A 72089-nucleotide genomic window follows, 5' to 3' on the forward strand; every position below is an offset into this window, starting at 1 on the left:
GAACCATGAGCCTCCTTCTCAAGGTGGGCTAAGTTGTACCACTGTGATTTCAAATGGGAGATAGGAGACACCATAACCTTTCTCAGAAGGATGATGGGCCTTGAACATTCTAATGTTTTTTAGCCCTGGATGTACTAGTTTATCATATTCATAAGGCAGTCTCATCATATATCATGGGGAGAAGTCATCAGCGATGCCTTGTGTGAACAACTTGCAGCAGTCCCTTCCACCATGACTTTCTACATGAACTCATATTTGGTATACTTGGCAGCATCACTTAGACACTTTTTAGGTCTTTCTACCAAGGGTGATTGCTCACTTATACCAGTTTGGGAATATTATGATTAGTTGCCTTTGAGACCTAGCAGACTGCATTTCAGAAGAGTCCAAGATGCATTCTTCAGTTACTTCATTTGTCAGTTTGACAGAACTCCAAGGAAAAAAAGGGTATCAGATGAGGCATGGGAAAGGGTGAGCGAGTATGGATGCTTGTTTCTACATTCCCCACCTTTACCTATATGAGAATCAGATGCTATAGTGGTCAGCCATATATGCTTCCTAGATACCCAACTGATAGGATCATTCTTATGGAGTTGGGAAAACAGATCATGGCTGTCCACACTTTTCAGTCTGCTAAACACAAGGTTGGAATGGGGATCTCTACAACAAACCCATTAAAAATTGGCTGATATTCTCTTGTCACATCCGTAAAAGCTAAGGCCATGGAGACTGAAATGCAGGAAATTAAACTTTAAAGGTTTAAACCTAGAGCTGATTTTGATTACAAGGGTATGAAGGAGAAGATCAAAAAATCCTTTGTGCACGTGCATCACATTGAGGATATCTGGATAGATCTCCACACAAATGTCAAAGTTATGAAGATGGATTACTGCAGGCTCACTGTTGAGCAAATTGTTGATTTGAACTTGGTAGACATTCCACAAGGGATGATTGATGATGGGCATGTACTTGATCTTGAATATATTTCACGAAGGGTTGAGGAAGCTCCACTTCCTTTGATCTAATGGTCACACAAAGAGCATGTATCCATCCTTGAGAGATTTCAGCCTATCTTGGCTAACACCAATACATGACTGAAAAGTAATGCTATTAGACTCATAAAAATCAAGGTTGGAAAAGAAGATGATTCTATGGGGCCTCTTGGACGTAAGTCTGAGATTCAGGTTGACAACAAGGAAGGTGCATCATCTTCAGGCACAAGGATCAAGTTGTGAGTTAGTAGGGCAGTAGTGCTTCCTCCTGAGGAGATGACAGTTCATGGAAAGGAAAAATCACATTTTCACGTTCAGGTGGTTGATCTAGATAATCCAGAAGAAGGGCAGCAATCTGATGATGCTCCTAAGTCTCGAGTTTTAGACTCACCTCATGAGATCATTCGCGTAGTTTCCATTTAGATGCCACTTTCTCCTCCAGATTTGCTTGTGGATGAATCTCCTCAGAATATCATTCCCATTTCAGCATATGAGCCACCTCCTGATCATCAACAAGAGAGTGTGTTGGAAGTTCTTGAGGATATTCCTACTTGCATCCAGCTATCAGAAATTGATACTTTCACTTCTGATTTCGAAGAGTTTATGAGGCAATCTACATGCCCATTGGTAATTGAGAAAACCGTGGTTGCTATCCAAACAAATATTTCTCCAAGGATGATCACGGTGATTCAAACAGAAACTACTTCTCCTTTGCCTACAACTGCTACTAAAGGGGAGTTAATGAGTTTGCCTCCATGGCTTAACTCTTTTACTCCAAAAAGGAAGAAGCAAGAAATCTCACCTGATGCCTTTGATTATCAACAACTAAAATAGTCTAGATCGAAGGTTGCTAAGAAGGCCAAGACTATCTCCAGAGTAACCATTGACAATAACAAGATGAAGGTAGCTGAAATTGTAGAACCCATTGCAGATAAGCCACTTGAAGAAATGTCAGCTGCTGATTATAAGGTTACAAGGATAGAATTGGGAAAAAAAATGCATGAGGTCATTAAACATGATGCTCAATTTTCTGTAGCTTCACTGGTACAAAGGTGTGATGAACTTCTAGCAAAGAAAGACAGGCTAGAAGAGGAAAACCGACAACTTATGGCAGTCGTTCATAAAATCACAAAACCTACTGCTGAAGGGAGTAACTCCATAGGTTCTTCTGGTTCCCAAGAATCAATTCATGGAGTGGAAAGGGCTGCTCAGAAGGTGCAAGCATTGGATTCCTGGGTTGATTAGCTTCATGATCTATGTGCATAGGTAATGAAAGATATTTTTTAGATGATGTCTAAGTTGGAAACCATTGAGGAGAAACTGGATTAGACTTCTGATACTTTCAAAAAGAATCTGGAAAGTGTTGAAGAAAGTTTGACAATCTGGCATACCATGCCCCAACAACAGCTAAGTGTTTTACAGGAGCATGCCATCATCTCTTCCAGGGTCATGTACTTGGAATTTGAAGAGCTTTTGGAAAATAAGGCCCTTGTTCTTAAATCCTTAATTGAGGATATCAGTGATGCAAAGAGATCTCGGGGTGAAGTTTTCCAAGATATTGTCTTATATTGTGAAAGGGCCTCTTGCAACATATTAAGTCAGGATGGAAAGTTGATTCTAGAAGAATAAGTTCTTGCTGATTTACAGATGAGGATTCATAATGAATGGAGGAGTGAACAATTCTCGACTGCTTTAATTCAAATGTTGATGAAACACCTTGTCTTCTTGCATGAAATCTAGTCCATCTTGGATAAAAACAGCTCTGCGCTCCTTCGGTGTCATGATACTATCTTGAAGACCATGGTTGTTGCTAAGAACACCCATGATCTAGATCTCGAGGAACTACAAAAGATCATCTAGAAGTTTAAAGGATTCGTGTCTTCATGTGCTGCAACTTAAGTGTTTTTCAACACTTAGTTGTATTTTCCCACTTTTGTAATCTTTAGTTGTAGTTTTCCTTTCGATAAGCTACATGTAAAAGTATTTTTGTAAAATGCAAGTTAACTCATTACTTGCACTTTTGTAATTACATGTAAGGCAACTACAAGTTGTGTTCAGTTAGGACTGTAGTTGGAAAAAGTCTTAGTTAGTTATTGAATAAGTCTTGGTGGTTGAGAGAATTTCTCAAGTTAGTTAGGATCCTCCCACCTTTTTCTCATGACTCCTCTCCTGTATATACTTGAGGGGGCCTATTGTAATTTTTATCTTTTTGAAAGCAAGCAAAAACTCTACCAAATTTACAGCAAAGAAGTTTTTGAGCTTTCATGTGTAAATTTAAGAATTGAAAGGAATAAAAGAAAATTGCTCAAGCTTTGAGTCTTTGTGCTACATACTTGAGTTTACATTCTATATTATCTTTCTTGCAAGTGTTCCTTAAAGAGGTTAATCACATCTGATTTGCAGTCTTTGTGCTAGAAGTAGTTGAGGTTAATATAGATTAAAACAAATATTTTGTTGAGAAAAGCTGCAAGTCTTTGTGCTTTCACTTGTTCTTAGGAGAATTTAGGAGTAGATTTTGTGAGACATAGCTGTAAGTCTTTGAGCTTATACTACTTCCCATTATTTTAAGTAGAAAAGAATAAGATATTCCAGTCTTTGAGCTGTTATAACTTGTCCTTTATAGCATTAGTATAGAAAAGGGTAGATAGGACTTCACATAATCAAGTCTTTGAGCTTGATATTGTTGTTCTGTCCCGAAGGAAGTGATGAAAGTCTTTGCGCTTTCAGGAAACTTCATTTCCTTTCTCTCATTTCATTTTGAAAGTGGTTACTATATTTTATATCAAATTGCTATCCTTTTCTGTGAAGAGAAAAGGATATTGTCTTTCTTGAAGGAAGAAGAAAGATTGATGTCCCATCCTATTTTATTTTCAAAGTTGTAGTTAGATAGGGGGAGCCTTCCCTTAATTAGGAGATTTTTACTCACACATTGTGGTTGAAACCACAATTTTGTATATTTCCCCAAGTGTACAAAATTTTCAACCAACAGTTAGCAGAATATTTAGGTACCTACAAGGGATGCTCAACTATGGATTGTAGTATCCTAAACAAGGAGATTTTATCTTGGAAGTATACATTGATGCTGATTGGGCAGGTTGCATTGATGATTGAAAGAGCACAAGTGGTGGTGCATTTTTTCTTGGTGACTGGTTGGTCTCATGGCATAGCAAGAAGCAGGACTCAGTCTCTCTAGCTACCGCTGAAGTTGAATACATTGATGCTGCTACATGCTACTCTCAGGAGCTTTGGATGAAGCAGACTCTCAAAGACATACAGGTGGACATCACTGACCCTATTCTCATCTGGTGTGACAATTTGAGTGCAATCAACATAGAAAAGAATCCAGTAATGCATTCCAGAGCAAAGCACATTGCTATCAAGTATCATTTTCTCAGAGAGAAGGTTGAAGGACATAAGGTAAGGATGGATTATGTTCCTAGTAAAGAACAAGTAGCAGACATTTTCACTAAGCCACTATCGGTAAGCACTTTTGAGTACCTCCGACACAAGTTGGGAGTTGTGTCATCTGTCTAGGAAGGCTTTATGTGGTTCAGGGGGAGTTAATAGCGGTCAAAGGGGGAGCTCGGTATGGATCAAAGGGGGAGTGTAGAATAGCCTTTGTCATTGTGTCAAAGGGGGAGAAATGTACTGGTATGAAGTGTCTTGCGACAAGTTGACATCAATGCCAAAGGGGGAGATTGTTGGTATTTTGGCATTAAGTTGTCATTGATATCAACCAGTAAGAAAGGAGTGACCAACATGAGAGTGAGCAGATAGAATGAAAGCTTACTGGTGAGGCATAAACCAGGATGAAGGTTGTGTGTGTGATAACATGTTGAGCAAAAACTGATAGAGCAATAAACCGGTCTGGAGGTTGGCTGCCTGTTTATGATGAAGAGGAAGAATGTTAAAGTTATCACAAATCACTAGAGGTGAAGATGTTTTATCGGTATAGTGTACACTGCCGATTAGTAGAAGAATAAGGGCTCACCAGTAAAGGCAAGTACCGGTATGAGTTTGCTAAATGTTCAAGAATGGACTGACTGTATGTTAGTGAGCTATGTGATTGACAATGGTGATTCCATGTGGAGCTAAGGTGGAAAATATGCAGAGGTTGATAAATCCACAATCGACACAGTTGGTGAAACTATTAGTCAACATAAATGAAATAGCCACAAATCACGGGATTGTAACTGACTAATGCGACTCGAGGAAGAAAGAATGACAGAGGAAGATCAGGGAGTAGTTGACGCATGGATCAATTGGAAGGAAATCTGATTGCAAGAAGACCTTGAAAAGGAAACGGCTGATGTGTTTTATGAGTCGACAAATTTCTAGGCAGGAAATCTTGTACGTGATTGCTATCCTTAGCAAGTATGCGTTGGATAATGGAAACCATGTACAGATGAATCTCTGGAGTACAAGTGATCGATCCAAGATAGGATGGATCGGATCTCATGAAGATTATGTCAGGTAAAGTAAACCCTAATCGCTCAGTGTTTGAATGCATTCTTGGTGAGAAATCATGATGATAAATAGATGAGCTCGAGACAAAGCAAGATGATGCTGTAGAAAAGCTGAAGAGAAAAGAGAGATTAAGTGCAAAGAAGAATTGTTAGCCTTAGAACTAATTCTAAGAAAGTTACAGAGTAAGTGAGTAAGCATATCAGTGAGAGGGTTCAACCGGCGCTGATTGAGTACCGATATAACTGTAGTTTCACAGTTAAGCTAAACCGATAAGGTGTGGCATAGAAGGCAGATTCCAAGTGTGACATAGTGTGTTGTGAGACTATGTGTGTGAGAGAGAGATAACAAAGGCCAAGAATCAAAGAGATTAATCTCACAACTGATAGTGTGAGATTCAGTGGAGGAGAAAAGACTCTCAACCGACACTAGAATATTTAATCAAGAGTTGCAGAATTCATTTGCAACAAGAAGCCTTAACTGTATCTAAATTATATTTTAATATACATCACCAAGTTGGAGCTTGGTGCAGAGGCTGTCGCTCCTTGGGTTGGTGCCCTAAATATTTGCAATTCAGTGTTTTACCCGTGAGGCTGGGTTGGAGCAGTAGTCGCCAACAACTTTTCTCACCGAGGTTTTTCCCACTTTGGGTTTTACTCATACATCTGGTGTTGTGAATTGCATTTGTGTGATTAATCTCTTTGGTATTCTTTCTTGCTTTACCAGTTTTATTGTTTAGTGCTTAAGCGATTAACTAGTATTCTAAAGTTGCTTTGAAAGTCAAATAGTTTAGGAACCACTGATTCACCCCCCCTCTCAGTGGTACTCTGTGTTCAACAATTCGTGCATGTCATTAACAACTCTTCCACCCTTTTCAAAATTTGATTTATGAAATTGCTAACATCACACTCAACTTGCCTCGGCTCACTATCTTCGCAGTATCGCAAACCTTTGAAATACATCTTGTTTTATTTTTGTGAAATAACGACAACATGTACCACTATATTGCAACACTCCTTTTCCCTTTATTTGAGCTCCCCATGATATGGTGATACCAATTTTGACCATTATCGCTACATTGCAACATGGTTTTTCATTACTTACATCCTCCTTGTGATATAACAATAGTTCATTAAGTTATCGCTAAATCGCATGCTCCTGGACCCCTTAGTAACCTTCTTTAATGAAATAGCGATACACTTTATGTTCCGGTGTGATCGCTATATAATTGTGCCTTTCTTTATTTTAAATCATCCCTTGCGATATGGTGATAGTATGTGGGCTTAAATCCTCTCATCGCTATTTCACAGATCCCTTGACTCAATAGGATATGAATTCTACGAAATGGCGATAACAATTCATAAGCTTAGTCTCCTTTATAGATATTTTACAACTTATTTAATATGATTAGATGTGGGTCCCATGAAATGACGATACCCTTATGAACTATTATCCCCCTTGATTCTACTTCGCAGGATGTCCAATTTGATGAGAAATGAATTCTATAAAATGATGATATAATAGTATGCTTTGTACCCTTCATCGTTGTTTTGCTAGGTTCTTAATATATTAAGATGTTAGTCTTGCGAAATAACGATAACTGTGTAGACTTCATTTTCTTTGTCGTTGTTTCACAAGATGCTTAATATAATAGAATAACCATCCCATGAAATAGCAATAATTGATGATTTTGCTTTATGGTGGTCCACGTAAGATGATAAGTGGGTCATATAGGCATTTTTAGAGAAATGGAGCAGGGTATGAGTGTATTAGCTGATGAATAGGGTTTTCAATAAATATGTGATTTTTGTATAGGGTCTATTTGTAGCTCAAAATTTGACTTATGTACAAGGATTTCAGTATTTATGTTTTGAGATTTTAAGCTATAAAACACATTGAATTATTTATAATCATGTAACTCATCTTGTGCATGGATATATCTCTATTTCATTTGAGGACAGTAGTGGGAAACTAATTTAGGACATCATAATTATTTAGGAAACTCACTATTTTTGTAGGTTCCAATACAACCAAGGATTCTCTAAGCTACCTATCAATTGTGTAAAGGGAACTAACTAAATTTAAACAATTAACCAGACATGAACAATGTTGGAATGTAAACCTATCTATATAGAAGTGGTTGTGGGTAATTAGAAAAGTGACTCAACTATGGTTGTGGGTAGTGTAGTATTATAACTATGTTGTAGCTTTAATTCACAATCCTATACTACTAGTACATTCACAAACTATAACTATCCAACTAAAGAAGAAAAATCACAACAACTACTCTATAAAAACAATGAACAACTTAACTAATTCTAAAATTAATAATTTTACTATAAAGAAGATTGCACTACCTCAAGTGGCCCTTGATTGAGGGTTGCAACCTCTGGTCGTGAAGTAGTCTTAACATAGGATGTCATTAATAATTCACTTTGTTCATTCTTCAACAATACATATCAAATAATAATAACTTCACTAATCAACCAAAAAATCTAGCGAAATCTATTATCGATCATGTATTTGAAGATCTCCCAAACTTTGACAAGATTGGACTTATATACACTCCCAAGAGAGTGGATTAATTACATCTTAGAAACTATTATGAACACTTGGAGATCCTCCCTATCACTAAAGATGACTTATTCTTGTATAAAACTAAAAGTAATAACTAAACTAATAGGAGTCACAATCATAGTTTGACTCTTATTGAATTGCAAAACAAAAAGGATAGAAAATTCGCAAGGACCAAATGAATGCCATAATGAAGCATGACTCCACTAGTATGCAAAATCCTCCACATATTTCATCTGCATTTATTCCCCAGTAATATGGTCAATCGGTCTCCTTAATAGTTATGTTTCAATCGACACGTTCTTAACTATTTCCTCTTGGGCCGCATGGAACATTCTGCTTGGTTGCGGACCAACAATCAATCCTTGAGCTGCAAGTTAGTATCTTAAAACAAGCATTCATCCATATTATCACCATTTGTATGTATTGATATTTTTTCAACATCAACCTAAATGGTTGTCCAAGAATACATCATCCTAATTGATTTTTAACTTATATTTTATAAATACTAAAGGTTTGTTGAAAACTAGGTGTAGGAAAATGAGAGGAAAAGTGCTAATGTGTGGGAAAGAAGAAGAGGGGAAAACTATTCTTTTTGTTATTTATTGAAAAATGTGAAACTCCATTCACATTGAGTGATAAATTTAGGGATTTATTTTTATTACTATTAAAGAAGTCTTCATTCCTAGTAAGAAAATACACCTTGCCTCTTTGAGCTTCATCCATGTTGCAGAGACCATGAAAGAGATATGGCACATTGTTGGGATGTTGGAGAAGTTGCAGGAGTTTGTATATGTGTGACTCACGTTTCTTAATCCATGCTTATATCCCCATTTTCTATCAGGTATGCCTTGAGATATGCCATATTTTGTTAAAAAATTAATTATTTCCAAGTAAAGGGGTTTCAAATGTGGAGTTAAAGAGAACATGACAATATCTTAACAATGTAAGGGTTTCATATCAGGATGTCAAGCTCAACATTAAAATGCCAACATTATGAGAGGTAGTTAATTGGAATCAAGGAGTTAGGCCTAGTAGATGGATATGTCTATCTAGTAAGGTCATATGAAATTTTTTCACCACATCTAAAGAGAGCATTGAGAAATGCCACCTCTGCACTTGTGAAGCATTCTCTACCCTAAAAGACAAGGTCCAAAGTTGTTGGATGTTGAACAAATTCAGATGTTGAGAGGGAGGGTGAATCATCATATATTAAAACTTAATCAATTTAACCAGTTAGTTATCATTCATTCCATTTACCACATGTGTAGAAGTAAATAATTGAAAAACACAATAACAATCACACATGAACACCAAGATTTTACGTGGAAAACCCAATGAGGGAAAAACCAAAGCGAGAACTATCTAACTATATAAAAAACCAAGTTATAATATTTTAGGCTCAAGGCCATGGAGTTCACTACCCCTGATGTGGACTTGCAAGACTGAGGCACACAACTTCAGGGCAATATATATAAAAGAATTGCAGATGCTAAAGATCACTTTGTTTAGGGAAAAATACATTATATAAGAAAGAGAAACATCAATATGGTTGAATTGTAGACAACCACACCTATTGATATGTTGATTATAGTATATTGTTAAAACACATCTAAAACTGCCTTCATTATTGCTCTACTATACATGTAAACCTTTACACAACTTCACATACTCTTCACACAACATACACAACATATATATCCATCTCCAAAATGATTTCATCCTTTATATACCATTCACAATCAAAATGGAATCAATTGGGTGAGTCTAATTAGATGTAACATGTAGGATCAATATAGTCAGCCCCAAAACAATCTTCAAGACAATGCAAAAGGCAAAATAAAATGTGTGAGGCATCACACCATGTTTACACACCTTTCATGTTGGCAAATTGATTGTCATTGATTTTAACTAGATGCAAATGTGGTTGCAGAAGAATTGAAATATGCACAAAGAATGAAGTGATGATATGCAAATGTGTTGAGTTCATGTGCCCTAGACCCGAAATTATTATTCTATATCAGCCTCATAACACCTTGGATCCATCGAGTTTGTTTTAGGTATGTTGCAGAGTGAGAGAATGAAAAAATCTATGTGTCTGCAAGGTTTTAGTGTGACTCTCCTTTTGTCTCAGCGATATCGGGATTTTCGGTATAACAAGGTCTATTAGTAAGACCTTTATTTCCTCTCATCGACTGGTTGAAATCATAGCGATAAAGGTTTTTTTTAGAGACATCGAATTTGTCACAATGACATAGGCTTACAAAGAGTCGTGATGTTTCATGTGGGGCCCTCCCTCTTTTGTGTAGAGCCACCACCTCTTGTCGATATGCTCCTTGTGCGGTGGCCATTTGTTCTCAGTTGGCAGGTGTTGATTGGTTCCACGTGGCAGTCTGTGGTTGATCCTCCCATGCCATGGTGTGCTTGTGTGGGGCCCCAATTGGTGTGATGGCATATGTCCATGTTGTGGAACCTTTATTGGGCCCACTTTATCCTTGTTCTTTTTGACCTCCCGCTGACGACTATCCATTGGTCCAACCATGCAATGAGCTGGTCATGTGGGGCTCATGGCGGCAAAAGTCTTTTCGACAAGACTGAATTTGCTTCTCGTCGGTCCCTTTGTGCTATACTAAAATAGCCCTTTTTGGTGTGACTTGTGGTGGGTCTTGCTGACATCATCTTTCTCTTTGACATAACTCGGCGTTGCGCTATGAATCCTAAATTCCTCTTGCAAAGTTGTAAAGCTATACCGATAGGGTCTTTGTTCGGTGTGACAATGCAGGGTCTCAACGATAAAACCCTATGTGTGGGTTTTGACCAAATAAGAAGTTTTTAATGCCACGAATGCAGCCCGATAGATATGTTGTCCACGTAGATGGGTTGACTAAGGCAGACATGATAATTTGGACAAATAAATTGAAGATGTGGCAGTTGCAGATTGAATATGTGTTCATCCAAATGCTAAGAAGAGATTACTTGCAGAGCTGATTTTCAAGAACACTCCATAGCAGGTAGTTGTAATCAGATTTGAGAGGTTGTCTAAGTTTAATGAATGACCAATAGCAGTTAGGTGTGAGGATAAAAAATACATATCAATCTCAAGCTTACCAGATATAGTAATCTAATCACAGAGAATGATTTGCATATAGAAGAAGACCAAGAAGAATCATTTAATAATGACAACTAAATGAATAAAAGATTATACTGAGGATCAAATGAGCATTTAGACATGATTTCTTAGACATCCAAAATAATTATTTTTTAAATTCATCACAAGGAGTGAAAATCAAGTGTGTACAGTATGACCGAATGGAGATGTGACTGTGGTGGTTGAGAGTGAAGTGATTGCCTAGGAAAGTAAGACAAGTGTGAAAAGAAAAGATGGTAGAAGCTGAATATAAAGTGTGTATGGTAGAATAAGAGTGAGTTGCAAAGAGAATAACAATGTGATACACAAAAAGAGAAGCTGCAAATTTTAGATAAGTGAAATTTCAAAAGAGTCAAAATTGTAGAGTTAAGTGAATGGCAAGAAGAAGGTGCTTGGAAGACAAAAATGTGAAAAGCCATCAGAGAGAGATAAAAAACCATTAAGAAGAAGATTGAGCATAGGTGCTGAGACTACAATGAAGAAGAGAGCTTCAAGGAGTCTCATATCAGAGCAATAGTGTGTGGAGGACTCCTATATTGAAAGGTGTTACAAAACTCTTTTGTAACAAGGTTTTACATTGTGTTAATCTATTTCATTGTCATTGTAATTCTCTGAGTGGGTGCTCAGAGTAGGGGTAGGTGCTCCTTGAGTAGGCGCTCTAAATTCAGGGGCTAGTGCCTGAAACCATATTGTAATCAAACTTTCTATTGTGAGGCTGGATTGGAGCAATAGACTCCAACAACTATTCTCACCGAGGTTTTTCCCACATTGGGTTTTCCTCATAAATCCTTGTGCTATGTGATTTGCTTTTATGTGCATGCATTTAATCTCTTGCATCTTTAGTACTAACATATTAGATTTAATTTTTTTTTAATTTCACTAATTCACCCCCCCTCTTAGTGACCTAATTGTGTTCTTCAATTAGTATCAGAGCCCTGGGTTCCCTAGTAGTTAAGATTTCTCTAGCTTGGGTAGATTTTGGTTAGTGAACACAATGGCTAGGAATGATTCCTCCTCTACTAAATAACCTATGTTTGATGGCACAAACTATGCCTTCTAGAGGAGAAGAATGGAAACTTACTTATCCTCCTTAGGATTTGATGTCTGTATGTCAGTGAAAAATGTTTATACTATTCCCCAAGTGCCTCCTACAGACCTTGATGCTAATAATGCAATCTTAAGTGGTTTGCAAGACACAAATTTGTCAAAGTCATGCATTGCACTTCAGCCAAAGAAACATGGGATAAGCTACAAAGGATATATGAAGGAGATGTCAAGGTGAAAGAGGTTAAGCTTCAAAATATTAGAGCTCAATTTGAAGGACTGAAAATTAAAGAGGAAGAGAGGATTGTTGATTATCTGCAAAGAGTGGATGAAATTGTGAATGCTATAAGAGGAATTGGAGAAGATGTCTCAGATGAAGTAATTGTCAAGAAGGTTATGGAGTCATTAACAACAAAATATGATACAAAAGTATTAGCCATATAAGAAGCTAAAGACTTAAAAAAATTCTCCTTGGATGAGCTATTTGGCTCCTTATCAGCTTATGAAATGAGAGCAGTAGGTGGTGAGAGTTCAAAGAGAGAAGTTGTTTTTAATACTACTAAGAAAGAGAAAGAAGAGGTTACAAATATTGAAAAAAATGACTCAGATGCACCTGAAGCTAACTTTGGTAGAAAACTTAAGAAGGGTTCATGTAAATACAAAGGAAAACTTCCATTCAAATGCTTCAATTATGGCAAGATTGGACATTTTTCTGCTAAATGTCCATATGGAGAAAAGGGAGATGATGAGAACCAAAATGGGAAGATCCTTGGTAAAGGAAAGGTGAAGAAATATTTTAAACCAAGGAGAAGAAATTTTAAAAGGAAGAACAACCTCTACACAATAGAAAGTGATGTCACTGATGAAGAGAGTTTCTCCGATGTGAATTGCAGTGAAGATGAAAGAGAGGTAAATATTTTCATGACACAAGAAGAGTTAGATGAAGAACTTGCTTCTAGAAGAGATTGTAAGGATCAATATGAAAGTCATAACTTACTTTGTAGTGATGAGGAAGATGAATTTTAAGCTAAGGTAGATCTTGAAGGTGAAATTATCTATGCTCTTGAAGAGATTAGAAAATTGAGGAAGGAAAACAAGAAGTCGAGGAAGGTTGTAATTGAGGAACAAAATAGATTGAATAAGTGTCTTGAAGAGTCTAACCTAAATATTGTAAATCTGAAAACACAATTGGAGGAAGCCAAAAGAATGCTTGAAGTGACAAGATTAGACTTGGAAGCTAAAGAAATTGAATGTCAAAAATTGGAGCAAGAGGTTGTGACTTTTAAATAGGATCTTGAGAAGTGCCAACATGATCTCAAGATAAAAATGAAGTATGAGAACAACACTAGTGTGTTGCATGACATGTTGAAGAAGAAAAAACAATGAAAGGACTCCACGGGCTTAGTATATGATGTTGGCCAAATTTCCAACAACAAGAATACTTCTAACAAGGATATACATTTTGTCTCTTCTTCCAATAGGAATGGGCAAGGGAAAACTCTCACTGTTAGCAATGCTACAAAGGAGACCTGTGCTGTTGTTGGTGCTACAAAAATCAAACAAGCTAATCCAAAGGATAAAGCCAAGATGGATGATGAAGGCTTCACAAAGTTCAAGGACACAAAGAAAAACTCAAGAAGACCAATCTATGCTGCTCCAAGGAGACAAATGAGAAACATCTTCAACAATGGTAATGGGTATGTTCCTAAATTCCATGGTTATTGCTTCAAATGCAATGCTTATGGACAAAATATTTCAGAATGTAGATATATGCTTAGGTCTGGTCCAAATTATGCGAATAGGAATCCATTTATTGTTCTTAGGGATGTCAATGTCACTTGCTATTATTGTAATGGTGTTGGTCACAAAAGTCATGGATGCAAAAGAAATAGATTTCAATCATATAGAAGTTCTCCTATATCATATTTTAACAAGAATGTAAAGTGTAACTATTGTCAAAGTTTTGGTCACATTGCAAAACACTACAAGCTAAGGGCAGCTAAGCATAAAAAGACATCTTCAGTAAAACTAAAAACAACATCCAATCAAAATGATGTAGCTAAGAAAAGAAAAGAAACCAAACAAGTATGGGTTGAGAAAGATAAAAATGCATCAAGTTTGATAGTTCAAACAACTCTACATGTAGAAAGAAGAAATACATGGGTTTTAGACGGTGGTTGTTCCAATCATATGATAGGGGATAAGAAGAAATTCACAAAGTTTGAAGATTGGAATGGTGGTTTAGTCCAGTTTAGAGACAATTATTCAATTAAGATAAAATGAAAGAGCACACTAAACATAGATGGTAAGTTAAAAGCTCACAATGTATACTATGTAGAAGGATTGAAACTTAATTTACTTAGTGTGAGTCAAATGTGTGATAGACGATACAAATTTAGCTTTGACTCCAAAGGTTGTGAAATTATAAAAGAGAGCAATGGCCAATTGGTTGGAGAGGGCAAAATGATAGATGGAAATGTATAAAATTTGAAGGAATGCTTTGAATCTGAATGTATGATGGGTCAAGTTGATGAAAGTTGGCTATGGCATAGAAGGTTAGGACACATTAATTTTGACAATCTTGTCAAGGTGAGTAAGAAAGGTTATGTAAGACACATACCTCAGAATATTAAGCCAACACAAACTTTTTGTGATGAGTGTCAGAGAGGAAATAAAACCAAGGTGAGTTTCAAAACAAAGGATTACTCAACAACAAGATCTTTAGAACTTGTGCATACTAATTTGTGTGGGCCAACCAGAAAAAGAACACTAAATTGTGAGAGATAATTTATGCTACTCATTGATGATTTCTCAAGAATGACATGGGTCACCTTCTTGCAAGGCAAGTCACAAGCCTTGGAAAGGTTTGAGATTTTTAGAAAAAATGGTTGAAAGGGAGAGTGGCTACAAGCTAAAATGTCTCAGATCAGATCATGGAGGAGAATTCACATCAAATGAATTTGAGGATTATTGTGAAAGATATGGAATTATAAGACAATATTCAGCTCCTAGAACCCCACAACAAAATGGAGTTGTGGAAAGGAAGAATAGACCTGTGAAGGAGATGGTGAGAATTATGTTAAATGAGGTAAAGCTACCTAATGTATATTGGAAAGAGGTAGTACATACAACAATATACATATTAAATAGGGTGCAACTAAAGGTAAATAGAAAAATGACTCCTTATGAGTTGTGGTATGATAAGAAACCTTTAGTCAAGTACTTCAAAGTGTTTGGCAACAAATGTTTCATCAAAAGAGATGAGGATGGTTTAGGTAGCTTTGATTCAAGATGTGATGAAGGGATCTTCCTTGGTTATTCAACTCACAACAAGGACTACTAATGTTTCAACAAGAGGTTGAAGAAAGTGGTTGGAAGTGTACATGTGAGAGTGGATGAGGATTTGCACAAAGGAAAGAAAAACATAGTAAATCAGATTGAAGAACCTTATGTTGAAGAGGAAGATCAGTTTGAAAGTGAAGAGGATGTTGTCAATAAGGCTCCTAATAGGTATGTTCAAAAGGACCACCCTAAACATTAGATAATTGGCAACATGAATGAAGGTGTTTAAACAAGGAGAAGACATGCAAGGAACAATGAGCAAGTAAAATTTTGTCTCATGACTGAAATGGAACCAAGGAATTATGATGAAGCCAGAAGGAGTGAAAATGAATGAAAGCAATGGAAGAAGAGTTGTAGTAAATAGAGAAGAACAAGACATGGGAACTAGTTCCTAGACCAGCTGATAAGAATGTTATTGGGACAAAATGGGTCTATAGGAACAAAATGAATGAAGAAGGCAAGGTCATAAGGAACAAGGCAAGGCTTGTATGCAATAGCTATTCACAAGTAGAAGGGATAAAATTTGAAGAAACATTTGCACCAGTTGCAAGGCTTGAAGCAATAAGGATGTTTTTGGTATTTTTAGCTTATAAAGGTTATAAAGTTTACCAAATGGATGTAAAATTTGCCTTCTTGAATGGGAATCTTGAAAGAGGTATATATTGAAAAACCTAAAGGATTTCAGCTACATGAGAATGTGAACTTCCTTTGCAGGTTGAGAAAAGATTTGTATGGTCTAAAGCAGGCACCACGAGCATGGTATTCTAGGCTGGATAAGTACTTACATCAACAAGGATTTAAAAATGGATGTGCTGATAGAAATTTGTACATCAAAGCAAATGGAAATCTTATGATCATAGTGGTTGTTTATGTTGATGACATTATATTTGCAAGTGATAAGGATGCCCTATGCAAAGAGTTTGTTGATCAAATGCAGTCTGAATTTGTGATGTCATTACTTGGAGAGTTGTCCTATTTTCTTGGTTTGAAAATATCTTAGTTAGGCAAAGGTATATTTATCACTCAAACCAAGTATGCTAAGGATATGTTAAAGAAATTTCAAATGGATGACTGCAAACTATTGAGTACTCCTATGGTGACAAGATGCAAACTTGGCAAGGAAGACAAGTCACCTAATGTGGATCAAACTTTGTATAGATCAATGATTGGTAGTTTATTATATCTAACAACCTCTAGACTAGATATAGTTCAAGTAATGTGCATGGTTGCAAGGTTTCAATCAGCTCCAAAACAATCACATGTCAATGCAGTAAGGAGAATCTTTAGGTATCTTCAAGGGACACTTGACTATGGATTATGGTACCCAAAGAATGGAGACTTCACTTTACAAGCCTACACTAATGCTGATTGAGCAAGTTGTGTGGATGATAGGAAGAGCACCAATGGTGGAGCCTTCTTCCTTGGTGATAGGATAGTCTCTTGGCACAGTTAAAAACAAGAATCAATATCCTTGTCTACTGCTGAGATTTTATACATTACAATTGCAACGTGTTGTTCACAAGTCCTATGGATTAAGAAAACACTTAAGGACATACAAGTTGAGTTTGTAGATCTAATTCCTATAAAATGTGACAACTCAAGTGCAATCAACATCTCAAAGAATATAGTCATGCACTTGAGGACAAAGCACATAACCATTAAATATCACTTCCTAAGAGAGAAGGTGGCTGAAAAGGAAGTCAAAGTGGAACATGTATGCACAGGTGAGGAAGTGGCAAATATCTTCACCAAGCCTTTGCCCAAGGACACATTTGAATATCTTAGGTTCAAGTTGGTAGTAATCCCACATTCATTCAACACTTAAGTGTTTTATGAGGTCTGTGGTTCAGGGGGAGCATACTGTTTTACAGTTTTTATCCTTGAACCTCATGCTTGTTCTCAGGGGGAGATCTGCATTTTTTTTAAAGCAATATTGGCTCTACTTTTTATATTGTAATAATGATTCTCTTAGTAGATATCTATATGGTGACTTCTCAAAGCATATATTGTAATGATGATTCATCTAGTGGATTGCCAATAGATTTGAATCACAAGGGAGTTACCAATACACATGTTTAATGGATGCAATCTATTTTCATATTAGTTACAAATGCATGGTTCCAACATAAAGGACATGCAAATTCATAGGGGGAACCTACTAAGTTACTATATACATCATTTAATCTCATTATAGTTTTCAAAAAAAATCTTAGTTCTTCAGTTATATAATATAAATTCAAAGGGGGAGAAGTGCTTTAACTCCATTGTGCAAAATTATTACAGGACGACTGTCATCCTTGTGTGCAGATTGAACGTCTTTCTGCAGAAATGTATGGTCTGAGAGTGAGTTTATTGCTGGATGTCAGATATTTTACAAATCAGATGAAATGTCTCAGGTATACCATCCCTTTGCCATTGTTGTCAAAGGGGAGGAATTCTACATGTTGACATCAATGCCAAAGGGGGAGATTGTTGGCAAATTGATTGTCATTGATGTCAACTAGATGGAGATGTGGTTGTAGAAGAATTGAAATATGTAGAGACGTGATGATATGAAAATGAGTTGAGTTCATGTGTCCTAGATCTGGAATTATTATTCTATATCGACCTCATAACACCTTGGATCCATCAGGTTTGTTTCAGGCATGTTGTAGAGTCAGAAAATGCCAAAATCTATGTGTCCGCCAAGTTTCGGTGTGACTCTCCTTTTGTCTCAGCAACATCGGGCTTTTCAATTATAACAAGGTCAATTGGTAAGACCTTTATTTCCTCTCACCATCTGGTTGAAGTCACAACGATAAAGGTTTTTTATTGTGACACCGAAGTTGTCACAATAACATCGGCTTACAGCGAGTTGTTATGTGTCATGTGGGGTCCTCCCTCTTTCGTTGTGCCCTTGGACTTTGGCAAGACTGAAATAGGTTTGTGTAGAGCCTCCACCTCTTGCTGATATGCTCCTTGTGTGGGGGCCATTTGTTCTCTGTTGGTGGGTGTTGATTGGCTCCATGTGGCATCCTTTGGTTGATCCTTCCATGTCATGGTGTGCTCATGTGGGCCCCGGTTGGCATGGCGACATATGTCCCTACGATGGGACCTCTATCGGGCCCACTTTGTCCTTGTGCTCATTGACCTCCAATTGGCTATTGTCCATTGGTCCAACCATGCGGTAAGCTATTCATGTGGGGCTCGTGGCTATGTGGTAGCAAAATTCTTTTTAGCAAGACTTTTCCTTTCAACAAGGCCAAATTTGCTTCTCGCCAGCCCCTTTGTGCTACACCAAAATAGCCCTTTTCGGTGTGACTTTTGGTGGGTCCTGCCGACACCATCTTGCTCTTTGGCATAACTTGGTGTTTTTCTATGAATCATAAATAACTCTTGCAGAGTTGTAAAGCTATAATGATAAGGTCTTTGTTCGATGTGACAGTGCAGGGTCTTAGCGATAAAACCCTATGTGTGGGTTTTGACCAAATGGGAAGTTTTTAATGCTAGAAATATAGCCTGATAGATGTGTTGTTCATGCAGATGGGTTGACCGAGGCAGACATGATGTTTATATGAATACATTGAAGATGTGGCGATTGCAGATTGAATATGTGTTCATCCGAATGCCAAGAAGAGATTACTTGCAAAGGTGATTTTCAAGAACACTCCATAGCAGGTAGTTGTAATCATATCTAAGAGGATTTCTATATTTAATGAATGACCAATAGCAGTCAAGTGTGATGATTGAAAATACATATCAATCTTAATCTTACCAAATATAGTAATCTAATCATACAAAATGATCTGTACATAGAAAAAGACAAAGAAGAAGCATTTAATAATAGCAGCTAAATGACTTAAAGAATGTACTGAGGATCAAACGAGAATTTAGACATGATCTATCAGAAGTCCAAAAGAATTAATTTTTAAATTCATCACAAGGAGGGAAAATCAAGTGTGTACAGTATGACTGAATGGAGATGTGATTGTGGTGGTTGAGAGTGAAGTGCTAGCCCAAAAAAGTAAGACAAGTGTGAAAAGAAAAGATGGTAGCAACTGAATAGAAAGTGTGTATGGTAGAATAAGAGCACGTTCAAAAGAGAATAACAGTGTGATACACAAACAAGAGAAGTTGCAGATTTGAGAAGTGAAATTTCAAAAGATTCAAAAGTGCAGAGTTAAGTGAATGACAAGAAGAAGGTTCTTGGATGACAATAATGTGAAAAACTATCAGAGAGAGAGAGAGAGAAAACCATTGAGAAGAAGATTGAGCATAGGTGCATAGATTACAAGGAAGAATAGAGACTTCAAGGAGTCTCATATCAGAGCAATAGTGTGGAGGAATCCTATATTGAAAGGTGTTACAAAACTCTTTTGTAACAAGGTTTTACATTGTGTCAATCTATTTCATTGTGTCAATCTATTTCATTGTGTCATTGTAATTCTCTGAGTGGGTGCTCATAGCAGGGGTAGGTGCTTCATGAGTAGGTTCTCTAAATTAAGGGGTTGGTGCTCCTTGGGTTGGTGCCCTAAACTATATTGTAATTAGACTTTCTATTGTGAGGCTGGATTGGAGCAGTAGACTCCAACAACTATTCTCACCGAGGTTTTTCCCACATTGGGTTTTCCTCGTAAATCCTTGTGTTATGTAATTTGTTTTTATGTGTGTGCATTTAATCTCTTGCATCTTCAATACTAACACATTAAATTTAAAAGTTTTAAATTTTCATTAATTCACCCCCCCTTCTCAGTGATCTAATTGTGTTCTTCATTCCAAATCATTCCAAAAGAACTCCTATAATTCCACATATTACCACATGGACTAAAACATCATAGGTTATCTCCAAATGATAAAATAGTTAAGGCACACCAACTCAACTTACTCAGATTACAATATAGACCACAAAAAACACTTGTAGATGCTCAAAATAGCATCACCTAATATCAAAAAATCCAAATCATCGAACCACATCACCAAAATACCTGAAGGTAATCCAACACATTCATATCTACTACATCACTCTATTGACATAACTCCAACTATAGACCAAATGAGAATCCAAAAATTAAAATATATAATGCATTTGCATCCGCCAAAATCATACTCCTACCACAAGAATTAATAAAACATATGCACCATAATGTAGACCAAAATCTGAATGAACTATGATAGACTGTTCATTGAAACAATCGCACATAACCAACACTAATTACAAACCACTAAGTGTTGGCATTTGATGAACCGGTATGTTAGCACATGATGATATGATAATAATGTATGTTGTCATTGATGTCAATAAGTATAGGTCAATCGGTATGAAGATTGGAAGCAGTTGTTATTAATGATCAAGTTGAAGAACCAGTATGAAGGGACGTAGTGAACCGGTGTCAGGGTTTCACTAAGTGTGACTACCGGTTGGTAATCTCAGCTCTAGGGTTTCCTGTTTGGCAATCTAGCTTGTGCAATGCGACCAATGGTATTCTGTGATGAGTTAGCTAAGAAATGAGGATGAGATCGTGATGCCATGTCAGTTTTGTGCACGTGAAGGATTTCCTTGAGGATCTTGTATGTGAAGATTGACTGCATTAAAAGTCTACCTCGGGAATGAACATTCTTCTTAGCGATATGAGAAGAAAGCATGATGGGTTACTGATTTCTATGTGTGGTGAAGAATGGACGATGCCGAATGACTTGTGATCTATTTGAGATTATTTCATTCTATGAAAAGTGTTTGGACGGTTAGGATTGGACCGCCTGTAATTGTAAACCTAAATGCTTAGGGTTTAGGGTTTATGCTACCGACCTAATTGTTGTCTATAAGGTCGATGATGTTTGTTATTGTAAGTGGTTGGCAAAAGTTGTGTATGTATCTGAGTGATGAGATACTTTCCAGACCAGTGAGAGAAAACTACAGAGTGTGATTGCAGAGTAGTGGAACTGAAAAGGATCTACCTTAGCATATAGTGCTGTTATCAGATCAGAGTTTTACCTGTTGTCTTCTAATCATTTCAATAAAAGGAAAATCCCTTTGCCGAGTAGCTTTAATAGGCTTACTGTAAATCCTCTAACCAGGTGACTCAAGCTCATTGAGTTCTTTGAATCCTCTAACAAGGTAACCTTTAACATGGTTTCAACCTTTAACATGGTATATAGCCATCCCTTAACCCGGTGATCTTTAACAGGATCGGTTCCTAGCAGAACCTTATTGTAAAGTCTTTAACCGGACTAGGCTCCTAACAGAGCAAGCTTCAAAAGAGTTCAAAACAAGCTTGTGGGTATTCATTCCCACCATGGTTTTTCCCATTTGGGTTTCCACGTGAGTCATGAGTTGTGCATTTTCATGTGATGATTAAGTATTCTTTGTTTAAGTGATTATGCATGCAGAGCTAATGGTTATGGTATTGCTGATATACCACATGCATATGTTTATGGGTGAAGTAGTTATCAAGTATTGAATGTATTTGAAGTATTCAGTTTTACCAGTTTATGTTGTCTGATGTCTTACTGTGTTTAATCGGTATTGCCATGGTTAAGTTCAGTAATGAAGACAACCAGTTAAGATTGTTTTAACTTGATAAGTTCCAGAGAAGTTTTGGTATGTACTGATTCACCCCCACCCTCTCAGTACCAGTTAGGGTATCTATTGTTCATCATTATTCATCAATTGGTATCAGAGAAACTCTAGGTCCTCTGTGATATAAGCCTAACCACTTGAGTAAAAAGATCCTACCTTAATGATGAAGAGGGAAGGTCCTAAGTTCAATAGAGATAACTTCAAAATATGGAAGGATAGAATGAAGATCTATATCAAGAGTTTAGGTGCTCAACACAGGAGCTATGTTGAGAATGTCTATGTAATCCCCACTGGCACTTTAACCGATGATCAGAAAAGAGAGATTCAAGAAAATGGGCAAGTTATGGAAGCTCTTATTAGCAGTTTGTTCGATATTGAGTTCATTGATGTACAAGATAAAGACACTCCTAAGGATGTATGGGACACTTTGGAAACTATTTATGGCGGTGATGAGCATGTCAAGCAAGCTAAGGAAGAGAGCCTTAGAGGAAAATTTGAAGACATGAGGATGGTTGAAGGTGAAACCATTCAACAATATGGCATACGGATCAAGACTGTTGTTGGAGATATCAAAAGCACTGGTGGAAAAATTGATGATGCCACCATTGTCTGTAAAGTTATGAGATCATTATTATAGGTCTATGCAATCAGAGTTGCTACTATTCAGGAACTAAGGTCTATTGACAAAACCAAGGTATTCTTAGACTCTATCATTGCAAAGTTGACTGCATATGAGTTGACTAGCTATGATGGGAGTGTTCAAAAGACTTAGTCAGCTTTTAGAGCATCTATTGCACCAACCAGAAAAGGAAAAGAAGAAAGTACCAGTTATGAGTCCATGCAAAGCAGAGGTATGGATGATGAAGAGATTCTGATGGAGTTTGAAGCCCTTCTTGCTAAGAGACTTCCAAAAGGCACTGGAAAATACAGAGGTAAGCTTCCTTTAAAATGTTTTTCCTGCAATAAGATAGGACATATAGCTGTTAACTGTCCTAACAATGACAATAAAGATAAACCAGAGAGGTTTAGAAAGTATAAAGGAGGAAATAGAAGAAATCGTCTTGTAGCAGTAGATGAAGGTGTTACTGATGAAGAATTTGAGAATGAAGAGAATGAGGACATAATGTTTGTAGTTGTAAAGGAAGAAGTGTCTGACAAGAAAGCACTTGTCTCTTGCATTGACAACTCTAATGAGTGGATTATTGATAGTGGTTGTTCTCACCACATGATTGATGATCAGAGAAAGTTTCTATCTCTAGAAGAATATGATGGAGGTGTTGTCAGATTTGGCAATGATGCACCATGTTTGGTAAAAGGAAAAGGATCCATCTCACTGAATGGAAAGAGCAGTGCGGATGATGTCTACTGGGTAGAGGGTCTTAAGCATAAGCTATTGAGTGTTGCTTAGCTAAATGTTAAAGGAATCATTCTAGAATTCAAAGGTGGAGTCTACAGTATAATTGGAAAAGTGGTGAACTTATTGCCACCAGTAAGAAGACCAGACATAACTTGTTTTAGCTGAATGCCAAGATAAGTCGGCGTCTAATGGCGAAGTTTGATGACAGTTGGATATGGCATAGGAGACTTTGTCATATGAACTTTGATAATATTGTAAAGGCGAGTAAGATTAAGGCAGTAAGAGGATTGCCTTTGCTGAACAAACCAAAAAATTCTTTATGCAGAGAATGTCAGCTTGGGAAGATGTCTTCCTCGACTTTCAAAGGTAAGTCTTTTTCAACAAAAAACTTACTTGATCTTGTGCATACTGATTTGTGTGGTCCTATGAAAACTAGAAGTATTCAGGGAGGGGTATTTCATGATTCTTACTGATGACTGCTCAAGAATGATGTGGGTCGCATTCTTGAAAGACAAGTTTGAGGTGTTTGGAAAGCTCAAGGCCTTTAGAGCATTAGTAGAGAAGGAAAGTGGTCAAAAGATAAAATTCCTAAGAACTGATCAAGGAGGTGAATTCACTTCTGATGAATTCAACAAGTACTGTGAAGATAGTGATACCAAGAGGCAGTTGTCTACCCCAAGGACACCACAATAGAATGGCATAGCAGAAAGGAATAACAAGACTGTAGTTGAAGCCGCCAGAATGATGTTGATCCAAGGAAAGGTTGCTCACACTTTTTGGAGAGAAGCGGTGAGCACTGCAGTCTATACTATGAACTGGGTACTCATCAAGAAAGGTAGAGTTAAAACCCCTTATGAGTATTGGATTGAGAAGGCTCCCACTGTGAGTTATTTTAAAGTATTTGGTAGTAAGTGTTACATCAAGAGAGGTGAGCATCTAAGAAAGTTTGATGCTAAATGTGATGAAGGAATATTTCCGGGGTATTCCACTAAGAGTAAAGCTCTCAAGTGCTACAACAATAGGACATAGTAAATTGTTGAGAGTATCAATGTCAAGGTTGATGAATCCCTTGAGGAAACCTGCAGTGAAGAAGTGGAAGATGAACCGGGTGTAGCCTTCTAGGAACCAGTTAAGAAAGAAACAAATAAAGATCTCAGTGTTCTTATACCAGTAGAAGATGCAATAGGTTAAGAAGAAGAAGTAAGTGAAGAAGAAGAGGAAAAGCAAGCAGAACCAGCTAGAGTCATTCCTAGATATGTGAAACTACATCATGATCCGAAGCAGATCATAGGAGATAAAGATGCAGGGATACTCACAAGAAGAAAGGTGAAAGAAAACTCTTGTATGATTTCTGAATTGGAGCCCAAGACTTCCAGAGAAGCACTTACAAATGAAGACTGAATCAAGGCAATGTAAGAGGAGCTAGAATAGATATAAAAGAATGCAACTTGGTCCTTGGTACCCAGACCAGAACATAAGAATGTCATAGGTACCAAATGGGTTTTCAGGAATAAGCTAAATGAACAAGGCAAGACTTGTATGCAAGGGATACGCTCAGGAAGAGGGAGAAGATTATGGAGAAACATTTACTCCTATGGCTAGACTGGAACATGTCTGAATGCTACTTGCATTTGCAACATTCAAGGGATTTAAGGTATACCAGATGGATGTGAAGTCTGCATTCTTAAATGGAATCCTAGAAGAGGAAGTATATATTGAGCAACTGGATGGGTTTGACTTATCAGAAGATAGTAACATGGTGTGTAGATTATACAAAGCCCTATATGGATTGAAACAAGCACCTAGGGCATGGTATGAACGTTTACACTCTCATCTTGTGAAAATAGGATTTCAAAGAACAAGTGAGGATAACAACATCTACCTAAAATTTGAAGGTGATCAGATTCTGATCTGTGAAGTATTTGTAGATGACATAATCTTTGGAGGAGATGATGAAATGAGTCATGCTTTTGCAGATGAAATGAAGAAAGAGTTTGAGATGTCTCTAATTGGGGAGGTAAAGTTCTTCATTGGCTTACAGATTCAACAAATGAAAGAGGGTATCTTCATTACCCAGTCCAAGTATGTCAAAGAGGTATTGAAGAGCTTTGGCATGGAGGAGTGCAAATCGGTTGGCACACCGATGGTGACTGACTATAAACTAAGGAAAATGATTCAACATTAGTGAATGATAAGGAGTATCGGTCAATGATTGGTAAGCTGCACTACAGACCAGATATTGCTCATGCAGTGGGCATTGTAGCTCGTTTTCAGAAAAGTATGAGAGAATCCCACTTGGTAGTAGTCAAGAGGATTCTTAGATACCTGAAAGGGACTATTGACTATGGATTGTGGTATCCATACAATGGTGACTTTAATCTCAAGGTATTTACCGATGCAGATTGGGGAGGTAATTTGGATGACCGAAAAAGCACAACCGGTGGAGCATTCTTTCTTGGTGGAAGACTAGTCTCATGGACAAGTAAGAAGAAGAGTTGTACTTCTCAGTCTATAGCTGAAGTGGAGTATGTGGCAACATTTATGAACTACACTCAAGCAATCTGGATGAAACATGTATTAGATGGTTTCAAAGTACCTATATTTGAACTGGTGAGTATATTTTGTGACAATACTAGTGCAATCAATATTTCCAAAAATTTGGTATTGCATGCTAGAACTAAGCACATTGAGCTCAAGTATCATTTCTTGAGAGAGAAGGTTCAAAATAGAGAGGTTGTATTACAACATGTTTCCAGTAAGGAGCAGCTAGCAGACATATTCACTAAGCCCTTACCAAAGACTACATTTACCTATTTGAGAGGTGAATTAGGGGTTTTGCCCCTTCATGAAGTAAACTAAAGATGTGTGCTCCACATCAGTCAGGTATTATAGTGACAAATCTTTTAGGACTGATGTGTTGAAGAATGCTACTTCATAGGGGGAGCAACATAGTGGAGTATGGGAGCTTGTACCTCCACTTTGATATTGTTGTCAAATGGGAAGAAGATATATAATAAGGAGAGAAGATATGAGATAGGGGAGAAGATATCTGTTGTATGATATCTGATGAAGATATTTTTTTGTTCACACTGGTCTATGATGTTTCTTGTTGCAATGCTACGCTAAGTAAGTATTGCCATCAATGCCAAAGGGGGAGATTGTTGGCATTTGATGAATCGGCATGTTAGCACATGATGATATGATAATAATGTATGTTGTCATTGATGTCAATAAGTATAAGTCAACCGGTATGAATATTGGAAGCAGTTGTTATTAATGATCAAATTGAAGAACCGTTATGAAGAGACGTAGTGAATTGGTGTCAGGGTTTCACTAAGTGTGACTGCCGGTTGGTAATCTCAGCTCTAGGGTTTCCGGTTTGGCAATCTAGCTTGTGCGATGCAACCGATGGTATTCTGCGATGATTTAGCTAAGAAATGTGGATGAGATCATGATGCCACATTAGTTTTGCGCACATGAAGGATTTCCTTGAGGATCTTGCATGTGAAGATCAACTCCATTAAAAGTCCACCTTGGGAATGAACATTCTTCTTAGCGGTATGAGAAGAAAGCATGACGGGTTACTGATTTCTATGTGCGGTGAAGAATGGACAATATAGAATGACTTGTGATCTATTTGAGATTGTTTCATTCTATGAAAAGTGTTTGGGCGGTTAGGATTGGACCGCCTGTAATTGTAAACTTAAGTGCTTAGGGTTTAGGGTTTATGCTATCGGCCTAATTGTTGCCTATAAGGTCAATGATGTTTGTTATTGTAAGTGGTTGGAAAAAGTTGTGTATGTATCCAAGTGATGAGATACTTGCGAGACCAGTGAGAGAAAACCGCAGAGTGTGATTGCAGAATAGAGGAACTGAAAAGGATATGCCTTATCATATAGTGCTGTTATCATATCAGAGTTTTACCTAGTCTTCTAATCATTTTAACAGAAGGAAAATCCCTTTGTCGAGTAGCTTTAACAGGCTCACTGTAAATCCTCTAACCAGGTGACTCAAGCTCATTGAGTTCTTTAAATCCTCTAACAAGGTAACCTTTAACAGGGTTTCAACCTTTAATAGGGTATATAGCCATCCCTTAACCGAGTGATCTTTAACATGATCAGTTCCTAGAAGAACCTTATTGTAAAGTCTTTAACCAGACTAGGCTCCTAACAGAGCGAGCTTCAAAAGAGTTCAAAACAAGCTTGTGGGTTTTCATCCCCACCGTTGTTTTTCCCATTTGGGTTTCCACGTGAAAAATCTGTGTGTCATGAGTTGTGCATTTTCATGTGATGATTAAGTATTCTTTGTTTAAGTGATTATGCATGCAAAGCTAATGGTTATGGTATTGATGATATACCAAATGCATATGTTTATGAGTGAAGTAGTTATCAAGTATTGAATGTATTTGAAGTATTCAGTTTTACCTGTTTATGTTGTCTGAAGTCTAACTGTGTTTAACTAGTATTGCCATGGTTAAGTTCAGTAATGAAGACAACCAGTTAAGATTGTTTTAACTTGACAAGTTCCAGAGAAGTTTTTGTATGTACTGATTCATCCCCTCTCTCAGTACTAGTTAGGGTATCTGTTGTTTATCATTATTCATCACTAAGATCATCTCTAAAGCTCCAAAAAAGCTATATTACAACTTGATATAACATCTAAAATGACTACAATCAATCTCCAACCATTTGCATGGTCACTGAGCTAATCTATGTTACTGCACTACTCCAAATCACATATGGAGAAAAGATATTGACAAGTTACATATCCAAATTGACAAGTTTGACATCAATGAGAACAAAAACTCATATTTACAACATTGGAGCTATATGGTATTTTTGGTAGTTGTAAAATCCTTAATATAATTATTATCATTAGTTCACAAGAGGTTAATCTTCAGGTATATGATGCAAAATAAGATCTTAATGAATCATTAACATTCTTTGATATAGTTCAACTATTGGGTGTCATCTTTGTATGCTAAAGACACATAAATATCTTTGTTTTAAGTCATTACTATCTAAAAAATTAATATATGTTGTTAAAATCCAAAAGGTTTTATGTTAATCAACAAAGGGGTAGTCAAAATGAAGTTCAAATATTATCTTACATGCTTTCATATCACTATGAAAGATATAGTGAACAAGGTATTCAAAAGGGGATGCACAATTGTAAGTAGTCATGCTTCCCAATGATCACATTGTACAACCAACAATCTTGACAACAATGTGAAAAAATTGAGTATGAGATGAAATAAGGGCAACCCTTAAAAGTTGTAGGATAGAGGACAATGGACAAGAAGATAGCACAACTATCAAGAATAGTTTATCGGTGAAGAAATGGAAAAAACACAATATACAATGAGAAAAATTCCAAATAAAGAGCCTTTCACAATGAAATATAGAGTCATGAAATTCTTTTGAAGAACTTATTGTCATTAGATAAAAACCTTTTAGGAGAAAATACTATCAAGAATAGTGATAAAAGAGAGGAGGACTAATATTTTGCATTCATATTGTGAATGGCTTCTCACAGATCCCACCAATCTAGAAGCAACGCTTTTGAAATTCATCCTTAAAATATTTCTTATGAATGGTGTTCATTGTAGTGGTTTCTTAGTGATTAATGGTGCAAGGAAAAGTAAATGTGACTATTGAAAGATAGACGATTGAAAATTATTAAATGATAACCTTGGGTTGGATTAGTGACTTTGAAAGAGGGCTTGGAGATTGATGAGAAGGTTGAAAGTGGCATGCCTTTGTGTTTGATCATGCCAAAGAAGAAATTGAAATTGATGATTTGTGTCAATTTATAGAAATCATTCAAAGTGTTGGAACCAACTCAAGAACATGAGGATTTCATGATATTCAAGAGTGAACTATATGGAAGGAAACTCATGGAAAGATACATGGACTCAATGCTATGACAATGCTAAATGTATGATAGTTTTGTACACAAGAGTGAGTAATGATGCAAGTTAAAGATCCAATATTACCAAAGAGTATGACAGAGCTATAGAATACTTTAAATGCCAATCTTATGAATTGTCTTAATGATGAAATTGTAGGACAAAGATAAAGCATTGGAAACTCATCACAACACTAACAACATATCAAAAGTGATAGAGAGTCAATAATTCATGATTAAGCCTTAGAGTTGGATAGTTGGGTCTAAGGTGACAAAGGCACTAATTCATGGGCAGTCATCAAGTAAATAGTTATGAAAAAAGGATCCATGAGTGACTTGAAAAACAAGTGGTAGGTGCTGAGGATGATATTCAAAAGGCATGATACTAACCTTCAAAGGGATTGACATAAGATACTCACTGAAGTGTGAAGATGGATCGCAATTGTTTATAGAGTTTATGCATAATTTTCTCGTCTTTCAATAGATAAAATTATGAAATACACAACAATAAATAAGATCCAATCAATCATTGTAGGAGTTGACTATTCAAACACCATTCAAGCAATATCATGAGGCTTATTGTGTAATAGTATCAAATCCAGATGAAGAGAAGAGAGAATTGGTTTGGAAGGAAAAGTATCTAGGTATAATAATAAAACTTAATCCTTACAAGCTTCTGTATGCATTCCACACATACTGCTACAACTGGTGTAGCATAGCTAACAATATTATTGGCACAGGTATCAAGAATCAAAGAAAGGATATCATAGTATTATGGAATCAGAATAGGATAGTCACACAAATTCAAGTGGATGAGAATGTTAAGAACAAGTGTGCAACATAATGGATAATCAAGGTGTTGCCCATGAAAGTAATTTAAGACTTGAAATGGAGACTTCATGCAAGAAAAAAAAGTTTCAGAGGTTAGAGGTATAAGGGTTCTTATGAATGGTTGATAATCATGGCAAATGGGCACACTAAATATTGCTATAGAAGACAATAGGACAATCTTGAACAAGTTTGAAGGTAGATTGTTCATAGCTAGTAGAGACAATCACACATCAATAAGAAGACATATACATGATAGTTAAAGGTTTGAAAATACCATGTAAAATGAAGGAAAGAGGTCATGAAGATTAAAAAAGAAGAAGTTAGTGATCTTAAAAGGTCTCCCATGCCTTCCTCAAGCATTTAACTAATTTCACATGTTCTAATAGAATGGAATAAACAATCATGATTTTTTGGTTAAGTAATGGGTAGTGATAAGCATATAGGAAGAAGTTGGATGAGTTAGAGGACAAGTGGAGAGAGTATAGGCATTAGTTGGAGTGACGAGGCCAATAGATGAGAGTATTCAGGCAAGTGGAGAGCAGACATAGGAGTTATCAAGGTATATTTAAAGAGAAAAAAATCAGTCTTCATCATGACTCCATGCCACACAAGTGAAGCTTCATCAATCAAGTGAATATAAACATCTCTTCGAGTACCAAAAGGGAAGTTTTAACTCAACCAACTAAGAGACACTTGTTAATTTTTATTTGATCATGTGGCTAAATGATAGGAAGTTGTTGAACAGTATAAGGGCACACCTAGGGAAACTTTCCTCTCAGTTCTTACTTTCTTTAGTCAAGATTGTAGCTTTCTTTTAAGCTCTTTCAACAAATTATTGTTGGGTAGCTCACAAACCAACCATCTTTTGATTGAAAATAGTATTTATTTTTTATTAACAATGTATTCTTAGATATGTATTGCTGATTGCAACACCTTTTAATCAGTAAAAATTGGTCTTTACCTTCTCAATTTATGTCACCTATGTGTAAATATTATGATAAATAGTATTTTTTGATTTTATTTGCAAAATCCTTGAATATTAGCCTTGTTCTAAGACCTTGAAGCAGAGAAAACATACACGTATATGGGTTGTATACTATGAAGTGAGTACCATCAAACCTTAGTTGTGAAAATTATGTTCTTTTCCTATTGAGAACTATTAGAATGATGTCCTCTTTACTAAACACTAAAGTGTATGTGCATAAAATGTATGAGTTGTGTGAACAAATAGCCAAGTTCTTGAAACAAATGTGTGACAAAATAAAAATATGAATCTGAACAAATTGTTTTTGCATCACCATCATAGATATAGGTTTTATTTTCAAGAACTTCCTTTCTCTTTACTTAGCAAGTAGTAGTTGTCTTAGTTTTAGGTGGAGCATCAATAGGAACTGACCTACTCTAGAGATTCACTCCATCTTTTAGGCAACCCTTAGGCCTAGGAGTGTTTTAATGTATCAATGGATAACTGAGTAAACAACTTAATAAGGGTGCATATATGATTGATAACAATAACATTATGAGATCATATCATCCATGGATATCTACAAAACACATTCATTCTATATGTCATATATCACCTATTAAGTTAAAACTCGATTCGGGATGAGGACTTTAAAACATATAAATTTCTTATGAAAGATAAAATAAAATAGATAAAAACAATATAATTTCTAGAGCCCATTACTCCCTCAAACCATGTTTTTGCTTGTCCCATAGAAAACTAAGGTATAAAATGTTAGACAATTCAAATAACCGGAAGACAATTGAGAGGGCGGGGGGGGGGGGGGGGGGGTGAATCAGTTGTCACCAGATTACTAGAACCTTAAGCAATTAAAACTTTAATACTGGAACCCAAAAGATCAATACTTGAATACATAAACCAAATACCAAAATAGCAGATAAAACAATTAAGCATAAACAACAATCAGAGAATAAATACCATCCACATGACACCAAGATTTGTACATGGAAAACCCGGTAAAGGGAAAAACCACAGTGGGAAGCCTACCCATAGTCAGATAATACTTATGCAGTAAGTATGTGATTACAATTGAGGGGCTTGCACTTACAGGAAGGCCAATAACCTAGAGCACACTGCTCATCACAAAAGGAGTCTCATTGTCTACATAAAAATCCAGACTACAATCCAGAGGAGAGAATGGACTACAAAGATAACATCTCCTATGTCTGAGTACAGTTCTGGTTAAGCTCAATACCAGAGGACTAAATCCTCTTATATAAACCCAACTCGATCACCAATGATCGGCCAAATCCTCTGCTTGAATGATTATTACATTATTTGCTCCTATTACATTCCATATCCCATACCATATATATGATCTACAATGAGATCTTACAACATATATATACAAACCCTCAACCACAATCAATAAGGTCGGCCACCAGACAATAAAACAATTACATAATTATAAAATATGTCATTCTAAGACCAAACAAATAATATCCAACCCATAATACATCCCAGAAACACATCGAGAAGTCTGATCCACATGTTACATTAAGCCGATCCATAACCTAGATAATACCGGGACCCAGTTTATGTCCATACACACTAAAGAAATGATCCCAATCAACCAAGTCTCGAACATGATCACCACTAACATCCTGAATCTCCACTAGAATCTGCACCAACACCACTTATGCATATCATCAAAGATCTTCAACAAAGTTCTATCGGTGAAACCCTCGCCGGAACAACAAACTAAGCTTGCCAGCATACATGATAGCATTCGATCACCAGATCAAAACCAACTAACTAAACATGAATATGAGTAGCATGAATAAGCCAATTCCATAACCCAAACATACTAGAGCATATAGGATCATGATGATCCAATCCAACCAAAAACCAAACAACCTACTGTGACCAGAAGGATACCGGTAAACAACCAAAACAACTAGTGTTGACATCAATGACAAAACATGAATGCAACACATAATCAATTCCTCCAAATGGCCAACATAAGATTATAGTTTAATGCAAAAATCTTATAGTATAATGACTGATTGACACCTATACACTGCATCATATAGAAGCCATTATGTCTTGTTATCTTCTCCCCTTGTTCCTTCTTTGTAACCATATCCACCAACTTTCCTATATGGAATTGGATACAAGAGAAGTGGTGTATGGAATGTAAGTGGAAGACAAGTGATATTGGTGTCTAGGGAATCTCTAATATACCTTGTGGCCCTTTATTCCAATGCAATATAGTTATAAATTGAATGAGGCTCTTTCCTCTTTAGTTCAGGGGTAAGATCATTCCATCTATTATAAAAAACACCATTGTATCATTTCCCAATCCAACCACCAACACTTTGAACCTTCTAAAATCCTCTATCTTGTATTGAATAATTTTATCAGCCACTTCTTGTTTGTTAATGAGTTCTACCCATTCATCCATAATATTCTATGGTTTTGATGATTCTACTCTAGTTTGAAGAAGGGCCGACTTTTCCCTTTCCTAGTATGTCTAAAATAATTCTTCCCTTTCTTGTGTATTTTTTAGGCAAGATATAAGAGCATTAATATGAATATCTCCTACATATATCAAGGAGTTATAAGTGGCATTATAGGTAACAACCAGGCTATGACCGTAAAACTCAAACATTTGATCTTGCATTTCTAGGGTGGCTCTTGAATAAGCATTTATAAATGAGATCTGTGTAATGATGGAGATAGGAAGGTCACTGATAAGCTAACTAATTTGTAAACACATTATTTTTTATTGCAAATATAAGGCATATACCCAGGTTGGTGGTGTAGAGCTCCTTAGTTGTTTTGCTAAGTCAACCAACTTTTCCAAGTTGACTATTGATTTCTCAACCTTCGAGTCCTTCTCTTCCAATTATGCTTCATACTTGGCCTTAATATATTCCTTTCCCTTCTCCATTGTTTATATTGGTAAAATTCTATTTGTTCATGTCTTAGAGGAAGTCCACGGGTGAATGTTTTAAGTGGTAGGGTTGTCATAGGAGGATTGGCTTCCTTAGTAGGAGGTGACACCCTTTTATAGCTCCATTGTATCTAGATGTGTTAATTTATTTATCTTGTACCTTCTTACTAATGAGTTATAGATTGTGTCTCTAAATCCTTGACCTTCCACTGAAGTCCAATTTACCTTTCTTTACAACCCTTCAACTACTTTTCTAGTTCCTAAATTTTGTTAAGGGCTGACTATAGCTCACTATTCTCATGTTCTTCGGTGAGAAAATTATTTGATTCCAACTTCATTTTATGATTCCATAGGAGGGGTTATCTCTTTCTGTCTTATGCTTGGTGGGTATTTAGCCTTTTTATTGGATATATACAAGTTATCATTTGATTCATGCTCTGAGCTAGAGTGTACATATTTTTTTATTTTTTTTTGTATTTTCTTATCTAGGGTTTCATGATTTCTTTTCCTGAATAAATACTTTCTCTCTAAATCACTTTCAATATTAAAAATACTATTCTGATATTGAAGCTTCTATTCTCCTATAATCCCTTTCTCTTTAAGGTAGTGTGAATGCCTTTATGGTTGTCTATACTTTTAAAGATTTTTTTTAGGTTTGTCTCTAAGGTTTCTCTTTAGCCTTATGTTCACTTTAGGTTTTTTCTTCTTAGGTTTTGTTATCTAATTTAGGTCTTAGTCCTAAATTCTACATATGGGGTGAACACGTATCATTTCAAACTTCATTTGGCCTTGTACTTGGGATGGTTTGTGAGTCAAGTTGAAAATATTTTTCAAAAATTCTTCATTTTTATGAACATGATGTGAAAAATGTCAAAACAAGTCTTTGGTTTAGGGATATTATCAAATTCAATAATAGTTTGTAGCCTTAGTTTGACATGAAAGTAGAAAGGGGGATTCTTATTGTTTGAAAATGTTAAAAAGAGAGTTAGATCTTATATTTATCTTTTACAAAGCCTCATATTATTTAATCTAACTACACTTAATTTAATGAAAGGGCACTTCTCCAATGCATTCGTCAACTTTAAGAAGATCAAGGACTTGTTTCAGAGAAGTTTAGATGTGAAAATTAAATCAAAATAGTATTATACAATAAGAAATATTTCCCTAGACCCACGCAAAATTCATGCAAAGGCCATGCACACATTTGAATAGGTTTGTCCTACTTCAACCAATCTCTCTTATTTTATATCATGAAAAATAGGGCTATTTTTGCATAATTTTTCCTTTTCTAGACTCAAAGATAAAGACATCATTATGAGTTGAAGTATACGATGATACGTCTTCTTGTTCAGGTTTTGAGTCCATGATAGTTTTGAAGGAAAATATATGATAGTAGTATAAAAGGTAGGGTTCATGAAATGAAATGAAAATGCTAAAACATGCAAACTTCAAAGACAGTCAAAGGGTATGGGATATGTTACAAACTATTCAATGTCAAATTCATAAAAACAATGACTTCAAATTCAGGAAAACAATGACTTAAAATTCAATAAAATAATGACTTCATAATATTGTAGAGAGACGTATTCTCATTGCAGGAGTTAGCGTTGTGCAATAATTAGATGTAATGAATAGTCTAAAGAAAATATTTGAGACAAAATAAGAACCCCAATGATTTTTTTTGACAGACCACCTTTTTAAGAAAAGTGTAGGATTAGTCACATTTCTCAAGGTAATAATAGTGAGGGTTATTTTAGGATATTTGAAGAGTATGATTACAAATAGAGATAGCCATAAAACACCAAAAGGACATGATCGCAGTCAAGAAGTACCAGACATAGACATTTATTGTCAGAAAAGAGGACAATGATTTCTTGTTGAGGGCAATGACAAAAAAAAGAAAATAAGGAAGGCACAATAATACCAAAGGGTTTGTAGTAGTCAAAGCAGTATAAGATAAATGTCACAAATGAAAAAAACCTTTTACAAAGACTACAATCATTATCATGGACAAGATTTCATGATAGAGGATAATCTCAAGACATGAGATGCTCCCTAAAGATCATCAAACATGGAATAAATCATGACACACAATCAAGTCACCATCAACTGGCTAGGACAAGGCTTTCATTAAATGATCCAAAAGGGTGTAATAACAATAGTACAAGAGTAGACCATTAGGTCTTGGTGAATATAGTCCATGACGCTGTCAAATAAAAGAAAAGACTATGTAAATTTTGCATAGTGACAATAATCAAAACAAGGAAGTCAAAGAGAAAACTAAAAGAACAATCCAACATTTAGGATAGTAAAAAATAATTGGTGACTATCAAAGGACAGTGACTGGAGATCTTGCAAATGATGTATATTGAATGATGGTACAAATGTAAAAGATAGTCCCATGGTGACAAAAGAGACATCACAACCCAAGATAGTTGTTAGATAGTAAACAATGATAGTCAAGGTTGCTGCTATAATAGAGGTCAACATCAAGCAAATAGCTAGGATTTTAGAGAAATCTAATAGGCTACTATTATAATGCTTTTACAAAGAGGTTTAATAGGGAATGGTCAACTTCTTTGACAAGAATCATTAAGATTCATAGAGAAATAACATTCAAAGAGATCAAAGGCTATGTCAAAAGATTCAAAGGACAATCTACCTTTTTGTAAAGTTTTGACAAAAAGATAGTGATTGATCACTCATTAAAATACTCTAAATTCATGAAAGCAATGGTGGACAACCTTATCATAGACTTGAGACAAAGTAAGCCAATGAAAGCAAAGACAAGTATTAATGAGTAGAAATAATAATCCATTCAATGAGATAAAAGAATAAGAGTATTACAACAACAAAAGGAGGAGCATACAAGTATCCTCATTAATGGATAGGGATACAAACACAAAGCAGTGAGAATTCACAAAGCAGAAGTCATGAGAAAACAAATGCAATAAATATGTAGGCTGATAAAGACTTGAAAATATTTGTGGTGGAAATACTGGATTCAAGGAATCTCAATTCACTACACTATAAGATGAAAATCAGTCAAAGCTAGATAGCAAATAGTCATTGAATCAACCAAGAATAGATTGAATCGACAAAGCTAATGAGAAACCCAAAAAGTAGTCCACAAGAGAATTGATAGTAAGGGATTTTAATTGAAGTATTTAGAGCAGTCAAGAGCCAAACACAATCCCTTGAAGATAGTTGAAAAAATGAGTCATTCATACAAAGATACATTCCTCTACACAAGAAATTGTAGTCATGAAGCCTTAAGGCAGTTGTAGGGTGGAGTATAGGAATCTCTCCAATATTTGAACTATCAAATTTTGAAAAAAAGTCTCTTTCAAAGGTATTGTCATAGCATTTTAAGGATACAAATAATAATCCCAAGGTTTGGACAGTGGTATCAGACAATAGAGGTCTGCAATGTAAATGTGAATATACAATGGAAAACTGGGTGCTTAACAATAAGCTCAAGGGTATCAAATGGTTTTGGCACTTCAATATCACAAGAAACCATTTGACCACTGAGTGAAGTTATAAGAATGATATCCTAACATCATGCAAAGACCTTGATGCATTAGTTATAGAGCTTTAGATGACAGATCAAGTGAACTAATCATGACACCATTAATAATTACTTGTTCCTATTACATACTTCATAAATGAGATAGAAGATTCATTATGAGAATTTAATCATGTAAGGTTTTTAAAATTTTGAAATGTTTAAAGGATGCATTCAATTATTTAAAATAAGATTCTTGCCTACTAAAATTTAAGTTGAAACTCAACTTCTAGCTAACCTCTTAAGTCATACAATCACTTGGGAATGTCATTAGTCAATTAATGGAATCTTTCAATCAGTTGGCATGTCATGAAATAATTTAAGAATCAATTTGAGATAAATAGAGGTGGATTTCTAAGTCATATACCAGTTTGGCCCTAAAAAAGAGGGAGTTTGTCGTAGTTCTACATCAGTTTGAGGCCCCACATGGGTGCCATATAAATTGGAAAAAGTTTTATAGCAGTTAATTTTTAGTTCAAAATAGTTCAGACACCCTATTTACATACTTTTTAATCAAATTAAACCCAAAGAGAAACAATCATGCAAGTTGAAGATAGAAACAAGAAAAAGACCATCGGTTGGAGCTAGGATGGAGGAGGCAAAAGTAGTTTACAATCAGTTCACCCTCAATTGTTTTCAAGGCTTCTTTTCTATTAAGTCTTCATTCTTCTTCATTTCCCTCTTAGTTCTTCCTTTATTTTAGATTCTATTGTAGCTCTTGAAGCTCATTTAGGCTTAAGAACAACCTTGTAACCCAAATTTTTTAGTTTTTAGAAGCAATGTCCAGATTTGTAATAGCAAAGTACTCCTTTCTAATTTATTAAAGCAACAAGTTTCCTTCTTTGATTTCTTGTCTCTGATTATGCATGTGTGATTCTGAGAAAATATTGTGATTGATCTCAAATCCTTTATTTCCTTTTGATTCAAGCGAATGTGGAAGCAAGAGATTTCATTACCAGTATAGATTGTATGTTATGTTTAAATATTTTTCTCAATAAGTTAAAGTTGTGAATCTCTGTTTCCTTCAAGTAGACATTGAAAAATAGAACCCTCATATGAGACATGTTTGTACTCTGTGATTTGGATTGAGTTGTGAAGCAAAACTCAAGCTTTTCAGAATCAGGTTGTGAGTCAAAATAGTAGTTTCAGACCTAAAGCATTTTTGCATCACCTCCTAATAGTAGTAGTTTATCATTATTAGCCATCTTTCTATCATTTTCTAAAAATGTTTTGGTATTTTAGGAGGTGCTATAAGGGAAACAACCCATAATCTAGAGATTCAACTTCATAATGAGCAACCCACAGGCTCAAAGGTATTTCCATGTTGCATGGGATTGTTGAGCTTAAGATCTTGATCAATTAGGAACAATCCTTGGTGACAATAGGTTCCTCTTTAAGTTTTTATTTCTTAGGTTCGTATTTGGCCTTATGTTTTGTTGTTTTTTAATTTTTAGGTGAAGACACATGAATCAGTAGATTTTGTAGGTTGATCCTATGGTGTCTCTTCACTCATGTACTCCCTAGGGATATGTGTACAAAAAAAAGGAGGTAAGCCATCCCTAAAATTTTATGATATATTCTCCCTAAGGGGTTCAATTTCCTCTTTTCCCTTGTCTAATCAACATTTTCCTCAGCCCTATCATTATTAGTTGGAATGTGTTATCGGAGTCTGTTGTGAATCTCATCCAAAGTAGAAAATTTTTCCCAACTAATATTTGAGAATTTAGAAGATAGGCTTCTTTTTATCAACAAGAGAACCAAATAGTGATGTGATAGATATGACTATGTTATTTTTCTTCTAAATTCTACAACCATCATAGTGAGCATATAGTGTAGGTAATTTGGGATATTTAGAAACCTATTGTGGCATATATGAACAATGTAAAGAAGAGAGTGTCTTCCATCACAATTTAAATACCTGATCACAATGGTGGTAAGTAGAGGCACTTAGTTCCTTGGTATGAAGATTCAAATCTCTCCCTTGGTCTAACAAATTCTACCTTGGATGAGAATACGTTCAAAGATGTAGGATAAGCTTCTTTTATCAAGGCAAGAGCAGACACTTTTGAAATTGTTTTTGATTAAGGTAAAAGCAGGTTTTGAAGGGGCCCCAAAACCCTTTACAAGCAAAACTTAAACAGCAAAAGCAACGAGATACAAAAAGGAACAGTCCAATGAAAAGCCAGCAGAAAACTAGAGAAAACCAGAAAAAGCCCCACAAAGCCAGCAGGCCATCCAGAATCTAGAAGAGATACTAGTTGATTTTTTCCAGGGCATTTGCCAAGGTGTTGCTAATTTCATGCAGCTCTTTGATGTTATCCCTGAGGTTAGGGAGATCCTTTGCAAAAGCAGCCACAACTTTCTTGACACTAGCCCTGGTCCTCTTCGCAGTGCCACCCACCGGAGTAGCATCATCGCTACCAGTTTGGATAGTCTCTTCATCCAAGTCAAGTTCCACAACCAGTTTTGGAGAGTAGGTATGATCAAGGACCTTGGCAATATCCTCCAAGTTTTTAGTGACAACAGAAAGGATACTCAGGATAATGGTCATCAGATTTTTCATTGCCTCTCTCCCATCTTCCAGCAATTTAACCTTATCCTCCATGTTCTGCTTCCAGTTTATCTGCTCTCTATTTTCATCCTCCCTCTTCTCATCCGTATTCTTCCCCTTTTTTTCTAGGTTCTTCAGGAGCTCATAGGTCCATCTGTCATAATCCATTCTCACCTCAGAGAGTTTCTTGAGGTTATCCAAGATTAACCCTTTACCCGCATTTTCCTTATCCTTGCTAACCCTGTCCTTAGTCAGGTCATTCTCAGAATCTTTATTCATTTCCCTCTCAGAATTCACATCAGTTTCCTCATTATCCTTGAAATCCACTTCCTCCATCGGATGGCTGTTGTCCTTACCAGGGCAATCACTGAGGATAGGGATTTCATGGCCAGGCTCATTATCACCACTTTCTTCCTCATTACCCAGCTCCTCATCGTTCCAGCTGTCTTCACTATTGGAGTCATCCATCTCTATTCTGCTGCTTTCCTTTTCAATTTCCTCTATTTCCAACCCAGGGGAACTTTTCCTTTTTTTGCTAGAGGATGCCTTTTCCTTGTTGGAGTCTCCTCCTTCCATCTTTCTCTTACTCAAAGAGGCAGAAATGCTCTTATTTTCCATTAGGGTGAGGGTTTTGCAATGCTCATAGATGAGCAGCCAAAGCCCGCAATAGAGAATCGGGCTAGAAGGGTTATTCTTGTGTTTATTGAGGGACCTGGAAAGGAACCTAAAAAGGTAGTAGGGCAGGGATACCTTTTTGTCTTGTCTGAAATGGTTTAAGAGAACAAAGTGGTAGGTGTGGGCCCTAGAGAAACGACCTTCAACCGTGATGTATTCCATAATTGCGTTCAGAACCCAGCCCCATAGTTTCTTGATATTTGCAGCTTCGTAGTAGCCCCCAGTGGCTTTGCCAATTTTAATCCTCTCTTTCTCTTTCCACGGGAACAAATTGACCACATTGTTGGAGACTTTAAGGTCTTGAAAGAATTTAAGCCCAGTGTGGGGCATGCCAGTCACAGTAGATATGAGCTCGACGTCCAGCTTAAACTTAACTCCATAAATTTTAAAGGAGCCATTAGACCAATTTTCAGAAATCTTGGAAACGACGAGGTTTACCATACCTTTGTCATAGTCCATGAGCTTCTCCATGAAGCTGGTGAGAGAACCCTTTTCCAGTTTCACCCAGAATTTCAGCATCGCTTTCCAAGTCAACGTATTGTCTGGTTCCTCCTGCCTTAGGTCTCCTCCCATCTTTGGATTCAGGCTATCTGCTCTGTTTCTCTACAAACTAAGTCCTTTCCTGGTGTTGCTTGAGAATTTGAACCGAGTTACCCACAAAGCGTGCAACAAATTATTAACAATTGTTGGAGATCTGCCGCTTTGCCAAGTAATGATGACCTTTCCATCAAGGCATAAATTCTTATTTTTACCTGTCATGATTGAGCTGTCCTTCTCTCCCCATATAATGGTCCTTTCTAAGGAACTCTTTAATGTTTAAATTGAGATCATCCTCATGCTAGATTGATTGGGAGTCAGAGTTAACCCCTATATTCGCTAAACAATCCGCTACACTATTTTGCTCTCTAAAGGCATGTTGAATAATAATTTCTTTAAACTTGCAATAATAACTTCTGAAATTGTTACCCCAAATTCTTTCATTCTCTATCTCTTAATTCTTGTTTCATTATTTTGGATTATTTCTGCAAATTTCTCTATCACCTTGTTATTGTATTGTGTTAGCTTTAGGCAGTAGTGAATCCAACTAGACCTCTCAAAGAATACAAAACACTCTAAATTTGTTAGCAATAGATTATGGTCCATTGGCTCTCTCTTGATAATGTTGTATAGGGAGGGAAAAATGAACTACTCTGATAATCGAATATCAACCTCTTGGGGATTCACTAATCGACCTCTCCACTTGAGATGAGTACAAAACCAAAGGCTATGAAGTACCCCGTAGATAACACAAGATAGGTCATAGAGGATTTTTGACGCACTCAACCAACTCTCTATCTGAGGATGCATGTGCAGGTCATAGATGACAAAATGACATGCTGACATATTGTACAAATAGAGAACGAAGTTTTGCACATAGAGCTCAGAGTGACAAATAAATGTCCCAGATAAAGTAAAACTAGATGAATATATAACAAAAAGAAAAAAATGACCATAGAAATTGAAGAGGATAAATGAAAGAGAGAAAGGAAATGATATTACAAATAGTCCACAATTAAAGCCTCCAACAAAGAAACTCTTCTCTAATGAAACCTACACGCAAGCTAGAAAGGAAAAATGTTGGGGTTGTGTTTAGAGGTCTACCATAGTCAAACCCCCACTTTGGTGTTTCCACCTCCATGAACACCAAAATAGATAGATTGATAGATAGAACTAATAATGGAATGGAAAGTAAATACAACAACAAATATACTAATAGAGAAATCAAGCAGAAGAGAAGAATTTGCCTTCCACACCCAAAGTGAAGAAATTTCCAGATGAAGAAGAAGAATGAAGTCCTCCTCAAAGCGTAATAATGGTAGTGAGAGTCTCAAGAATGAAGAAGAGCCAAGAGTTCTAAAAAATATGACTAGAGAGATTCAATGGTGTGAATAGAGAACATCACGAATGATCTTGATGCTAGAGAGGTTTGAATAATTTTTTAGAGAAACAAAATGAAGCTAGAGAGAGAAGATATGCATGCTAAGAATGAAACTAACATTGATGGTTGTTGAGGACTTTAGAAGCTATTGGCACTAGTAAATTTAGCTCCCTCCCCTATTTTTTAAGTGAACTTACCAAAGAAATTAGTAATGTTGAGGAGATCATTAATGCACAACGTAATAGATTCCAAATCCTAGAGAACAGAGCTGGGGCTACTGAAAAAAGGCTGGAAGGGGTTGAGAATATGCTCAAGAAGATTGGGGAGCAGTGTCATAAGATCTTAAAAACCACCTCTACAAAAATGAAGGTTCCTATTAGCAAGCTTGATAGTGATCAAGGGGAAAAGGCCTTTGGGGACATCACTGAGATGAAGGAAGACACCCCTGAAGATAAGGAGACTGGTCATGTAGAAGAAATCATGTGAGCACCAGAAAAAAGTAAAGCCAAAGTAGGGAGATTGAGGAAATTAAGCAGACTGCTTAGAACATGGAGCAAATAGAGCTGGAAGCTGCCGAGCTGCTTAAGAACTTTACCTAGCCTTGGATTTTTCTCTGTCGGTCCTGTTTGTTGTCTTTTTGTTGCTGGCCTTTTATATGCTAGTCAGCTGTCTTTTCTATGTTTTCTATCTCTTGCTTTTTGTAGTGGTTTAATGGCCATCTTTTCATCTTTTATTGTAATGGGTTTCAGAGGTGCATGAAAACCTATTTTCCCTTAATCAAAAACATTGGTGGTTGCTGAGAGGGGTGTTATGAACTCTACCAATCATAGGAGTAATGCTCAAATGACCACTTGCAATCTATAGATTTGCAAGACACTTACGCAACACTCGGTCATCTCTATGATGTGTGGGCGTCCACGAGTCATATAGTCAATGAGGTTGGAGAATTGTCCAAGATAGTGGGTGATAGAGAAAGCCATTAAAGAAAAGGGACACAAGAGTGAAGAAGATATCCAATCAGAATAAAGAGAAGGCACTTATGTAGCATGGAGTTTTACGAGGTACTATTTACGAAACTACATTTTTCCCCACTTTAGTGAGCATATCATTGTTACGAGATGAAAAGATAAAGTAGAGATAAAAATATTAAAACAATTTTACTGAAATGCAAAGGGGAAGCATAATCCTCTAGGTATATGGAGTTTCCCCTAGGGAAGAGACCAAAACCTTTGTGAGATATTGCTAAGTTGTTTCATCAAAAACATGTTAGCTACAAACAAACATGTTAGATGAAAAAGAAAAAATCATATGATTAGACACTAAGATAACAAGGTTTATCAGGTATGGGTAGCAAGTTGTGTTATGCTAGATAGCCTTACGATAGGGTGACTGTAAAATGATTAGTGGTTGGGGCCCCACAAAAGGTAGAAGAGAAAGTGGATTGCCCCACTCAAAGGCAATAAATAATAAGATTAAGTGGATTGGCACCCACAAAGGCAATAGAAAATAAGATCATTAGATAAATAATACAAGATTCAAATGTAGAAAGGAAGAGATATGATAGCCCCCCTTTTAGAATGAATTTTGTGTGAAATGCATGTCATTCTAAGGAGAAGATATTCTATGTCACTTCAACATAAGGAGATGCCATTGTGGAATTCCAGCTTGAAATAGATGACACATACGACCCAAAACATCGACACAAAAATAGAGAGACAAGGGGATTTGATAATTCAACATCTAAAGAACTCACATTGGTGAAATTAAAATCATGTATATGGATGCATACAAGTTACTCATCATGGTCCCAAAGTGTACAAATATGAAGAAGGCACATGAAAACAAAGATAAAATAAAAGTTCAGGTGAACATAGAAGAGAGCCTAAATGTCCCCAATTCTTTGCATCGTCCCTGAATGTCAAAAATTAAGATACAACAATAGAAGAAAGAAGATTAAAAAAATAGAAGAAAGTTATGACAGATAATCCCTTGTTTCCAAGCACCTAGAAAGGAACTTTTGTCCTTTAAGAGAGTATAAAACACATAAAGACAAGCATAACCTCTTATTTGCAAGAAGAAATAGAGTTGCTTGGGTCCTTTAGAGGGGAAAAATATATAAAAAGAAAGCACAAGGGACACAAACAAGCACACCCTATTCTTTGAGATAAATTAATAGAGGTATTGTCCTACAGGTTTTCTTACAACAAGTCATCGTCCTCCCAATATTTGATCATATGGGGAGGGAGGCCAAGAACATAGAGGGATGACCGTTAGGGTAGAACCAGTAGTAAGATCCAAGGATAATGTAGCTTCCACATTCCCATCCAGAAGCTCCAAAGAGGCAAGGGTCAATGATTATATGAAGATCATAAACAACATCAAGATATCCTCTAAGCAGTCAAACAAATGCCCCTTAGTGAAAGAGGCAGGTGACTCGGCCGAGTTCACCAAACTTTGGAAGAGGGGTGGAGACAAACTCTAGAGAAGGTGGACCCTTCTCAAAAATACAAACAGATGTATACAAAGAAACATGCATCAAAATAGATTAAAAAAAACTAAAATAGAGGTCATTGAAGCTTTATTTTGATGACAAAATTCAGGCACGAGGCCTTGCTCAAATTTTTTCTTAGGTTTCTGTAGAGGTGGAGGCCTCGAATCTACTGTGGTGGGCTCACGTACCCTTGAAAATCTCTAATGCAGAGGAGGTTTCCAAGAAGGCATAATAGACAAGGCCGCACAAGACACAACCTGTGTATGCAACATATCAATGAGATGAGAGAATGGAGGAACGTCAGGAAAGGTGGTAATAAGGGGTGGCTTTAAGGAGGGAGTGATAAACACCTGTACTCTTTTGGAGAAAGGATAATCGGTAGTCCCTAGAGTAACTGGTAGTATCACAAAAGATGAAGTAGGCACAAAGGTAGAAAAAGCAATAGGAGTGGGAGCAGGAAACGAAAACAGTAGGAGAAGGAGTAGACATCAACAACCCAACCACAACCTCAAAGGTGACCTCGTTCTCTAGGGGTATTTCCCATTGATGACGCTTATGCTCATGCATAAGTTGGTTCCAACATAGATGAAGACCAAGAACAAAAGCTCGAGAGGTCTCAACAACATCATGCTCCATGGGAGAGGCCTATGGAGATATTGCCAACAAAGGAGAAGGCCCAACAAATGGAGTAGGAGGTGTTGTTGAAGGAAGTCATGCAGAGACAATCACAGACACCCTTCCTCATTTTGCTCTAGGAGTAGTCAAAGTAATAGGAGGTACTCTCAAAGGTTGTGATGTAGGAGCCAAAGGTGATGAGAAAGCTCGAGGTGAATGCCTATCCTTATCATATTGGGAATCATGAGGGATATCAACCATGATGGGAAGCTCAAAGGGAGGGCAGGCTATGAACTTGGATTGTGTGCGTATATTTCCCTTGCTTGCACTAGGTGCAATTGCAAGACATGATGACAAAAAAAAATTCAAGAGAAAATCCCCAAGTGAAGAATCAAGAAGACAAGAAGAGTAAAAGATAGGAAGATGCAACAACATACTAAGAAAGAAAGCCCCAAGATGAAAGACAATATGACAACAAATATGAAAAAACAAGACTCATAGTGGGATAGTGAAATAACATAGATGAGAAGGGATCTAGAGAGGTGTAAGCTCTTGGTGAAGTGGTGACTAGAGGAAAGAACCCAAGAACATGGTTGGCAATTGAAAAAGAAGTTGAAGTGGCTTGTAGAGCTGCTTGTTAAGAAAATAAGGAAAATGATGGATGCCTTAAGAAGAGAAGATAAGAGAATGAGAGAAACCCATAAAGTTTTGGACAACAAAAAGTTGTTAAGTGAGCAACATGAAGAGGTGAGGAAAGTTCTCATTGTAGAAAACATGAGGGAAAATAAGGAAGAATGGAGAGAAGAAGAACTACAAAAAGAAGCACTTGAAGAAAAAAGTAAAGAAGAGAGGAGAGTGTCCAAAAGGGAGGCACTCATAGAGACATTTTTATCTCTTATTTTATTCTCAAATGTTGTGTTTAAGTATGTGGAACCTTATACAGAAGGTCAAGAAAAGACCTTGAAGTTGACAAGAGAAAGGGCAAGTAGAACACTTGTAGACATAAATTAAGGTGAGGAACAAAGGAAACAAATTACAACAGTCGACCAAGAAGGTATAAAAAAATCGTTTGTAGTAGTTCGCCAAGCAGTGCTACATTGTAAACTATAAAAAAATGAAGATGAGAATGGTGTTGAAATCTTCTAGTATGACAATGAAGATGTTGAAGATTCCCTAGAGTTTCATGATGCCTTAGTAACTACAAAGAGGAAGAGTTGGCAAGAAATGAAGTCAAGGATGAATGAAATTCCATACACCAAGATATTAAAGAAGTAAATGGGAGTATGAATGTTGGCCTTGGTCATGTATGTGAAAATAAGAATATAGATATTCAAGTTAATAGGGAGAAGAGAAAATTGGAGAGCTCAATTCTTGCCAAGAATCATGGATACAAGGTGCCATGTTGGCTTAATAAACTGGTTGTTGAGGGACAATATTCAAAGCGTAAACAAAAGGTTTTGTTACGATGGAGTTTGTGACAACAAATAGGTACAAAGCATGAATGACATGATAGAGTTCAAGAGGAACCGATATCATAGGACAAGTTATCCAGAAAGGAAGCATAAAGGAGATATTTTAAGGTAGAAATTAGTCCTTGTATTAAGGAGAACAAGTGAATAAATAAATAAGTATCGACTCAAAATAATGGGAAACAAAGTGTGGGTGGTTAAGTGTGTGATATAAGAAGATGAAAGTAGTGTTGCAAGACATGGTGATGAGAAAACACTTCAAAATACTATAAGATGTGAAGAAAAGGTCAAGTCCAATGAACAAAATTTCATGATTAAGCCAAAAAAGGGTGAAAATATGACATTGCAACAAGATAGTCTAAGACAACAAGATGAAAATTATGAAGAATAATCCAAGAAGAGTGAAATAATTTCAAGAGCAGCTTTGAGGAAGCTTGAGCAGAATACATGCAAGATAGAAGGTAAGAAACTTGATGATGAGGCCTTAGAATCATTGAATCAAATTTTTGGAGGAGACAATGGATGGAAGAAGGTGTTGGTGGTAAATGGTAGGCAACAAAAAGAGGGGTCTAAGTTGACATATAATGATGAGTGTTTTCAAGAGTTCTTAACACCTAATGAATAGAGGATGAAGGAAAATTCTCGAGTCATAATAATGACTAGTACATAAAGACATGGAGAAACTCAAGGAGGAAGAATGCCATATGTGGGAGAAGGGAAGAGTTTAGAAGAAGAGGTTAATAATACTAGAGGTTTAAGATCAATGTATACATTATGTGATGTGACACCTAGCAGTAAAGAATTAGAGAGGAGGTTAGCGGAGATATGCAATACTCCTTTGTTGGTATGTTCTAATCAACACCAATGGCTAATTGGAGAGATAAAAGGAGGATCAAGGAATCCAAGCATAAAACCAAGATGAGATGAGTGGAAGATGAAAGAAAAGAATGATACATTATTTAAGGATATTACCTTTGATCAGCTACCCAAAGATAACCAACTAGTAACAAGAAATCTAGCACAAGAAGTTAGTAAAGAGGCTAATTGGCCTTATGATATTTATCTCATGCATAGTGATGATCATGTTTGTATCAGTGTAAACTAGGAAGAGGATGAAAAGGATGAGAAAAAAAATAGCGATAATGACATATATGAATGCGAGATATAGTTTTGGAGGCTTGCAACTGAAAAAGACATAAGAAGGAGAAGATACAATAAGAAAGAGGAAAACAAATGAATGCAAATCAGGAAAGTTAGAAGAAACAAATAAAAGTATGGAGTAGATCCAGAGGAGAAGAAATAATAGATGAGAAGGAACAACAATTGAAAGAAGAGGAAAAAGAACCTCGTCATCTGAGATGGCATTAAAATTTCAAAGTAGAGAAGGTAATTTGCTGTAGGTTATCTATTTTAGGCATAAGGGGTATATTGCAAGCTGATATAGCTTCAAAGGGTAGTTCTACTACCCAACTTCCTTTGTGAGCTATGCTCACAATGTTTTCACCTAGGGAACTTGATGCAAGAGCGTAGAATAATTATTGGTTTCCTTGTTTACTATTTTAATTTTTATATAATATTTTTTTAAGTTGGTTTAGTTGAGATAAGATTCAATTTTTTTTAAGGACAGTTATGGGTGTTGAGGAGAAACAATTCACAATAGATAGGAGAAAAGAAACTAATAGAAGATCGATTGGGGGAGTTAGAGGGAAAAATATTCTTGTATATGGGAAGAAAAAAAGAAATATTATGGAACATTGATGAAGAATTGGCCAGTAAGGAGTAACATCGATTCATTGTGACCGATTGGATTGGAGGGTTATGGTCTAGTTTGATAGAGTAGATGGATAAGGTCTTTTTGTCATCATTTGGGGAATAAAGAGGATACAATAGAGACTGTTGGCAATTTACACTCATCTGATGGTTTTTGGTAATTTCTGATGGCTGATTATTGGTTTAGGGTTGTCATTGATGGTAACTCTTCATAGAGATTCAATCTGGTGGTTGTAATTCCTCTTATCCAGAAGCAAGTGTTCACTAGTAGCCTGTTAATCAGTATTTCAGGAAGAACAAAGCATTTTTGGTCTGGAAGCTTTCTGGTGATTGTGGTACATTGAATCATGTTTGGGATGATTGGGCCAGCATAGAAACATAATTTTATTATTGACTTGGTAATCCACATTTGTCCTTTGGGATCCGATCAGAGCCGACATGAACCTACACGTTACTCTAGCAGGCAGACATGGTAAATAACCTATGTTGTGATTGTCGGTATATAAGTTTTGTGTGGATGATCTTTTTAGTGAATGATTCAATTATATGTGAGCAAGTGGTGATCAATAATCCTTTGTAGCATAGTTTCACATGCACATTCTTGATCTGGTAGCTGACTGAGACTGTGAACAAGGCAGAACAAAGTAGAACAAAGAAGGTGATCCAGTTAGTATATTTAGCACTCAATTGGAACTCATCCAGATATTTTAGATGTTATTTTAGAGTTCATTCACTGTAACTAATTTGTAAGGCAGCGAGACTTCCCTGAGGGTTGTAGCCTTCCAGGTTATTGTAATTGAGCAGTGAGCTCTAGGCAGTGTGTCTGAATTCTTGTGCATTCCCATATTGTAATATTATTTTGCTACTAGCCATAGTGGAATAATATTGTGGGTTCAAATCCCACCGTGGTTTTCCCATTTGGGTTTCCACATAAAAATCTGGTGTTATGCTTTTGTGGTTGTTTGTTCTATGTTTCTGCATTTCAATTTCAAGTGTTTGCTACTAGTGGTTTAAAGATAAGCTTGAAAATTTGATAACTGGTAGATCACTGATTCACCCCCCCTCTCAGTGATCCTTGATTCCATCAATTGGTATTAGAGCCTAGTTCCTCTGATAAATCTTAACCGCTTGAGGAAGGCCCAAGAGATTGAATCAATGGATTTTGGTTTTCAAAGACAACTCTGTGTGGCACTTGAGGATGTTGATGCAGCTAGAAATGAGATCTGTATCTTGAAGAAGAACCTAAATGATGCTGATGATTTTATCAATGACTTGAAGGATCAAGTCAACACTTCAAGAGACAAGAGGAAGGAATTGATGGACAAGCTAAAGGAGAAAGAAGATCAAATCATGGAAAAGTAGGGTAAGGATGATGAATGTGACAAGCTTGAAAGAGAGAATGTTTCCTTGAAGAATGAGATGCTACCCATTGTGATGAGGCTGACTAAGGAGATTGAGGACCGAAAGAAAAATGAAGAGAATATGACATAATCATTGAAGGAAAGAGTTGATGAATTCTTTAGGCTTACCTATGAGAATGATTAGTTGAAGCTTGAGTTGACACAATCAAGGAATAATGATCCAGAACTTGAAAGAAAGACTGCTACCTTAAGAGATGAACTTGCTATTGTTAATGACTACAAAGACAAATTCAAAGCTAGCTCAGCAAGGCTTGATGAGATGTTGGAAAGTTAGAGACATGGAAAGGATATGCAAGGACTTGGATTTGAGAAAGGTGAATCCTTTGGATCTAGACAAGATAATGCAAAACCTGATCAGAAGAAGAGCAAGAATCCTCTGGTAAGACAACGTAATGCTCATAAATTAAATGGTACATTCTTTACTTGAAATAAATTTGGTCATATGGTGAATCAATGCAGAAGGAGGATGAATAATGAAATGAACAACATGAATAATGTTCCTACCTTTACTAGTCAGTGTATCATATGCAATAATTTTGGACACAAGTCAAATATGTGTAGAGAAGTAATGAATAAATTCCAAAACAAGAGATGATATGCTTGTGAGATGTCTGGACATATCTCTAAACAGTGCAAGATGAGACCAAATCAAATGAACTTCAGACCGATGTAGAATAATGTTATTTGTCGTGCATGCAATAAAACTGGTCACATTGTAAAGTATTACAAAAGTAAGAACAATATTTTGGTAGACAAGAGAAAATTAGATGAGAAGGGAAAATAAAAGATAGAAGAGATCAGAGACAAGCATGAAAAGATGTGGGTTAGAAAAGATGAATCTAAAGCAGAAAATGGATCTGCACCCGAATCTGGTACAAGATCTTCATCTAGTAACTAGGGCTTTATGTCTTAGGGGTAAATTTTTGTGCAGACTCTAAGAACCCCCCCCCTCTTCGGTGATCTGCAATCGATTCTGGAAGGTTGTAGAAGGCTTAGATTAGATATGCAAATGTTATTCGGAAGTTTTAGAGAAGATCTAATGCTTTGGTAAGCAATTCTATAAAAATCATGGTAATTGGTTGCAACATTTATTACAGTGAAGAATTAGGTCTTCGAAGGATAAAAGGCATTTGATAGCTTCATTTGTCACAATGCAATCAAGCGAATAGTGCAGAGAAGCGGAGCGAAGTGATTTGGCAATTTCCTCAGTGATTTCAACAATCTTAAAGCGAATTCTAGCACACGATTTCAAATATAGGTATTTATCTGTTCAAACTATCTATTTTTGCAAACCCTAAATTTGAAATGGCTTCAGCTTCTGGTATTGCTACCCCTTTGGTGGTCGAGATTAAGGATAGAGCCAAACTTGTGCTCAAGAAAGACCCTTTCAAGACTATTGAAGATGATCCAGAAGGTGCATTTTCTTCAGTACCCTACAATGTGCTTCATAATGAAGATATTAGGGCATCCATCCTGTGTGATCTCGAAGAGCTTGGTCACGCAGATATGATGGACCTATATAAAAAAACTTGGTAGATATTTTGGAAAATCTCAAACCTGAGTACAAAGTTCTTTAGGATAATGGTTTTTCGTAGTTCATTCATTTTTTGTTGTTCGACGAAGCAGAGTGGATCTGGTACACTCTCAGTCGAGTTCATGATGAATTTATATGGCTTGAAAGTCCCCACAAGATTACCAAATATGAAATCTGAGCTATGACATACCTCAATAAAACTGGTGAAGTACCTAGCTTAAGGAAAGTATCAAATGACATGGTGATAGTGACCACTGGTTCCAAATTAAAAAATAGAGCAATAACTATCAGCGATATTATGGAGAATGATGTGAAATTTGCATTGATGGTAGTCGGTTACACGGTTTACCAGTGAAGGAGACACAACTCTATTTCCTGTACTACTATATACTCAGCTTGTCAGATGTTAAAAGATGACAAAAGATATGATCTGTGTACAATTCTCCTGAATGAGTTATTAAGAAATTTGAAGAAAATTAAGCAAGATAAGAAGCACACCTTCAAATATGGAACTCTTCTTATTTGTTTGGCCTTATACTTCTTGAATGAGATACTCAGTGTGAAAGGAAAGGTCCAATGGGCCTATGATAGACTGGCGATGATGCAGATTAAAGAGGGATTGTGGGGAATTGGAGATGCTGCAATGAAAATATCTGCTCTCTAGGGATACTTGAAATCTTTCCAAGCAACAATGAAAAATAGAGAGAGAATCCCTAAGGAAATTGTGGATAAGTATGAGAAAACCATTTGCTTCATGATTGACAAAGATCAATGTCTGATGGAAATTGTGGAGCCCAGAACAGTATGATCATGCCCATGGGGTATGAAGTTGACTCTATCACACTTGTGGCATATGCTCAACATTTATTGAGTCAACTAGTGGATCTTAAGGAAGGGAGATTTGGAACATTCAAGAAGAAGGATCTTAGTTTGCATAGACAATTCATTGCACCTGCCAGAAAAAGTAAAGTCACAAAGATGGTTCAGGAGGTGGAATCTCAAATGGGATTCACTCAGGAGGAGGTGAAGAAAGAAAGAGAGATACATGCATAGAAAGAGGCCAAAGAGGAAACCAAGAAGCCTAAGTTTGATCTGGTTCCCTCCAAGGTCAAACCTAAAGAAGCCAATTCTGCTCTTGCTCTGGTGGTACAATCTGCAAGACCTAGCTAATCCAGGAAAGGTGTATTGAAGCAGAAGGAGAAGCCCAAGAGGAATTATGTTGTTGTGTCTTTGGTGGCTTTTGAAACAAAATATGATGAGGAAATAGGAAAGGCAAAGAAGAAAGGAGAGTTTGTGAGAGTGGTGAGGAAGCCGCAATCCGGTGGATCCCAACAAAGCAAGAAAGAAAAATTTGATCTTGCCCCTTCGGGAAGACCACGAAGAGAAAGAAAGGTTAAAACTCAACTTGAGTTTGGTATCAAACAAGGTAAATATGTGTCTGTTCTTTCATTATCAACATATCAGTTGATTGATGAGATAATTGTAGATGGTAATCTGAAGAATATTGGAGTGTGTTATGCAAATTTGAATGAGGTTGATCAAAGAAAGGTAGAAGAAGCAGTTGTATTATATTTTCACAATTTTAGCAAAACATTAATTGAGCTAGAGAAGAGCATTCCCAAGGATTTGTACAGTCTTATTGATGCAAGAAGAATGACAAAAAGCAAAATAGACAAAGAGTTGAAAGAGAGAGAAATAATAAATGTCTGCACCTGTATCAATCATGAAGAAGCCAAGAGGCTTATTGAGGAAGCGAATAAGAAAGAATTTAGAAGCAAAAATAGAGTGAACAAATTAATGATTGAGAAGGTAGAGGAAGTAAGGAAGGAGAAAAAGGACATATGGAAAAAGATAATCGTGAATGATCCCTTTTACAAAGATGCATTTAAGTCCTCTCAGCCAGAAGGAAAGCAAGGTATTTTCGGTGATCAGGAGGGCGAAAATCAGACCGAGGGACATCCGGAAGGTCAAGTTAACACATCACTTGATGTCGAGACTGATGATAATCCTCTGGTGGTAGATAGTTTTGCAGCCCCCAAGATCCAAAAGGATGATACCGCACCAAGTGGAAACATCAGTGCAAAAAATAAAGGGGATGGAGAAGGGAAGAAGGATGTTGGGAGTGTAGAGGATAAGGTCATTGAGGTAGACAAAGGAAAAGGAGTAGCTGATCTGGCAACTGTCACTCCTCCGGTTACAAGGACCCCAGCTCAGATCCCTATCAATTTGGATGGTCCTGTCAACCTTGGACAAATGTCTCCTACATAAAATCTCATGCTTGCATCTGCTGTGCAAGCTCAGGCTAGCCAAGATCTAGTGAAGTTTGAATCTAAAGATAAGAAGCTTATTCTAATGTCGATTGACATTTTGCAGAAGGTGGATCCAAATGTACAATTAGATTCTAATAAAATCTCCTCCGGTAAATTGTTAAAATTTATTAACAGTGTAAATACAAATTTTGATTCTTTAGAGAAGTTTGCTACTAAAAAAGTTTTGGATAGATTTAAGGATGTTAGGATGTAGACATTCTGAAAGATGTTTGAGGATGATAGAGTGAGACTAAATAAGAGGTTGCAAATTATTTTTGATGCATTTTCAAAAGACGGTAAATTGTACAATTCTTGTCTAATTTTTCCTAAATTCACTGTAGATATAGACAAGCAGATAAGTGTTTGCTAGGGCAAGCTTGCTAGTATTTATCAGTACTTTAATCCAACTGTAGCTCTAACAAGCAGTGTTGAAGGGCAAATTATAGCTATAAATGATCAGATCTCAAGCCTCCAAGCAGAAAAGGACAAAATTTTAAGAAAATTTGGTGAACTCCAGAGCCTAATTGCCCTTGGGTTGGACACCATGTTGAGTAATAAGGTAGATTGTATGAAGGAAATGGCCCAACCTATGCCATCTAATCTAAAGGATTTAGATATTCATGCCACTGTATTTAGTGTATTCATCACAGTTTTGGATAACTTGAAGAGTGGGATACTCACCTAGGATTTTTGAAGACTATTATGCTGATATTTTCAAGTATTTGTAAATTCTCTGGCAAATATCTCCGTATATATGTTTTGGATAGTACCCCATCTTTGACATTGCTATCAAAGGGGGAGAGGAATGGTGAAAAATGTACAGTATAGAAGAGTGAAATTATTTTTCTAAGGGGGAGCCTTAGAAATTCTTTAATTCTTTTGATCTAGTGTATAGTGCCCAACACTTAGTCATTTTTACGGCTGTTGCCATCAATGCCAAAAGGGGAGATTTTTGGCAATTGACACTCATTCGGTGGTTTCTGGTAGTTTCTAGTGGTTGATTATTGATTTACGGTTGTCATTGATGAAAACTATTCATAGAGATTCGATCCAGTGGTCATAATTCTTCTTATCCAGAAGCAAGTGTTAATTGATAGCTTGTTAACCGATATTTCAGGAAGAACGAAGCATTTTTGGTCTAGAAGCTTCCCAGTGACTGCAGTGCATTGAATTATGTTTGGGATGATTGGGCCGACATAGAGACATCATTTTATTATTGATATGGTGATCTAAATTTATCCTTTGGGATTGGGTTAGAGCCGACATGAGACTGCATGTTACTCTAGGAGGCCGACATGGTAAATAACCTATTTTGTGATTGCCGGTATATAAGTTTGGTATGGATGATCTTTTGGTGAATGATGCAATTGTATACGAGCAAGTGGTGATCAAGAATCCTTTGTAGTGCAGTTTCACGTGCACATTCTTGATCCTGTAGCTGACTGAGATTGCGAACAAGGCATAATAGAGATGGTGATCTAGTCAATATATTTAACACTCAACCGAAACTCATCCAGGCATTTTAGATGCTATTTTAGAGTTCATTCACTGTAATTCATCATTGTAACTAATTTTTAAAGTAGTGAGCCTTCCCTGAGGGTTGTAGCCTTCTAGGTTATTTTAATTGAGTAGTGAGCTCTAGGAAGTGTGCCTGAATGCCTGTGCATTCCCATATTGTAATATTGTTTTTCTACTGGCCATAGTGGAATAATATTATGGGTTAAAATCCCACCATGGTTTTCCCATTTGGGTTTCCACATAAAAATCCGATGTTATGCTTTTGTGGTTGTTTGTTATATGTTTCTACATTTCAGTTTCAAGTGTTTGCTACCGATGGTTTAAAAATAAGACTGAAAATTTGATAACCGATAGATCACTAATTCACGCCCCCTCTTAGTGATCCCTGATTCCAACAAAGAGGACTTATTTTGGAGTAGGCTAGCGAGATGGCATGGAAAAAAGTCATCAATTCATTGTGGAATTGAGAAAGATAAGACATGGAGATAAAAAAGAATAGACAAGAGCGCTATCATACTTGCTTGGGTCATGGAAAAGGATGATTGTAGTAGATGTTTGTAAATATTTACCCACCTATTACAAAAATAAAATGTTCGTATGTTTTTTCTGGTTTGTTTAATTTTGTTAGGACTAATCATGTAATAATATGTTGTTTTTCTCTATGGAGTTATTGAGGTTATTGTAGCATCTGTATGTGTGTGGGTTAATTTTCTATAAACTTTTTAAGTTCTTGCCATACTTTGTAGGTTCCTATTATCATCAATAAGTTACTGTCACCATTGGTAGAGTTAGTTTGCAATTGTTCTGGATTTAGTTTGTTATCGTTGTCTTTTGTATTAAAATGTGTGTTTCCATTATCTTGTATTAGAGCTTGTGTGTGTGTCATCGTTTAGACAGTCATCATTTTAGTTATCCGTCATCATAATGTCAAACATTTAGAATAGCCACAATGAGATTTTAAAAAGGATAACTCAAGAGGGGAAAATTTTAAATTCAACACTCAATCATAGAATGCATGCAATTTCAACAATAAGTCAAGTGAAACCAAGGGTCACAAAATAGATAGATGGAATCCAAGTATAAGAAAATTAAAAAATGCATTGCTATCCCTTTGAAACACATGGAGCAATTCATCAATAACCAAAACAAATCATCAAACATTAAACACTATCAATTGACTCTAAGTACAATAGGTTGATACAAATAACTCAATTCATATGATTGACTAACCAATACAACCCATATTAACCTACTATCCTATAGAGGTTCATTTAATTATTGAACAGGGTCATATCTACTTGGATGATGCTGGCAATATATGTGTAGCTAAGGATTCTTTAAGCTACTTATCAATCACTCAGAGTGATAGATTCATGTTATAGATAAAGTAAACAAGATGAATGTATAACAAAAAGTAGAAAATGACTATAGAAGTTGAATAGGATAAATGAAAGAGAGGAAGGAGATGATATTACAACTAGTTCATGATTGAAGCCTCTAAGAAAGCTGCTCTTCTCCAACAAAATATGCACACAAGCCAAAAAGGAAAAATATTGGGCCTATGTTTAGAGGTCTACCACAACTAGACCCCCACTTTGGTGTTTCCAAATCCTCAGACACCCATATAGATAGATAGAATTAATAACAAAATAAAAAGTAAATACAACAACAAATATAAAGCAAGGAGAAGAGAAGAACTCCCCTTTCATGCCCAAAGCAAAGAGCTTGTTGGATGAATAAAGAGCACAAAGTCATCCTTAAAGTGTAACAATGGTGGTGAGAGTCTCAAGCATGAAGAAGAGTGAAGAGTGTTGGAAAATATGACTAGAGAGCTTCAATGGCGTGAATCAAGAGCACCGAGAATGATCTTGAAGCTAGAGAGGTTTCAATGAGTTGCTAGAGAGACAAATGAAGCTAGAGGGGGAATATATGTATTTTGAAAATGAATCTAACATTGGTGGTCACTGAGAGGGGAGTTGCAAAATTTACTAGTTATAGGCGCAACACTCAAAGGGCCACCTACAGGTTGCATATTCACAAGATGCTATTGTAGCTTGTGGACATCTTTGTAGTGCATGGGTGTCCATAAGTCATATAGTCAATGAGGTTAGAGAAAAGGCCAAGATAGAAAGTGACAAAGCAAGCTATGTGGGAAAAGGGACAAAAAGGTGATGATCTCCAATCAATGTACAACGAAAGCGCTTATGTAGCGTGGAATTACTTGGGGTGCTATTTACGACACTACATGTTGTCACCTATCCTTAATGCTTGAAAAATCTTCTTGAAAATTAAATTGTCCCAATTTTGCTTTTGTACTTCACTCCTTGTTTGTACACCTCATAATAAATTTCCAAATTTATAGACTCTAAATGACTGGTAAACTTTGAAATTCCATTTTCTACTTTCCTTCCATAAAATAATCAAATGAATTTAATTCTTAATTCTTATATTTCAGTTGTGTAAGATAATCAATGCAACTAAAGCCGAATTTAAACTTTCCCAGTTAATTATGAAAAAAAATTGGTGACACAAAAGGCATTTAATCATAATGACAATGACAGTCTCCCCCAACTAAAGGTTTAATTTATCCTCATATTAATGACAATGTGGTAGGGAGTACACAAGTATACAAATTTTGGATATAGTGTGATGATATATGACTAAATAAAGAGGAACATGGATGTGAAGTTCACAGTGATAGTAATATCAACATAAAATAAATGATGAAATATGAGGAGTATCTATTTAAGAGATGTAAATTGATACACAACGTAGGGGTAGCTCATTTAAATTTAGATAAACGAGACCAAAGTGGATATTGATTGATTGATGTGAATTGTGTACATGAAAAATAATTGTCCATTGAGTATTTAGTGATTTCATGTGGCCAACAAATGAAATTGGCAATGAAACTATGACTGTATACACAAAACTAAAAAAGTGACCTGAACTGTGTTGGTTCCCAAAATAAACGGGTTTACACTTCCACGAGATAGAGACCAAGCTATTATCTTCTAAAATATCTATGGAAATCCACTTCCAACTATCAATATCCTTCAAACTTGGACCAACATCAACAAGGATACAAGATCCTTCAACACTTTGGGCTTTGCAGAACCTGGGAGGGTAATCCCTTCAGTGAACTTCCTGATCTCTGCAACAATACTTAGGAATTTACTGAAAACAAAGCAGATTATCTCATAAAAGGGCTCAACAAAAAGGGAGAATGCTCAAGGATGGCAAGTCCTTCAGTGATCCTCAACCTTAGGCTGGAGCATGAGATGGGCGGGACAACTTTTAGAAAATACATGAAAACTTAACAATGATATTCTGATATTCAAAGATTTGTAGAGATTCATCAGTTAAAACTGAAACAAGATTGATTAATAAAGTCATTTACAAATAGTGATCAGTGCCTTACTCCATTGGGCACCTGAAAGTTGTAAAAATGTAAACCTAAAAAATGTGACAAATTTTGATCTGATAACATAAGATCTAAGATAATACTGTCTTACAATATATCTCATTTATAATACCAACCCAAAACTACTTATCTAAAATCCCTGCACAAGCCCTATCATTCTGCAACTCTATTTAAGAAATTTAACTGACCCCTTAGGCCAAAGCATAAACAAAAAGCTACATACATCACAACAATGCACTAAATGAAATAAACTCTTAATTAATTTCATTCAAAAATTGATATAATCATGCAATGGAGAGAAAAGAGTCAGAATTATGTTTTATTTGAATAAAATGCTATCTCTATCACAGGATGAAATTTACATATAACTCCTTCAAGAACCTGTGCAAAACTTGACACTAAAACATTTCTTTATTTACTCTATAAAAAACTTTACATCTTGTTTGCTTCACCTAGACTCACTATTGGAAACAGACCAGGAAAAACCCAAGGAACAAGAAAATTGAACCTACAAGATACTCCCCAAAAATTTGAACCCTTCTTCTGGCCATGATTTCCCTTTTTATAGAAGAAGGGAGCAACAAGCTTCTGGCCAGAAGACACACGCCAACCTCAGATTCATTCTTGACAACTAGGCCTAAAAGGCCATATGCAATTATGTTACAAAAATATTTCCATATCCATGTGCTGGCACTTGTGAATCAACATTCTTAACTAAAAATTGGTAGGAACAAAACCATTTGAGCCATGCAGTTATCACCTTGGCACCTTCAGATGTAGTGTGAGATGTTGTGCGTCTATCCTATAGATCATTTCGCTTAGAGGAAAGGAAACTGAGTCCCAACAAGAAGAAAAGTCACCTCTACAATAGAAGAGGAGCTCAAGACTTCATGCGCAGGATCAAAGAAAGTGGAAGGAGGAGACACAGGGGAAACATAATATGCTGGGGAGGGGTCACAGCTTCCATGCAGCCACATGGATGAATTGTTGCCACTCCCTACCCAAACATGTTCCTTTTTCATTCCTCTGCGGGATCTCTCTCAGAACCTCCTGCCATCTAGTAACAAAGTAGAAGCAGAGGATGTGCCACGCGTGGCCTTTCTTCATAAGAAAATGCTTTCACACCCCGTCTGGCGATCCTCCCCATGTTCACATCCCCTCTGGCAATAGACATACTCACACATGAGAGAAAACATCCATCTGATATCACATAGCATATAGCAACTCCATTTACGACCTTGCTCAAACATCATTCCCCTTGCAGAAGAAAGAACTGCACTCAGAAAATAGAAAGGCTTCATTTTCTCCTACCAGTTTGGCCACCACCTTGCTATATTTATAGTTAAAAAACTTTATCTAGTAGTTCCTGTTCATAAAAAGTCATCACTTTGGTGCTTTTAATTCAACCTGCCAGCTATGGAGACTAGAAATGATGCCTATCACATCCACTATATTTTCCTGTCAAGGTTCATCTTATGTGAGTGATTTTAGCCTAATTTTATTCTTCCATGAGTGTACAGTCTTCTACTTCAAGATTCCTGTCAACAAGCAATCTCTGAATTCATTAGAGAACTCATGATCCATCATATCTAAACCTGAAGCTTATCCTAATCCTTTCACATCTCTGAGATATTGTCCTTGCCCTTTCGAATCATTCCTTTACCCAATAAGGACCTCACACAAGCTTCCTCAGGGGTGAGTCGACATTCAAAACTTCAAACTCATCGTCATCAACCCTAAGTCAACAAATCTGCATCCTATTCATCCTATCTTTGCCGCGTGTGTTACGACCAATATCTTTAATGATCCCTTTTAATTTCAAATTTGAAACTCAACCGTAGATCTTACCCAGTCCGACAAATCAAACGATTATTATTTGTCGATGTGGCATTTGATCTTCCATCTATATTCATGGACCCATGAAGTGATGACTAATCAACACCATATCATCTTTTCACCAGACTCTGTCAGAAACCCTGCCGTAGGTCTTTCTAGTCAACCTAGGACATGTGACATCATCTCATGATGCCGTGGTCCGTAACCTCCTTGCAACTTCCATCGCAGGGATACAGGGGCCATCAAATATGTTCACACTTAATTGCTTTAACATAGTGCCCGTTAACCCTTTCAGAATTAAAAGTCGGGCACCTTTTATCTCAAAACATAACATTGTCGTTCATCTTGAACACGTGCCAATTGACAAGACTATTAGTAGACTGGTTTTTACCATCTGAGAACTGGTGACACAAGGCTTTGGCAGGTTACGACACCAGCTTTTCATTTTCTACTGAAGATACATGACATCATCTCACAATGTCAGGGTCTTTATCTTCATTGCACTTTCAACCACGGGGAAGCGTGGACCGTTGGATATGTTCTACTTTTATCAATCGATAGAAGAATTTAGGATTTTAGACTTAGGAAAAATGCGGGTGCATGCACAAATATTAAAAGAGACCGACTATAGGAAAATATTTATGCGACTTAGGAAAACAATCTCTAAAACTGGTCTACCACGATTTAGCATTTAGGAAATAAAAAGGCCCCACCCATGGTAAACAACCCTTGGCCTTAGTGGGAAAAAGTAACAACAAGATATATCATTGCTAGGGTTTTCTTCATAAGACATAAGAAATTGTGATAAACCGTAAACCCTGGATCTTGAACCTTGATAGATGATGCAAATAAAACAAGAAAGATCAATATTTAAGCTCAAAATTGAGAATTATCATGCAATCAATTTTCAAGGCTATCAGTGGCTCTAGTTGGGGACGTCCATTTCATGAGAATGAGATGAGAAACCAGAATTTGGTGAAGCAGACCAAAAATAAATTACCTGGATAGTGTAACTTCAATAGAAAAGGAAACTACACTATTAAAGAAAATTAACTAATGCTTATGGATAACAACTACTTTAAGAAAAGTAGAACCTCAAAAATTGTCCATGAACAAGCAATTCAAGAGGGAATTATTAATCATTCCATTGGGCATAGAGTCATAAAATTTACTCTACCCCAAATTACTTGTGGCCTGTAGGGTCAAACCACATGTGATGGCCCAATGCCATCTGTCAATATCAACCAATATTTTCCTCTATCATAAACATGGTTCTTTTCTGAAAGCACTAAATGTAATTTAATAACATAAGTGGAATGCCATTTTTCAAATCTGCTGGCTACTTTCATCCAACTACTATGCTTAAGATTATCACTGCAGTTATTACTGAAACTTTGAAACTTGTGCAATGATATAGAATATTCATAATCTTGTAATATATATGTGTTGTATCGAACATAACATACATCCTGACTGCAACCAATATCCCATTCTGTAAGAACATCATCCAATTGAAAAAATAAAATCTCATATTCTAGCACATAACTGAGAAAACATGCCTCATTTGCAACATCAACCTGCTTACTTAAATAGGGACTCCCTAAAGAATCCATTCTCTTACTGAGCATAACAAGTAACCAGTTATCAAGAGGAGGAAAAGGATTAGAAACGATCCCTTCATGTAACTGCAAATCATCAAACCGGACAAAAATTTCACCCTCCTGCTTTGTATCCCATTTGATGTCAACAATATCGGCCACATGAAGAAATTTATTCTTATTACTTATCATCATTTCAGGGATCACATCTTTATCTTTATAATTATCTATTTCAAAAGATGATGCAATAGTGTCCGAACTCTCACTTGTTTCTTCATACAAAGGGTTAAGAATAATATGAAAACCTTTCTCAAAAACATTATAGTAAAACACCAACTGATCTTCATCTGCATCCTCATTAAATAATGCATTGATATTTTCACTTAAACCATTTCTCATCTTAACTTCACATTCATCAGGGGTCAAGGAACTACAATTTGAACTAGAACAACACCCAACAATATAATCTTCACAGTATGAACGTTCCATGTTAACATGTTCATAAGCCTCATCAAAGCTGCCATGACCATTCTGATCCTTTTGAACTAGATTTCTCTCAAACATACCATTCAAATCAGGGACATTTTGGTAATGAGAGCAACTTAAAACAATCCAGTCCTCAGTGCTAAAAATGGCTTGTAACAAGATGACTTCCTCATTGGTACACATCATACAACTTTCTATCTCAATAGTATCATTAACTAAAATTGGTGGCATCTCTTCACCTGAAATTTTGTTACCACATATAATCGACTCCTGAGAGACTAAATTCACATCATAAATATCCTGCATATTTGTCTTCTTCAAATACACAAATTTCCAATTCTTCATACTCACTTTTGGATCTATCTGAGACACAAGACTACAAACAAATCTCCCGTGAGATCTTCTTCCTAGAGCAATTACTATTGCTGTCATTTGGTGAAGTGATTGACATAATCTCCATCTCTATATCAAATATGTCAAGTAATTTCTCATTAACCTTTTCTTCATCAATATGAGGAATAACCACTATCTGGGACAAGTTCTCTTCACTCACATTTTTGTTCAAATCATAATTAATAACATGGATAATGTGATCAATAGGGATGTAAACACCTTGATATTGATCTTTATCTTTTGGCTCATGCCTCTCTTTAACCTCTAATATTTTGGGATAGCATACCCTTGCAGATAGATAACCCCTAGGGATTCTATAATTCAAGTTGTTTTCAATATCCATTGCTATCCTATAAGCCTGATGCAAGGTTTTAGGATCTTTATCTCTCAACAAATAACTCTCTTTTTCATCAAATGCAGCCAAATAAATAACTAAACATACTGCATCATTTGGTCTATAACTGTTAGGAATGTCATCTAATGTCCTAGCAAACCTGAGATTAAAATCAGGTACTAACTCATCTTCTTCCTTCTGGATACCCATGAATGTTTTCATAACTGAGCTTGGATTAATTATTTCACCAAATTGTTCCATGAATGCTACCTTTAACTCATCCCATGATGAGATAGAACATGTTGGCAGGTAAGAAAACCAATCTCTGGCATTTTCCTTCAAAGATTGAACAAACAACTTCATGAAAACATCTTCCCGATTTATCTCAAAATCTCCCATTAATTTAGAAAACTCCTGCAAATGCTAGCGTGTTGATTCTGATCTTTTCCCACTGAATTCCGACAGTTATTTCCTAACCTTTGCAGGAACAGGATTTGGGAAACCTTGGATACCATTAAAACTCAATGGCTTATATCTTTCCATAAAGAAATCTCTATGGTTATTTGGCAGAGGTTGCACATATATACTTGATATTTCACAAGGAAGCATAGGCACATAATACATATTGTCATTCATTTCCCTACTTCTTTCCTATTGCCATAAATCTTAAACTATTACACTGCATAGCTCCAAATATACTCAATCTAACCTCATACAGAATGTGAAAATTGTGTCACAGGAGTATGTAAAATAATCACTACCATTCCCTTCCTTAGTTCTTCTCTCACTCTCTAGGGAACATTTCTACACACAATTTTCATGAAAATCAAAATACCTAGAAATGTTGAAGCTGTTGTTGCCTTCTTTAACTAGGGATTTGCAAAATCACCTTCAATCCTTCAAATCTTTAACATTGATCTTTGATAGAGTCACCACCTCCTTGCAGAGGACAAATACTGAAACAACTAGAAATTCTTCACAGACCAGATTTGTTTCAACACAACACTGCAACATTTCCTTATCAGCACATGGCATTATACAGATTCCATCCTCAACCTATCGGGGTACTTCACCATAAGAGCTCAAATCTGCTTCATCTCTTTTGCAAATTCTTTGGTTCTTCTTCAAACAAATACACACTAGTACATAGATCTCAGAGTCTCATAGTCGCCACTCACAACTTGTGAGGTATTACAAATAATCTTGAAACACAGACGGATCTAGACAAAACTTTTTATCAAAAGATGAATTACAACAAATTGTCTGGCAACATTTATGAGAATTGAATCAAACTGACAAGGAATAGATTAAGAAACTCTTCAATCTATGGGCAAAGATTTGAGTCCTGTGATGCAGAATCAACGCTCAACCATCAAATCACAAAAAACCTAGACAACTTTATACAACATTCCCCAACAGAGTCACCATTTTTGTTGGTGACTCAGATGGGATAATCTCAACTATATATTAAGCCAATCTTTTCTAACCAGAGATTCTCAACAATTCATTCTTTCCCACTAGAGTCACCATTTTTGTTGGTGGCTCAGATGGGATAATCTCAACTATATATTAAGCCAATCTTTTCTAACCAGAGATTCTCAACAGTTCATTCTTCCCCAGTGGAGTCATCATTTTTGTTGGTGACTCAGATGGGATAATCTCAACTATATATTAAGCCAATCTTTTCTAACCAGAGATTCTCAACAGTTCATTCTTCCCCAGTAGAGTCGCCATTTTTGTTGGATCCTAAAATAGATGGATTTACACTACCACAGGGTAGAGACCAAGCTATTCTCTTCTAAAATATCTATGGAAATCCACTTCGAACTATCAATATCCTTTAGGATTGGACCAACATCAACAAGGATACAAAATCCTTCTACACTTCGGGCTCTGTAGAACCCGAGAGGGTAATCCCTTCAGTGAACTACCTAATTTCTGCAACAATACTCAAGAATTTACTAAAAATAAAGAAGATTATCTCATAAAAGGGCTCAATAGAAAGGGAGAATGCTCAAGGATGGCAAGTCCTTTAGTGATCCTAAACCTTAGGGTGGAGCATGAGATGGGCGAGACAACTTTCAGAAAATACATGAAAACTTAACAATGGTATTTTGATATTTAAAGATTTGTAGAGTTTCATCAGTTAAAATTGAAACAAGACTGATTAATAAAGCCGGTTACAAACAGTGATTAGTGCCTTACTCCATTGGGCACCTGAAAGATGTAAAAATGTAAACCTGAAAATGTGACAAAATTTGATCTAATAACATAAGATCTAAGATAATGTTGCCTTACAATATATCTCATTTATAATTCCAACCCAAAACTACTTATCTAAAATCCCTCAACAAGCCCTGTTCATTCTACAACTCTATTAAAGCAATTTAATTGACCCCTTGGGCCAAAGCATAAACATAAAGCTACATACATCACAACAATGCACTAAATGAAATAAACCCTTAATTGATTTCATTCAAAAATTGATAGAATCATGCAATGGAGAGAAAAGAGTCAGAATTCTATTTTATCTGAATAAAATGCTCTCTATCATAGGATGAAATTTACATATAACTCCTTCAAGAACCTGTGCAAAAGTTGACACTAAAATATTTGTTTATTTACTCTGTAAAAAACTTTACATCTTGTTCGCTTCACCTTGACTCACTACAGGAAACAAACCAGGAAAAATCCAAGGAACAAGAAAACTGAACCTACAAGATACTCCCCAAAAATCTGAACCCTTCTTCTAGCCATGATTTCCCTTTTTATAGAAGAAGGGAGCAACAAGCTTCCGGACAGAAGACACACGTCAACTGTAGATTCTTTCTTGATAACTAGGCCTAAAAGGCCATATGCAATTCTGTTACAAAAAAATTTCCATATCCATGTGTTGGCAACTGTGAATTAACATTCTTAATTGAAAATTGGTAGGAGCAAAACCATTTGAGCACGCCATTATCACCCTGACACCTTTGGATGGAGTGTGAGATCTTGTGCTTCTATCCTACAGAGCGTTTCCCTTCTAGGAAAGGAAACCGGGACCCAACAAGAAGAAAGGTCACCTCTACAATAGAAGAGAATCTCAAGACTTCATACCCAGGATCAAAGAAAGTGGAAGGAAGAGCTATATCGGAAACATAATATGCTGGGGAGCAGCTCCCATGCAGCCACATGGATGAATTGCTGCCACTCCCTACCCAAACTTGTTCCTTTTTCATTCCTTTACGGGCTCTCTCTCAGAACCCCCTGCCATCCAATGACAGAAAGGCTCTCTTCATACAAAAAGGCTTTCATGCCCCCTCTGGCAATCCTCCCTACTTTCACATCGACTCTGGCAATAGACATACTCACACATGAGAGAAAAAAATCCATCTGATGTCACAGAGCATATAACAACTCCATTTACGACCTTGCTCAAACATCATTCCCCTTGCAGAAGAAAGAACTGCACTCAAAAAATGGAAAGGCTTCATTTGCTCCTACTAGTTTGGTCAACACCTTGCTGTATTTATAGTTAAAATACTTTATCTAGTAGTGCCTATTCATAAAAAGTCATCACTCTGATTCTTTTAATTCAACCTGCCAGCTATGGACACTATAAATCATGCCTATCACATCCACTATATTTTCTTGTCAAGGTTCATCTTACGCAAGTGATTTTATCTTGATTTTATTCTTCCATGAGTGTACAGTCTTCTACTTCAAGATTCCTGTCAACAAGCAATCTCTGTATTCATCAGAGAACTCATGATCCATCATATCTAAACCCGAAGCTTATCCCAATCCTTTCACATCTCTGAGATATTGTCCTTGCCCTATCAAATCATTTCTTCACCCAACAAGGACCTCACACAAGCTTCCTCAAGGGTGGATCGACATTCAAAACTTCAAATTCATCATCATCAACCCTAAGTTGACAAGTCTACATCCTATTCATCCTATCTTTCCTGTGTGGGCTACGACCAATATCTTTAATGATCCCTTTTAATTTCAAATTTGAATCTCAGTCGCAGATTTACCCAGTCCGACAAATCAAACGATCATTATTTGTCGATGTGGTATTTGACCTTCCATCTGTATTCGCGGACCCACGAAGTCATGACTAATCAGTGCCATATCATCTTTCGACCAGAATCTATCAACGGCCCCGTCGTAGGTCTTCTTGGTCAGCTTGGGATATGTGGCATCATCTCGTGATGCTGCAGTTCGTAACCTCCTTGCAAATTCCATCATGGGGATACGGGGGCCATTAGATATGTTCACACTTTATTGCTTTAACAAAGTGCTCGTTAATCCTTTCAGAATTAAAAGTCGGGCACCTTTTATCTCAGAACATAACATCGTTGTTCATCTTGAACACATGCCAATTGACAGGGTTGTTAGTAAACCAGTTTTTAGCGCCTAAGAACCGGTGACACAAGGATTTTGCAGGTTACATCGCTAGCTTGTCATTTTCTGCTGAAGACATGCGACATCATCTCGCGATGCCATGGTCTTTGTCTTCACTGCACTTTCAACCATGGGGAAGCGTGGACCTTCAGATCTGTTATGCTTTTATCAACCATCTAAAACATTTAGGATTTTAGACTTAGGAAAAATGCGACGCAGGCACAAATATTAAAAGTGACCAACTATAGGGAAATATTTATGCGACTTTGGAAAATCATCTCTAAAACTGGTCTACCATGATTTAGCACTTAGGAAATAAAAAGGCCCCGCCTATGGTAAACAACCCTTGGCCTTAGTGGGAAAAAGTAACCACAAGATATATCATTGCTAGGGTTTTCTTCATAAGACATAAGAAATTGTGATAAATCGTAAACCCTAGATCTTGAACCTTGACAGATGATGCAAATAAAACCAGAAAGATCACTATTTAAGCTCAAAATTGAGAAGTATCATGCAATCAATTTTCAGGGCTATCAAACTGTGCATATAAATTTGAAATAGCTGCATGTGGAGTCATGTATCCTTATGCTACATGTTATTGACTAAATTGATGACTCTATTGAATATAGTAGTTGCTAAGTTTTTGTAAAATTAGGTACCAACTGAGAATAGATTTTATAGGTCCCAGCTATTCTATGATGTTGTGTACTCCTCAATGTGACTGAAAAATGAAAGTGGATGATATGTGTGTAGTGTGTGCATGTGATAAAAATAAATAAATATTTATTCTGATGGAGTGGTTGTAGTTTAACTAGTTGGTTCATCTATAATAGGTGTATGGGGCAAGGGTGATGCGTGTGTTGGTGGATTTGTATCATCAGATGGACTTGGTTAAATGGGTAGTGCAGACATGTAAAAATGTCTCATCAATCATTTCTAATTATTCCTCTTATTAATTGAATAATTCTTCAATTATTTAATTAAGTTTATTATTCTTCTCAACTGACCTAATAATCATTATTCATTTATCTTACTAATTATCCAATTTCAATTCTTTTATTAATCAATTCATCATCAAACCCCTTTCTCAAATATTAATTAAATATTATTTATTTAATTAATTACAATTTATTCCTTAAATATAATCTTTATTATTTAATTAATTTCACTTCTAATGTTTAAATAATTTCATTTAAATTATTTAAATAAATTAACAATTATTTCTCCAATCCTCAAATTCTAATTAATTTCACCTAATTTCATTTCATTCTTCCCCAAATTCGAATTTCACTTCATTTCACTTAGTTTCATTTCTTCTAAATTAACACTTCACCAAATGTGAATTTCAATTAATTTCATGTGAATTCAACCATTCCAAAATCTAAATTCAAATCCAAATTGAAAATGAAAATCAAATTCAATTTCAAAATCCTACAACACATGTTAAAAATCAAACTGATTGATCAAATCAGTTAACTAGTTAGTTAACTCCGTTAACTCTTTAATCACCCATTTTCACTCAAAATCAACTTTTTCTGACTAATCAATCACTTTAGTCTTCTAATCCATCTAATTTCTCCCCAATCAACCCAGTCAATTGGTTAATCAATTGAGTTCACTCTTCAATCAATTGAGTTCACTATTCAATCAATCCAAGTTAACGGACCAATCATTTGAGTTCACTGTTCAATCAAACTTAGTTATCTATCAATCAACACTTGAGTTCTATTTCTCACCTCCTTTGTGTTGAAAATCTATAAATTCAATCTCTTTTCTCAATTCAATGTAGAATCATAGTCTTCAAAATTATTGTCTATCTTATGCAGGAAATCCTAGTGCAACATCTGAAAGCCACCTACATCAGCAATATGGAGAAGAACAATGGAAGCCACAATACTATTGAGGGAGTTTTTATTTGATTTGTTGTTTAATTCTCTTGATTAGTATTCTATTTCATTGGTTTGTGTTTGAATCTGTTAATTAGTTAAGAATTGGTGATTCGTTCTTACTTCCAAATTAGCATAGATCTAATGATTTAGAGCATGAAAACATGTAAGTCTATTGGTGAGATATTTTTTTTATTGTAAGTGAAGAAAAAACTCATGTTTATCATGGGGTTTCTTGTATAACTTAAGCCTATTCCCATTTGTTATCAAGGAGATATGGATTGGGTTTATTGTGGTGAGCTAAACAACTCTATTTGAAACACCTATTGAATTTTGTAGGATTATAACCACCTTGTTTGAATTTTTATCTTGTGGTATTTATACCTAGAATCAAATAATAGTATCCAATGACATTCCTTGAATTATTTAATATTGATAAAATGGTCATGCCACTTACTTCTCTACTTTTATATGATTTTAGCATGTTGAAATAATCCCATCCTCATTTCATCCAATGCATTCAATTGGTGTAAGTGATATTGTTGTGCTCGAATGAGATCCATCTCCAATTTTACTATTGTACATAATGTCTTATATTCAAAATCTATTGGTAGAAATGCCTTTTTTCCATAAATTAGTTCATGAGGGTGTGAACCTTGCTTTTTCTTTCCATATTCTTGCATATATCCAAAATTAGTCAAGCAATCTGGAAGCTCAATCCCTTTGGTGCAACTGAATAAACTTTGTCAATATTGCTTCAATCTCACTATTTGTCACCTCAACTTATCTATTATATTATGGATGAAGGGTGTAGACTTCTTGTACCTGATATCATATTTTTTTATTAGTCAAGCAATTAGATTTGAAGTGAATTTTGTACCTTGGTTTGTGAGTATTTTTCTTAAAATACCATATCTTGCAAATAATTCCTCATGTATAAATGTAGAAAATTTAGTATCTCTAACAATCAAAGCTTTCACTTTTGTTATCCTCAATTTTTAGTTGACTCAAATCATAGGATAACCCTATGAAACTTGTTCATTTCGTAGCCCACAGACTCTAAGCATGCTCTATGAGGTGGTTTTTCAGTCCCCCTCGCGAGTGTTCCTATCCCCTGGAAATTTGGTTTAGTTGGATTGGATGTTGGTCTTTTCATTTTGGTCAATTTTCAGTTCTAAAAGCTAGTCTTTTGCACTTTTATGTAATTTCAGGGTCAAAACACAATTTTGCATCTTTTGGTTGAAATGTATGTATTTTTGGTTTTGAAACCCAATATACACTATGTATTTTTGGTTTCAAAACCCAAAATATAGGGTCAAAGTATTTTTTGAGTTTTAGTTGCATTTTTTGGTTTTGAAACCTGAAATGCATATGACCACATTTTGGGTTTCAGAACCCAAAATGCACTCCTAGTGTTGCATGCTTTGTAATTAATATAGTTTGAGTTTGGGTTTTAAGCCCTTTTGAATGCCTTTTATTTTGTTATTTGCAATTATTTTGATTCCTTTAAACATTTCTTAGCTCCCCACAACCTCCTATGCTCATCCTACAATGCGTGCATTTAGATCTAGGGATTGCTTTGCATGATTTTCATCTTTGCATTGTAGGTATTTGTTCTTACTTTGTTGTTTCATGTTTTCCCTTTCGGTTTCTCATGTTCTTATTTAGGGTTTTCACTTTTGCTTAGGATTTATTTTTGTTTCTTTTGGGAAGGTAAATTTCTCAATATGTGTTAGGAAAATGATGTCTCAACCTTACATTTACAT

This window comes from Cryptomeria japonica, chromosome 3 (assembly GCF_030272615.1).
Source record: "Cryptomeria japonica chromosome 3, Sugi_1.0, whole genome shotgun sequence".
Classification (NCBI taxonomy): domain Eukaryota; kingdom Viridiplantae; phylum Streptophyta; class Pinopsida; order Cupressales; family Cupressaceae; genus Cryptomeria; species Cryptomeria japonica.